This window comes from Pleurodeles waltl, chromosome 9, assembly GCF_031143425.1.
Source record: "Pleurodeles waltl isolate 20211129_DDA chromosome 9, aPleWal1.hap1.20221129, whole genome shotgun sequence".
Classification (NCBI taxonomy): domain Eukaryota; kingdom Metazoa; phylum Chordata; class Amphibia; order Caudata; family Salamandridae; genus Pleurodeles; species Pleurodeles waltl.
The window spans coordinates 550385032-550457120 of record NC_090448.1 but is presented as its reverse complement, the minus strand read 5'-3'; positions in this window follow the sequence as shown (position 1 = coordinate 550457120).

The window sequence follows — 72089 nt, the reverse complement described above, 5'->3', positions numbered from 1 at the left end:
CCCCCTGGACTCCCTGTCTATCTCTCATAGTGGTTCTGGCTAGGAACACACTAGAGTGTTAAGTATCCCAAAGTAAAAGTCCTCTCCACTACATCTCACCTATGCGCCAAATTACGACCCTGGCGGTCAGACTGACAGGGGACTGCTGCCAACGGACAAGGTTCCCGGCGGAGTGGCGACGGTCAGAGTGGTGGTCAATCATGGCGGAGCTGAGTTCAGTGCCGCCATGCTGATCACAAACCCAGTTTCCACCAGCCTTTTCGTGACGGGGACTCTGCCACTAAAAGCCTTGTGGGTGCTGGGGGCCACAGGGGTGGCCCCTGCACTGCCTATGACCATGTTGTGGGTAGTGCAGGGGCCTCCCTGCCCAGCACCCTCAGAATTCACACTATCTACTGCCGCAGACAGTGTGTATTCCGAGGGTGCTGGGGGGACCCTCTGTGCATCAGCATTGGCCTTGGCTCCATGAGGAGTTGAGGCCAATGCCCCCGCATGGTTTCCAAAGTGCTGATTGACTGAAATCTCCTATTCTGGAGGTTTCCACCGGTCAGCCCAGTGGAAACCTTGTAATCGGCCTGGGGGAGACAGCCAGTCTCCTCTCCACTGGTTGGCGGGCCGATGGTCGGCCCGCCAACCTTGTAATGAAGCCCTTAACTATTTAGGCAAATAGATTATGAAGAGAATCTTGATCCATAAAAGTATCTTTTGTAGAGTTGAAATCCAAACAATAATATTTAGCAAAGGTATCCAAGTAGAAGCTTTTTTTAAAATGTCAGGAAATGTGATATTTCTAATGAGAGCAGCTACCATTCCCTTGATAGAGTAGGCCTAGGTCTACCAGGTAATGGCCTATTAGTGTTTATACTGGAAGCAGAAATACATTAAACAATCCATAACCATATCCATATCTTTATAAGAAGTCAAACATGTGCAAATAGCACCATAGTTTAAAGAGGTGTCTGCTCTTGCAAATGTATTTTGTCCTACCACTATTATAATGTAAGGCCCTCCTAACGACAAGGTTGTGCAAAGTCCTTTCCACAGGTCAAGAAGGATATGAGAAAAAGGCAAGTGATGAAACAGACTGAATAATATGAAATTCAGAAACAACTTAAAAAGAAAAGAAATGTCAGTCCTTAATGATACCTAGTGACGATAAACAACTGTGTGCAGTTCATCTGTACAAAGAGCTTGAACCTCGCTCTCCATTTTAGATGATGTGATGGTAACAAATAAAGTATCATTGTTTACCTTGTGCATAAGCTCAAACAGACAAACATTCAATTTAAAAATAACCAAATTAAATTCCCAAGGAGGGTTCAGCCTCCTAACTGGTTGAAAAATAACCCTTTGTAAGATCTTCAAAAAAATCCCTCCAATAGTAAAGAAAGCTACCTGGATAGGAGATGTTCCAAAGGCAGTTATGGCAGCCAAATGCACTTTATTAGAGAAAAAAATAAAAACACACTTTGTCAAAAAAAAGAAGCTAAGGCAGTACTGTTTCTTTCTAGCATTTTCTCAAGCGCCTTTCTGGCTAATAAACTATAAGCAGAACCTCTTCCACTTGAAGCATATGAAGAACATATGGAAGGATGTTTTGCCGTTCACTCACCAGAGAGTTTTAAGTGTCCCTACTGCAAGATCTGAACAGCCAGGCAGATGATCTACTGATGGTGAAGAGGTTTACTGACTGACATCTGGGATGAAAGATTTTGCAGATATCCTGGACAGTAGATCAGAAGGATCAGTAGATGGAATGATTTTGTGTGACAGAATGGACATGTGAACAAGATCCGTATAACACTGTTGACAAGGCCAGTCTGGAGCAATGGGAATCATCTTTGCCACAGCTTAGTCGAAACTGGATGATCAGACACAGAATAAGAGTTAGTATAAAAAAAGAGAAATCCTCTCAATCAGGTAATCAATCTGGCATTCTCCACTGATCGAGGTTTTGAAACCTGAAGGCGTAAACAAAGAATTTGACCTTTTAATGTGTTGTAAATTGATTGAAAGACCCCCAATATGAGTATTTCATTGTTTAAGCCTCATTTGTGGTGGTTCAGTGAGGATGATTCACTTCTGTGTTCTGTATTCCTGGAAAGTCTACTGGTGTCAGGCAGATTTCCCTTGCCATATTCAATGTCTGTGCTTCCTCAAAGAGTAACCTGGACTTCATATCTCTCCCTTTGTTCAAACACTATGTGGTGGTCATGCTGTCTGTCTGCAACAGGAGAGAGCAGGTTTGATCACTGGAAGAAAACACATCTGATGAATACATTTAACTGTAGATTTATCTCCCTAGTAATTTTGTATCAGTGCTCCTGCATGCCAACAGGTCCAGACAGTTGGCATGCAGTTCCACACTGACTCCATATCGTGCTGGATAGAAGCAGAACTGCTTATAAGCACCCAGCACATTGATGTCAGTCCCTTTCTTTCCATGCCTTCAGTTGCTGAACTAGAGCTTTGCTACCACCTAGTCAGTCTTCCAACAGCTCCTAAAAATGACTTCTCAACATCACATTGTGCTTGTGAATGGTGTCACCTTGACAACAACAGGTTTCACATGCTACTACAACTTCAGGAAGCAGACCTTGGCCACGGACCCGCATGAGGTGTGCCTCTGGCACCAGTACTATGTCCATGACTCAAAGTCATGTGATAAATATGGCCTAATGCACCTGAAAGCGATTCAAGACTGGGAGGCAAACCTATATGTGCAAGAAAAAACAAGTTGTGGTTCTCATGCAGGTCTCACTCCTGGTCCAGGCCATAGGGCTGAATCCACAATTATCCAATTTCCTGTTCAACATCTTCAAGTAAATGGAAATCTAAACTCAAGCGTAAGAAAGTGAAGAGGGATTCAAACATTCTGACACTGATTACAAAGAAAAGATGCAAAGGTGTCAAGATTTAAGTCGCAATCCGTCAGTCATCAACCTCAAACTGATTGCTTAGCTGCTTCCAACACGCCTGAGTTTGTTTGTCATTGACCCCACAACAAATTGAGGCCTTTAAAGAGCCCATGCTGTAAATCTTCAGTGCACTTCCAGCTTCCTCTGTGACACCATCAGGCCCCATGAAACAGCAGGGTCCTACAATTGGCAGGTCAATTCCCGGTACTGTCTATCACCACAGGAGATCCATGCTCATCCCTAATGCCCCAACTTCACTACAGACTTCACTGACAATGGTTAATTATCTGATGCCAACAGCAATGCCAGGGTCTGAACCAATGTAAGCATGTGTGTGTTGATGTTGCAGTACAAAATTACAAAAGACTTGCCAGTTGTCATGCAGACTGGCTTCAAATCCAATGTCTCTACTGTGACACAACTATAAGCAGAGGCTCCATTTACTTTTCGGGTCTGTCTGACCCTGTGCTAGAGCATGGTGCACCTCAGGAAACTGATAAAGATGAGTAGGGGATGACGTGTCCCCACGCCTATGATAACTGATGATGCTTTATGCCTCATTTTCGAAATGCCAATGAGCTTGATACACCCCGAGAAACAGCTTGATTCGCCAAATAGGCTGCCACCTGATGAAAGTGCCTCATCTGCAGTGGTGGCTCGCAGAGGTGCAAGAATTACAGCTGCCTCCGCTGGCACTACTGCAACTTTTGACTTACATTTAGCAGCCTGGGTGAGCAATATCAGCGACCTTGCTTCCATTTAATAACACTCTCACAGGTACTTTGATGGCGGCCTGGTTGAAACCATGTTCTTGCCCACCTGCTAAGATACAGGTAGCAAGGCAGCATAGGATGGTGCCCAGTGACCTAGGGCCTCATTATGAGTTTGGCGGTCTTCAGACCGCCAAACTCACGGAGGCGGTCGGACCGCTGCACTCCTAGCGTCCAACCACCAGATTATGACCCTGGCAGTCAGACTGCCAGGATACCGCTGCCACCGCTGGGATCATGTATCCTGATGGGGTGGCGGCAGTCAATGTGTGGTCAGCCACAGAGGTGTCCATGGCAGCACCGCCATGCTGATCATGGCAGTTTCACTGCCATGGAAATGCTAGAGGAAAGTCAGTGCAGAGGCCCCCTACCAGCACCCTCAGAATCTGCAATATGGGAGTCAAGGCCAAATGTTGTAATATGACATTTCCGGCAAGTGAGCCCGGTAGAAACATCATAATACAACCGGGGGTGAGGCCGCCTGGTTGACGGACCGCCAAAGTTCTAATGGGGCCCTTAATTTCTGTCACTACGCATCCCCTACTTTGGCGAGTCTCATACAGGCTTCAAGCAGTAAAGTGAATTATAATTAACTTCTGATCAGTCCTCTGCATGGAGAATCCAAAAGAATTGATGCTTTTGCAAGCTTATGTTTTCTATTGCCAGCCTGGCACTGAGATCTGTAAATGCTGTCTGTCTGTTGGGCTGCTATACACACGTCCTTTGGGATATGGCCAGCAACATCTTGCCAGCGGTGCCAGAGAGATCAGAACCATGGTAATTGAATAGAAAAAAAGGAGAAGAAAATAAGTATAATGAAATACCAACACTATACTTACTTCTTCATTCTTTTCTCTTTTATTCAACTTTGTAGGTTGTACATGCTATCATACCTTTACTGCTCCACTAGACAAAGTCATTTTGAATGACATTAATTATTTTTTTCAAGGTTTGGTGTATTATTTTGTCTTAATAGCCTGATAGTATACTTTTGTCTATACCTATGCAAATAATGGTCATATTTGCTTTTAGATCTTCGCTAAATCTCAACATCAATTTAGATGAACATTACCTATACTTTAACTTTATGCCTATGTGTATGTCTATTCATTATTGTTTGTGAGTATCTGATATTATTTGCCGTTATTTAACTATATGCCTTTCAATTTTTTTTTGATCAACGTTTTGCTCATATTCTATACTTTTCCTACAGTGGGATATCTGATTTGCAATGCCTGAACTAACATTTACTCTTAAAACGTTGCTAGGTGGTGTTTTTTGATCATATTTTATTATTTTCTTGTATGAACTCTCCTTTCCTCTTATGTGCATTCTACACACAGATGTTTGCTGTCTACTCACTTTCTCATCCTCATTTCACATCTTTTAAAACATGCCTTAAAGAACGAGTTACTTACCTTCGGTAACGACTTTTCTGGTGGATACAGTAGCTACCTGTGGATTCCTCACCTAATGAATACTCCCATTGCGCCAGCACTCGACGGAAATCTTCTTCCTAGCGTCTGCACGTCGACGAGGACGTCACAGTTGCCCACGCGACGCCGTCTGACGTCATACAGGCAATAAGAGGTCCTCACCGACGTGCCGACGTCAGTACCAACATTTTTCACGTGCCTGAGAATAATAGGCCATTGAGATGAAAGAACAATAGTAATTATTAATGACATTTCAAACAAACACATCATTCTGAGAATTCAACCTACAATTTTTTTTTTTCCAACAAGTAAATAAATATATGAACTATACATATATATACATATATATATATATATATATATATATATATATACATAATATATACCAATCCTCAAAACCAAGAGGAGCACACTCAAGAATTACTTGGTTAGACCAAACAGGCAACGGGGAGGCGGGTGGGACCGTGAGGAATCCACAGGTAGCTACTGTATCCACCAGAAAAGTCGTTACCGAAGGTAAGTAACTCGTTCTTCTGATGGATACAACTACCTGTGGATTCCTCACCTAATGAATAGAGTCCCAAAGCAGTACTGCACTCGGTGGTGGGTGCCTGAATGGTCAAACCAAGAAATCCTGCAGCACTGACCGTGCATAATGGCCGTCCCTTCTGACCTCAGAGTCCAAGCAGTAATGCTTCGCAAAAGTGTGAAGGGATGACCAAGTTGCGGCCTTGCAGATGTCGACCACAGGAACACCCCTAGCCAAGGCCGAGGAGGCCGACTTAGCTCTGGTGGAATAAGCTCTTATACCATCAGGGGGATCCTTCTTTGCTAAAGAGTAACACATTTTAATGCAAAGAACAATCCACCTGGAGAGTGTTCTCTTGTGGACTGCCTTTCCTCTCCTCTTTCCCACGTATCCGATGAAAAGCTGATCCTCCAGCCTGAAATCCTTTGTCCTGTCTATATAAAAGCTTAACGCCCTCTTTGGGTCCAAGCGGTGTAGTCTCTCTTCTTCCTTTGACGGATGAGGCGGAGGATAAAACGTGGATAGAGTAATTGTCTGGGCCAAATGAAAGGGTGAAACAACCTTCGGAAGGAAAGCAGCCTTGGTCCTCAACACCACCTTATCCCCATAAAAAGATGTATAAGGGGGTTTTACCGATAGAGCCTGCAACTCACTCACTCTCCTTGCAGATGTAATAGCAACCAGGAAAACTGTTTTAAGAACTAACAATCTTATGGGGCAAGAATGCATAGGCTCAAAAGGGGACCCCATAAGGAAAGTTAGAACCAAGGACAAATCCCATTGAGGCATAACGAAAGGATTTGGAGGAAATTTATTCATAAGGCCCTTCAAGAATCTAAGTACTATTGGAGATTTAAATAAAGAAGGCTGGTCTGGAAAACAAAGAAAGGCTGACAAGGCAGACAAGTAACCCTTAACAGTAGCCACTGCACAACCCCTCTGTGCTAAAGACAAAGCAAAAGATAAAACATCCGACAAATGAGCACGTAAGTGTGAGAAAACAGGGCTGATTGCAGAGGCCCCATAACTTTTTGCCCCCATTTTCCTCTTTTTGCTGGTGTTTTCCTGACTTTGATGGTGCCCTGGGTACTGCTAACCAGTCCCAGGGCCTGTGCTCTGTGTAAAATGGATATGCAAATTAGGCTAATTATAATTGGCTAAGTTAACCTACCTATAAGTCCCTAGTATATGGTAGGGCATGTAGGTTTAGGGACCACAGCATAGGTGGTGCACACCTAGGTGCACTGCTGAGGTGCCCAGTGTCATTTTAAAAGCAAGCCTGCCTTGCTGGCTGCTTTTAAATTAAAGTTATATGCAAATTCGACTTTGGAATTAAAGGTACTTCCAAAGTCTTAAACTACCTTATTTTTACATATAAGTCACCCCTAAGGTGTGCCCTATGTGCCCCTAGGGCTGGGTGCCATGTAACTATAAGCAGGGACTTTATAAAAATAGATTTATAAGCCCTGGTGAGGTAAAAACAGCCAAATTCGTTTTTCCCTCATTGAAGTAAATGGCCTTCATAGGCTAGAATAGGCAGACTTTCTTTTAAATTTTAAAGTCTCCTTAAATGTTACATACCAAGAATTTGGTATCAAATTAATTGTTGTAATAAATCCCACAACTTCCAGTTGTTGGATTTAATATAACTTGTTCAGGTAAAAAGTTTAGACTTTACCTAAAAAGTTGCCAATTTCAGCTCTGCATTGTTTTTGCTGCTGTGCTCTGATTGGCCAGCCTGCAGCAGCTTCTGCCAGGCTGCCTTGATGAGGTGTGAAGTGGCCTGGCTTCACACAAAGGAATGTGCTTGGGGGAGAGAATCTCCCCTCAGCAGATGGTGAGGCAGGAAGGGGGAGGGCTGCCAAACTGGTCTTCAAAGGCAGAGAAGGACATTTGGAGCACCCAGCAACACCCCCACATCCTGCAACCCCAGACAATTAGGTGCCCCCTTGATTAGATTAGGAGAGGGCAGGAGAGGGGTGTGTTTATGATTTTTAGCCACACCAGTGGGTGGGCTCAGCCAGATGTAACCTCCAAAAATCAGATTCATCCATGTTGGATTTTTAGAGACTGTTGCCTTCTGGGATGGATTTTTGCCACACTTCCCAGGAAGTGGTAATCACAGGGGGACGACCCTGTCCCTGATTGGAGAACCAGGGCCCCCCTGCTTTTCACCCAGGAGCAAGGATAAAACTGGCAGACCTGAACCCACACCTCAGATCCCCTCCAGAATTCAACAAGAAAGGAACTAAAGAAGAAGAAGGACTGCCCTGCTGGACCCCTGGCCTGCACCTGGACCCTGCACTCAGAAGGACTGCACCAGCTGCACACTTGGGCTTCACCACAAGAAGGACTTTGCCTGGCTTCAACTGGTTCAAAGAGGGACTCCCTGTTTGCTACAGGTGAAAAATCGCTAAACCAGAGTCCCCTGCACCAACTCCTGAAGAAAGCGACCAGCTGACCACTGTCCAGTGGCTAAAAAGGAGTTTGCGCCAGGTGCATTCTGGGAGTTGAAGTCCGCACCCCCCAAGGACCATCACAGAACTTCTGGACCCTTGGGGTGAGCTGTGGACCCCAAAAGAACCTTAAAAGAACATCTGGGTGAAGCCCCAGAAGTTTGGAAAAGATTTGAGAATTTTTGGAAAAAAGCTCCAGAGAGGGACCGACCCGCCGCGGAAATTCTAGCCGGCTTGCCTCAACCGCGACCCGGCCTGACTTCGTGGTTCGTCCCGGTAAAGAAAAACATCCAAAAAAGAGACTAAGTCCGAAGGTAAAAAGTTGACCGGGACCTCCCAGCCATCGTATCCGAGAAGGGCTCCATGGACGTCGGATCAAGATCCAGGTTTACCCCGGTCGAAGGATTTTCATCTCGAAAAAACGACTAAGTCCGAAGGTAAAAGTCTCCACCGAGGAAACCCACATCGCGTATCCGGACAAGGGCTCCAAGAGGTCGTATTCAACTGGCAGGTTCGTCCCGGTGAAGAAAAACTTCAAAATAAAGACTAAGTTAGAAGGTAACTTTTTAACCGAGGCCTCCCGCGACCTGTACCCGAGCAGGGCTCCATCGCGGTCGGCCTGAAAGTTTGACTTTGCCCCGGTCGAGGTGCAACCAGATGACCCGATTGGCGCTTTTTGTTTCTAAGCGCTAGAAAAGTAATAATTCTTTAAAAATTCATATCTCCGGTTCCCCTGAACCGATTTTAATCGTTTTTGTGTCATTTTAAAGATAAAAATATAAACTATTTTTATAAATTGGTTTTGGATTTTTAAACTGTCTCCTGTGTTTTATTTAATTACTGTTTTGTGATATTTGAATGCTTTACACTTTGTCTCCTAAGTTAAGCCTTGACGCTCGTTGCCAAGCTACCAAGGGTTGAGCTGGGATTAATTTACTGAGACCTAACTGTACCTAGGTGGAGGTTAGTGGCTTGGTGCTAGGTGTAGGTACCTACCTGCCCTACCAATAACCCATTTTCCAATCTAATTGGATGCAGCGACGGGATCCTGTACTTGTGTTCAATATCACGTTACAGTTTTGGGTAAAACAAATTAAAAATCCTTTAAATTGTCCTAGTGCAAAAATTGTTTTTAATTTTTTATTTTTAATTTGGATTAATTTCAATTATTGATTTTTTGTAATTTTTCTAAATTCTTGTTTCCAATTTTTGCTAAAAGTTTTTGTTGACACGAAACTAGGGAACCATGGAGCTTGATCTGGCTAGCCTACCCACACTGACAGTAGTCCAGCTTAGGGGGTTGTGTATTGAAAGAGGGTTGCCTGCAACCACTGATCTCAGGAAGCAAATCCTGATCACATCCCTGACAGCATGGGCTGAGGCCCAAGAGGTAGAGTCAGAAGAAGCTCCAGAGGAGGGAGACAGAAGGGAGGATGCAAGCTCTAACCACTCAGGGGAGGGAAGGCATCTGAGCCCAAGTGAGGATGAGGAAGAACGGTCCTCAGTAAATACAGTCACTAGGGGCAGATCCAAAGCTAGTGGTAGGAAGGGGGTCCTTTCAGGAGGAGAGAACCCATCCATCAGAGAAAGAGAGCTGGAGGCCCAGCTAGCATACATAGCTTTGGAAGCAGAGAAGCTGGCCCTAGAAAAGAAAAAGTGGGCATACAAAGAGAAAAGAGATGGAAACAGCGATAAAGAAGCTGAGGTGTCCATGGGTGGGGGAGTTTGCCCCAGATTACCCAAGGGGGTAGTTCCTGCTTATGTAGAGGGGGATGACATAGATAAGTGGCTGGGGGCCTTTGAGAGGGCACTCCAAATGAGAAGGGTTAGGCCTCAATACTGGGGTTCCCTTTTGTGGGAGTTGGTCCCCAACTCAGGGAGGGATAGGCTTCTGACCTTAAGGGGGGAGGAGGCAGATTCATACCCTAGTATGAAGAGGTGCTTAGCCAAGAACTTTGGTCTGACCCCAGAGCAATATAGAATGAAGTTCAGGGACACCCAGAAGGTCAGTACCCAGTCTTGGGTTGACTTTGTGGACATTTCACTAAAGGCACTAGAGGGCTGGATTATTGGTAACAAAGTAGATACTTATGAGGGGTTATACAATCTGATCATGAGAGAGCACATCTTGACCAATTGTATCCAAGAAAGGTTACGCCAGCATCTAGTGGACTCTAAGCAGACCAACCCTAGAGAGCTAGGGGAGGCAGCTGATGAGTGGTTGAGAACCAGGGTGGTTGTCAAGTCCCAGGGGGGAGACTCCAAGAAGGGGGGGACAGGTCCCCAAAAACCTAAGGAGGGAGGTGGTAAGCCCACCACAGAGACTCCCTCTGTACCCCAGAACCCTAAGAAGGAGGAGAGTAAATCCCACTCTGACCAGCAGAGACAGTTAGACCCAGGGTTAAAAAAGCTCTTGGACAGAAGGGCTTGCTTTGACTGTCAGCAGACAGGTCACTTCAGAGGAGATGCAGCCTGTCCAAAGAAGGTTGTTAGCAATGGGCTGTCCAGTGTAGCCATAGAGGAGGATTCCTCAGATGATGAAGTCCTCCTAGCATTGTGCTGGGAGACAGGACCAGATGGTAAGCTGGTGATCCCCGAGGGTGGGAGTAGGCACTTCCACCACATTCAAGTGAATGGGATCCCTACCACTGGCCTGAGAGACACCTGTGCCAGTCACACTATAGTGAGTGACCGGTTAGTGACCCCAGACATGTATGTCCCAGGAAAGACAAAGAAAGTCAGGATAGCCACAGGGGAGGTCACCTCCAAACCTGTAGCCATAGTGCCCCTAGAGAGGGAGGGTATCCTTGACTGGACTAGGGTGGTAGTCAGTGCTGACCTTCCCCTAGATTGTATCCTGGGCAATGACCTCCCAGAGGTGAGTCTGGTCACAGATGGGGTGGTCGACCAAGGCGCCCCCCCAACCCAAAGTCCTGGGGAGTCAGTCCCTACAGTTAGGAGACAGGGGTCCCCAAGAAAAGGAAAGAAGAAAAGGAAGGGTAGGCCACTCTTAAAGAGAGTTCCAGGGAGCCAAGGGCCTTCTGCCCCAGTAAGGGGGGAGCCCAGAGTTGGCACTGGTGAGGCCTCACCTGACCCCAAGGAAGTCCTGAGTAGTCAGGCAGCTGTCCAGATGCAAGGTGTTGCCCCTGCACTGACAGAAGGGAGAGTGGAAGTAGGGTGTCTGCCACAGGAGGTGGTAGCCCCCCACTCTAGACAGCAAGAGGGGTGCCAGTACCCCAAAGATGCCCCTAAAGCAGCTCAGCCACCTGTCAGTGGAGAGCTTAGGGTGTGGTTCTGGGTACTGACAGCTGTCAGTAGCCTCTGCTGGGTGCTAGCCTTCCTGGCAGCAATGTACTTGGCCTGGGAGGCAGACCCCAGGGCCAATAGCAAAGTAGGCCCCCTGACCCTATTGGTCATGGTGGGGTTGCTCAAGTGTTGGGTAACCTCTTTGGGTAAGCTAGGTGTTGCCCTAGCAAAGTTTGGAGTAGGGGAGGTGGGCACCTCACTACCCAAGTTGGCAGAGAGAAAGGAGGAAGACCCCCCTAAAGGGAAGTTTCAGTTTGAGTTGGGTCCTTTTACTGTTGGGATGGCTTCACTACCCAGAGGGAGTGACCCTGACAGGAGGGTGTAAGGCAGAGTAGGCCCTGCAAAGGGACAGCCAGTTTTCTTCACTGTCTTCCTCGCCTAACAAGCCAGGAAGACTCTCCCAGGGTTGGGCTGAGTCTCCTGGGCGTGTGGGCTGGGGGGGGTTGTGTGAGAAAACAGGGCTGATTGCAGAGGCCCCATAACTTTTTGCCCCCATTTTCCTCTTTTTGCTGGTGTTTTCCTGACTTTGATGGTGCCCTGGGTACTGCTAACCAGTCCCAGGGCCTGTGCTCTGTGTAAAATGGATATGCAAATTAGGCTAATTATAATTGGCTAAGTTAACCTACCTATAAGTCCCTAGTATATGGTAGGGCATGTAGGTTTAGGGACCACAGCATAGGTGGTGCACACCTAGGTGCACTGCTGAGGTGCCCAGTGTCATTTTAAAAGCAAGCCTGCCTTGCTGGCTGCTTTTAAATTAAAGTTATATGCAAATTCGACTTTGGAATTAAAGGTACTTCCAAAGTCTTAAACTACCTTATTTTTACATATAAGTCACCCCTAAGGTGTGCCCTATGTGCCCCTAGGGCTGGGTGCCATGTAACTATAAGCAGGGACTTTATAAAAATAGATTTATAAGCCCTGGTGAGGTAAAAACAGCCAAATTCGTTTTTCCCTCATTGAAGTAAATGGCCTTCATAGGCTAGAATAGGCAGACTTTCTTTTAAATTTTAAAGTCTCCTTAAATGTTACATACCAAGAATTTGGTATCAAATTAATTGTTGTAATAAATCCCACAACTTCCAGTTGTTGGATTTAATATAACTTGTTCAGGTAAAAAGTTTAGACTTTACCTAAAAAGTTGCCAATTTCAGCTCTGCATTGTTTTTGCTGCTGTGCTCTGATTGGCCAGCCTGCAGCAGCTTCTGCCAGGCTGCCTTGATGAGGTGTGAAGTGGCCTGGCTTCACACAAAGGAATGTGCTTGGGGGAGAGAATCTCCCCTCAGCAGATGGTGAGGCAGGAAGGGGGAGGGCTGCCAAACTGGTCTTCAAAGGCAGAGAAGGACATTTGGAGCACCCAGCAACACCCCCACATCCTGCAACCCCAGACAATTAGGTGCCCCCTTGATTAGATTAGGAGAGGGCAGGAGAGGGGTGTGTTTATGATTTTTAGCCACACCAGTGGGTGGGCTCAGCCAGATGTAACCTCCAAAAATCAGATTCATCCATGTTGGATTTTTAGAGACTGTTGCCTTCTGGGATGGATTTTTGCCACACTTCCCAGGAAGTGGTAATCACAGGGGGACGACCCTGTCCCTGATTGGAGAACCAGGGCCCCCCTGCTTTTCACCCAGGAGCAAGGATAAAACTGGCAGACCTGAACCCACACCTCAGATCCCCTCCAGAATTCAACAAGAAAGGAACTAAAGAAGAAGAAGGACTGCCCTGCTGGACCCCTGGCCTGCACCTGGACCCTGCACTCAGAAGGACTGCACCAGCTGCACACTTGGGCTTCACCACAAGAAGGACTTTGCCTGGCTTCAACTGGTTCAAAGAGGGACTCCCTGTTTGCTACAGGTGAAAAATTGCTAAACCAGAGTCCCCTGCACCAACTCCTGAAGAAAGCGACCAGCTGACCACTGTCCAGTGGCCAAAAAGGAGTTTGCGCCAGGTGCATTCTGGGAGTTGAAGTCCGCACCCCCCAAGGACCATCACAGAACTTCTGGACCCTTGGGGTGAGCTGTGGACCCCAAAAGAACCTTAAAAGAACATCTGGGTGAAGCCCCAGAAGTTTGGAAAAGATTTGAGAATTTTTGGAAAAAAGCTCCAGAGAGGGACCGACCCGCCGCGGAAATTCTAGCCGGCTTGCCTCAACCGCGACCCGGCCTGACTTCGTGGTTCGTCCCGGTAAAGAAAAACATCCAAAAAAGAGACTAAGTCCGAAGGTAAAAAGTTGACCGGGACCTCCCAGCCATCGTATCCGAGAAGGGCTCCATGGACGTCGGATCAAGATCCAGGTTTACCCCGGTCGAAGGATTTTCATCTCGAAAAAACGACTAAGTCCGAAGGTAAAAGTCTCCACCGAGGAAACCCACATCGCGTATCCGGACAAGGGCTCCAAGAGGTCGGATTCAACTGGCAGGTTCGTCCCGGTGAAGAAAAACTTCAAAATAAAGACTAAGTTAGAAGGTAACTTTTTAACCGAGGCCTCCCGCGACCTGTACCCGAGCAGGGCTCCATCGCGGTCGGCCTGAAAGTTTGACTTTGCCCCGGTCGAGGTGCAACCAGATGACCCGATTGGCGCTTTTTGTTTCTAAGCGCTAGAAAAGTAATAATTCTTTAAAAATTCATATCTCCGGTTCCCCTGAACCGATTTTTATCGTTTTTGTGTCATTTTAAAGATAAAAATATAAACTATTTTTATAAATTGGTTTGGGATTTTTAAACTGTTTCCTGTGTTTTATTTAATTACTGTTTTGTGATATTTGAATGCTTTACACTTTGTCTCCTAAGTTAAGCCTTGACGCTCGTTGCCAAGCTACCAAGGGTTGAGCTGGGATTAATTTACTGAGACCTAACTGTACCTAGGTGGAGGTTAGTGGCTTGGTGCTAGGTGTAGGTACCTACCTGCCCTACCAATAACCCATTTTCCAATCTAATTGGAAGCAGCGACGGGATCCTGTACTTGTGTTCAATATCACGTTACAGTTTTGGGTAAAACAAATTAAAAATCCTTTAAATTGTCCTAGTGCAAAAATTGTTTTTAATTTTTTATTTTTTATTTGGATTAATTTCAATTATTGATTTTTTGTAATTTTTCTAAATTCTTGTTTCCAATTTTTGCAAAAAGTTTTTGTTGACACGAAACTAGGGAACCATGGAGCTTGATCTGGCTAGCCTACCCACACTGACAGTAGTCCAGCTTAGGGGGTTGTGTATTGAAAGAGGGTTGCCTGCAACCACTGATCTCAGGAAGCAAATCCTGATCACATCCCTGACAGCATGGGCTGAGGCCCAAGAGGTAGAGTCAGAAGAAGCTCCAGAGGAGGGAGACAGAAGGGAGGATGCAAGCTCTAACCACTCAGGGGAGGGAAGGCATCTGAGCCCAAGTGAGGATGAGGAAGAACGGTCCTCAGTAAATACAGTCACTAGGGGCAGATCCAAAGCTAGTGGTAGGAAGGGGGTCCTTTCAGGAGGAGAGAACCCATCCATCAGAGAAAGAGAGCTGGAGGCCCAGCTAGCATACATAGCTTTGGAAGCAGAGAAGCTGGCCCTAGAAAAGAAAAAGTGGGCATACAAAGAGAAAAGAGATGGAAGCAGCGATAAAGAAGCTGAGGTGTCCATGGGTGGGGGAGTTTGCCCCAGATTACCCAAGGGGGTAGTTCCTGCTTATGTAGAGGGGGATGACATAGATAAGTGGCTGGGGGCCTTTGAGAGGGCACTCCAAATGAGAAGGGTTAGGCCTCAATACTGGGGTTCCCTTTTGTGGGAGTTGGTCCCCAACTCAGGGAGGGATAGGCTTCTGACCTTAAGGGGGGAGGAGGCAGATTCATACCCTAGTATGAAGAGGTGTTTAGCCAAGAACTTTGGTCTGACCCCAGAGCAATATAGAATGAAGTTCAGGGACACCCAGAAGGTCAGTACCCAGTCTTGGGTTGACTTTGTGGACATTTCACTAAAGGCACTAGAGGGCTGGATTATTGGTAACAAAGTAGATACTTATGAGGGGTTATACAATCTGATCATGAGAGAGCACATCTTGACCAATTGTATCCAAGAAAGGTTACGCCAGCATCTAGTGGACTCTAAGCAGACCAACCCTAGAGAGCTAGGGGAGGCAGCTGATGAGTGGTTGAGAACCAGGGTGGTTGTCAAGTCCCTGGGGGGAGACTCCAAGAAGGGGGGGACAGGTCCCCAAAAACCTAAGGAGGGAGGTGGTAAGCCCACCACAGAGACTCCCTATGTACCCCAGAACCCTAAGAAGGAGGAGAGTAAATCCCACTCTGACCAGCAGAGACAGTTAGACCCAGGGTTAAAAAAGCTCTTGGACAGAAGGGCTTGCTTAGACTGTCAGCAGACAGGTCACTTCAGAGGAGATGCAGCCTGTCCAAAGAAGGTTGTTAGCAATGGGCTGTCCAGTGTAGCCATAGAGGAGGATTCCTCAGATGATGAAGTCCTCCTAGCATTGTGCTGGGAGACAGGACCAGATGGTAAGCTGGTGATCCCCAGGGTGGGAGTAGGCACTTCCACCACATTCAAGTGAATGGGATCCCTACCACTGGCCTGAGAGACACCTGTGCCAGTCACACTATAGTGAGTGACCGGTTAGTGACCCCAGACATGTATGTCCCAGGAAAGACAAAGAAAGTCAGGATAGCCACAGGGGAGGTCACCTCCAAACCTGTAGCCATAGTGCCCCTAGAGAGGGAGGGTATCCTTGACTGGACTAGGGTGGTAGTCAGTGCTGACCTTCCCCTAGATTGTATCCTGGGCAATGACCTCCCAGAGGTGAGTCTGGTCACAGATGGGGTGGTCGACCAAGGCGCCCCCCCAACCCAAAGTCCTGGGGAGTCAGTCCCTACAGTTAGGAGACAGGGGTCCCCAAGAAAAGGAAAGAAGAAAAGGAAGGGTAGGCCACTCTTAAAGAGAGTTCCAGGGAGCCAAGGGCCTTCTGCCCCAGTAAGGGGGGAGCCCAGAGTTGGCACTGGTGAGGCCTCACCTGACCCCAAGGAAGTCCTGAGTAGTCAGGCAGCTGTCCAGATGCAAGGTGTTGCCCCTGCACTGACAGAAGGGAGAGTGGAAGTAGGGTGTCTGCCACAGGAGGTGGTAGCCCCCCACTCTAGACAGCAAGAGGGGTGCCAGGACCCCAAAGATGCCCCAAAAGCAGCTCAGCCACCTGTCAGTGGAGAGCTTAGGGTGTGGTTCTGGGTACTGACAGCTGTCAGTAGCCTCTGCTGGGTGCTAGCCTTCCTGGCAGCAATGTACTTGGCCTGGGAGGCAGACCCCAGGGCCAATAGCAAAGTAGGCCCCCTGACCCTATTGGTCATGGTGGGGTTTCTCAAGTGTTGGGTAACCTCTTTGGGTAAGCTAGGTGTTGCCCTAGCAAAGTTTGGAGTAGGGGAGGTGGGCACCTCACTACCCAAGTTGGCAGAGAGAAAGGAGGAAGACCCCCCTAAAGGGAAGTTTCAGTTTGAGTTGGGTCCTTTTACTGTTGGGATGGCTTCACTACCCAGAGGGAGTGACCCTGACAGGAGGGTGTAAGGCAGAGTAGGCCCTGCAAAGGGACAGACAGTTTTCTTCACTGTCTTCCTCGCCTAACAAGCCAGGAAGACTCTCCCAGGGTTGGGCTGAGTCTCCTGGGCGTGTGGGCTGGGGGGGGTTGTGTGAGAAAACAGGGCTGATTGCAGAGGCCCCATAACTTTTTGCCCCCATTTTCCTCTTTTTGCTGGTGTTTTCCTGACTTTGATGGTGCCCTGGGTACTGCTAACCAGTCCCAGGGCCTGTGCTCTGTGTAAAATGGATATGCAAATTAGGCTAATTATAATTGGCTAAGTTAACCTACCTATAAGTCCCTAGTATATGGTAGGGCATGTAGGTTTAGGGACCACAGCATAGGTGGTGCACACCTAGGTGCACTGCTGAGGTGCCCAGTGTCATTTTAAAAGCAAGCCTGCCTTGCTGGCTGCTTTTAAATTAAAGTTATATGCAAATTCGACTTTGGAATTAAAGGTACTTCCAAAGTCTTAAACTACCTTATTTTTACATATAAGTCACCCCTAAGGTGTGCCCTATGTGCCCCTAGGGCTGGGTGCCATGTAACTATAAGCAGGGACTTTATAAAAATAGATTTATAAGCCCTGGTGAGGTAAAAACAGCCAAATTCGTTTTTCCCTCATTGAAGTAAATGGCCTTCATAGGCTAGAATAGGCAGACTTTCTTTTAAATTTTAAAGTCTCCTTAAATGTTACATACCAAGAATTTGGTATCAAATTAATTGTTGTAATAAATCCCACAACTTCCAGTTGTTGGATTTAATATAACTTGTTCAGGTAAAAAGTTTAGACTTTACCTAAAAAGTTGCCAATTTCAGCTCTGCATTGTTTTTGCTGCTGTGCTCTGATTGGCCCGCCTGCAGCAGCTTCTGCCAGGCTGCCTTGATGAGGTGTGAAGTGGCCTGGCTTCACACAAAGGAATGTGCTTGGGGGAGAGAATCTCCCCTCAGCAGATGGTGAGGCAGGAAGGGGGAGGGCTGCCAAACTGGTCTTCAAAGGCAGAGAAGGACATTTGGAGCACCCAGCAACACCCCCACATCCTGCAACCCCAGACAATTAGGTGCCCCCTTGATTAGATTAGGAGAGGGCAGGAGAGGGGTGTGTTTATGATTTTAAGCCACACCAGTGGGTGGGCTCAGCCAGATGTAACCTCCAAAAATCAGATTCATCCATGTTGGATTTTTAGAGACTGTTGCCTTCTGGGATGGATTTTTGCCACACTTCCCAGGAAGTGGTCATCACAGGGGGACGACCCTGTCCCTGATTGGAGAACCAGGGCCCCCCTGCTTTTCACCCAGGAGCAAGGATAAAACTGGCAGACCTGCACCCACACCTCAGATCCCCTCCAGAATTCAACAAGAAAGGAACTAAAGAAGAAGAAGGACTGCCCTGCTGGACCCCTGGCCTGCACCTGGACCCTGCACTCAGAAGGACTGCACCAGCTGCACACTTGGGCTTCACCACAAGAAGGACTTTGCCTGGCTTCAACTGGTTCAAGGAGGGATTCCCTGTTTGCTACAGGTGAAAAATTGCTAAACCAGAGTCCCCTGCACCAACTCCTGAAGAAAGCGACCAGCTGACCACTGTCCAGTGGCCAAAAAGAAGTTTGCGCCAGGTGCATTCTGGGAGTTGAAGTCCGCACCCCTCAAGGACCATCACAGAACTTCTGGACCCTTGGGGTGAGCTGTGGACCCCAAAAGAACCTTAAAAGAACATCTGGGTGAAGCCCCAGAAGTTTGGAAAAGATTTGAGAATTTTTGGAAAAAAGCTCCAGAGAGGGACCGACCCGCCGCGGAAATTCTAGCCGGCTTGCCTCAACCGCGACCCGGCCTGACTTCGTGGTTCGTCCCGGTAAAGAAAAACATCCAAAAAAGAGACTAAGTCCGAAGGTAAAAAGTTGACCGGGACCTCCCAGCCATCGTATCCGAGAAGGGCTCCATGGACGTCGGATCAAGATCCAGGTTTACCCCGGTCGAAGGATTTTCATCTCGAAAAAACGACTAAGTCCGAAGGTAAAAGTCTCCACCGAGGAAACCCACATCGCGTATCCGGACAAGGGCTCCAGGAGGTCGGATTCAACTGGCAGGTTCGTCCCGGTGAAGAAAAACTTCAAAATAAAGACTAAGTCAGAAGGTAACTTTTTAACCGAGGCCTCCCGCGACCTGTAGCCGAGCAGGGCTCCATCGCGGTCGGCCTGAAAGTTTGACTTTGCCCCGGTCGAGGTGCAACCAGATGACCCGATTGGCGCTTTTTGTTTCTAAGCGCTAGAAAAGTAATAATTCTTTAAAAATTCATATCTCCGGTTCCCCTGAACCGATTTTAATCGTTTTTGTGTCATTTTAAAGATAAAAATATAAACTATTTTTATAAATTGGTTTTGGATTTTTAAACTGTTTCCTGTGTTTTATTTAATTACTGTTTTGTGATATTTGAATGCTTTACACTTTGTCTCCTAAGTTAAGCCTTGACGCTCGTTGCCAAGCTACCAAGGGTTGAGCTGGGATTAATTTACTGAGACCTAACTGTACCTAGGTGGAGGTTAGTGGCTTGTTGCTAGGTGTAGGTACCTACCTGCCCTACCAATAACCCATTTTCCAACAGTAAGGGATCAACCTGCCTCTCTCCACACCATACCACAATTTAGACCACCTATTAGTGTAGATAGATTTAGTGGAGTGTCGCCTGGCCGATAAGATAACATCCACTACCTCAGGCGGGAGAGAAAAGGAACTCAGGTTGCCCCGTTCAATCTCCAGGCATGAAGGTGCAGGCTCTGGAGGTTGGGGTGTAAAACCTGCCCCTGCGACTGCGAGAGGAGGTCTGCCCTGAGAGGGAGACGGAGCGGAGGGCACAGTGAGAGTTGGAGAAGGTCGGAATACCACACCCTCCTTGGCCAATCCGGAGCAATTAAGATTACTTGGGCCCGGTCTTGGCGTATTTTCCTCAATACTCGAGGAATCAAGGGTATGGGGGGAAACGCGTAAAGCAACTGGTCGCTCCAGGTCATCTGAAACGCGTCCCCCAACGCTCCTTGTACCGGATACTGGAGGCTGCAGAATAACGGGCAGTGCAAGTTCTCCCGGGTGGCAAACAGATCTATCCGAGGAAAACCCACATCTGGAAGATTAGAAGGACTTGATCTGGATGGAGACGCCACTCGTGGTCGGCCGAGAAATGGCGACTGAGACTGTCCGCACGTACGTTCAAGACTCCGGCCAGATGATTTGCTACCAAGCAAATCTGATGGTCCTTTGCCCAGGACCATAGCCGAAGAGCTTCCCTGCAGAGAAGGTACGACCCTACCCCTCCCTGTTTGTTTATATACCACATCGCGGTAGTATTGTCCGTCAGGACCTGAACCGACTGACCGCGAAGGGATGGGAGGAAGGCCTTGAGAGCCAGACGTACAGCCCGTAACTTCAACAGATTGATATGAAACATCTGTTCCACTGGAGACCAAAGCCCTTTGATCTCCAGGTCCCCCAGATGAGCTCCCTACCCTAGAGTGGAAGCATCCGTTATTACCGTGGTCACTGGTGGAGGTTGCGTGAACGGTCTTCCTCGGGAAAGATTGTCGCCCGCAATCCACCACTTCAAATCCGTGGCAGCATCTCTGGAGATCTTTACAGAACCTTTGAGATCCCCTTTGTGTTGAGACCACTGCCTCCGGAGACACCACTAAAGAGCCCTCATGTGCCAGCGAGCATGCGTGACCAACAGTATGCAGGAGGCAAACAGACCGAGCAGACGTAGGACCTTGAGGACTGGAATGACCGCTCCACTTTGAAACATTGGAACCAATGCCTGAATGTCTTGAATCCGCTGAGGCGGAGGAAAGGCTCGATTCAATGTTGTATCCAGTACTGCCCCTATGAACAGGAGGCGCTGAGAGGGCTCTAGGTGAGATTTGGGCACGTTCACCGAAAAGCCCAGGTCGAACAACAACTGGGTTGTCGACTGCAGATGATGCAACACGAGCTCCGGGGACTTGGCTTTGATCAACCAGTCGTGCAGGTAAGGGAATACTGCTATCCCCTTCCTTCTGAGCTCTGCCGCAACCACCAACATCACCTTCGTGAAGACTCGAGGTGCTGAAGTAAGACCAAACGGGAGGACCGCAAACTGATAGTGCTGCGACCCCACCACAAACCGGAGATACTTCCTGTGCGAGTATCGGGATATGAAAGTAAGCATCCTGCTAGTCGACAGACACCATCCAATCTCCATTGTTCAACACCAAAAGCACCTGAGCTAGGGTCAGCATCTTGAACTTTTCCTGTTTGAGGAACCAATTCAAGATCCTCAGGTCCAGGATTGGTCTCAACCGACCATCCTTCTTGGGAATCAGGAAGTACCTCGAGTAACAACCTTGACCCCTTTCCTGCTCTGGAACCAACTCCACCACGCCCTTTGAAAGGAGGACTTGAACCTCCTGTTCTAACAACAGGAGGTGTTCTTCTGAACAATAAGATGGGCGGGGCGGGATGGGGGGGCGGAAACTCCCGAAAGGGAAGGGTGTAGCCTTTTTTCACAATGCTGGTAATCCAGGAGTCTGATGTGATGACCTCCCACTTGTGGAGAAAATACAGTAACCTCCCCCCTACAGGAGAGGAGTGAGTGGGAATTGGTGGAAGCCTAAGGCTGCTTCCCATGCTGCACCCCTCCAGAGGATGAGGAAGAGGCAGAGTGCTGCTGAGTGGCTCCCCTGGTACGGACCCTAACCCTCCCTCTGAAGGATCTATAGGAGAGAGCAGAGGTGGGTTGATGGAATTTTCCTCGAAAGGAGGAGGAGGAGGAACCACGACCAAATCCTCAAAACCTCCTAAAAAATCTGGAGGAAGTAGAAGAAGTGGCTTGCAAGCCCAGCGACTTGGCAGTGGCTCTACTGTCCTTGAACCTTTCTAAGGCCGAATCCGCCTTGGCGCCAAAAAGCTTGTCACCATCAAAAGGAAGGTCTAATAGGGTCGATTGCACATCAGAGGAAAATCCAGAGCTACCTCGTAGCCACAGCAGTGCCCATTGCTCTAGCAACCGAGTCAGATGTATCCAACCCAGATTGAATAACCTGGGTTGCAGCTGCCTGAGCATCAGAGACCAGGCTCAATAATTCCTGAGGAACCTCTGTGTGCGTTGATTTAATCTCGTCCATCAGGGCGTAAATGTATCTCCCTAAGATGCATGTAGCATTGGTGGACTTCAACGGCATGCTACATGACGAGAAAACTTTCTTGGATGACATGTCCATCTTCTTAGAGTCTTTATCCGAGGGTACAGTTGGAATGGACCCAGGAGCAGATCGAGCTGAGCATGAAGCCTGGACCACCAGGCTTTCAGGTGTTGGATGCCTGGAAAGAAAGCCTGGGTCAGCCGGTGCAACCCGATACCTCCGAGCCACAGATCTATTGACGGCCGAAGAAGACACCGGCTTCTTCCAGACTTCCATAATGGGATCCAGTAGTGCTTCATTGAAAGGCAAAAGCGGCTCTGCAGATGTAGAGGCAGGGTGCAACACTTCCGTCAAGATGTTCTGCTTGGCCTCAGTCACTGGCAAAGGGAGATCCAGAAAGTCAGCCGCCTTTCTAATGACAGCATGAAAAGAGGCTGCCTCCTCTGTGTACTCCCCAGGTGATGACAAGTCCCATTCAGGGGAGGTATCTAGACCACTAGCAGTGTCAAGCCCATGGAGACCCTCACGAGAGTCATCAATCTCCCCTTCCTCCAAAGTTTGTCTCCGGTATTCCTGTTCTTCAAGGAGGCTAAGAGTCTCCTCGAATGCAGCCTCTCCTCTATCCTCGGCGTCGACATGGCGTCAGCGGACATCGAAGATTGACGCCGATCCTCGGATCCGTCAGATGCTGGGTCTAAAGGCACCATGGTTTTCTTCGGCGCCGAACATGGAGCCGGACGGAGAGAAGACTGTCCCGGAGTCGGAGGAGGTCTAGTCGGCGTCCCTGGCTGAGACGTCGAAGCCGCAGGAGCCGAAGCCATAGGAGCCGAAGCCACAGGAGCCGGAGCCACCTGAGTCGATACCGGCGCCGAGCCCACGTTTCCCAGGGGAAGAAAGGGCATAAAGGGTGCGGGTCGGAGTGGGCCGGAGCACCCATGTTGAAGGACAAAGGGCCTGAAGTACCAGCCGGTCCACCACCTGGAGCCATCTGTTGGAAGATGGAAAACATCGCATACAGAAATGCGGTACTATCAGCTCCAGGGGCCGGGAAAGCCGGGTACTGAGGTGCCTGGTTAGAAGGCGACATCGACGCCAGTCTCGACGTCTGCATAGACGGAGAAAACACCTGAGGCTGCGGAACCTCAAACACTGAAGGAGGATGAACCGATGACATGGGTGAAGTCGGTGAAGCCGAAGAAGGTAACGGCATCGTCGGCTGGGGAGAGACAGTGGGGCTGACTTCCCAAGTCTTCCGACGTCGCGTTGATGGTGACCTCGATCGAGACCTCTCCCTGCTCGACCGGCGCCGAGATTCTGGACGACGCTGGGAGTCCCGATGACGCCGATGAGACTTCGGTGACGACGATTTTCTGTGACATCTCTTCTCCTTCTTTTTCGATTTCGCAAGAAAAAGTTTGGCCTCACGTTCTTTCAGGGCCTTAGGATTCATATGTTGACAAGAATCGCACTTATCAACATCATGGTCGGAACTAAGACACCACAAGCAGTCAGAATGTGGGTCAGTTACCGACATTTTGCCACCACACTCACGGCAGGGCTTGAATCCTGACTTTCTTTGCGACATTGTAATGTCTCAAAGTAAAAATAGCCAAAAACACACTGTAACTGTCGATACAGCAACAGTAGCTCCCTCAAAGATAACCGTTTCGAATGGCACGGAAAAAAGGGAACTGATGTCGGCACGTCGGCGAGGACCTCTTATTCCCTGTATGACGTCAGACGGCGTCGCGTGGGCAATTGTGACGTCCTCGTTGACGTGCAGAATCTAGGAAGAAGATTTCCGTCAAATGCTGGCGCAATGGGAGTATTCATTAGGTGAGGAATCCACAGGTAGTTGTATCCATCAGAAAGTTAGAATGCCACGGTACCACCATCTCTGCTGGGATCGATGATCCTGACGGATTGACGGTGGCAGAGGTTGGAATCAGCCAGGGTGGCATTGCATGCAGCGCTGCCCTGCTGATTACGACCTGGTTCTCCGTCAGCCTTTTTATGGCGGTATCACCACCATGAAAAGGCTGGCGGAGAACAGGTGCAGGGGGCCACAGAGGGGCCACTGCACTGCCCATGCACTTGGTATGGGCAGTGCAGATGTCCCTCTGCCAGGCACCCTCACAATGCTTACTGTCTGCTGTGCAAACACTGAGCATTGCAAGGGTCCCAGTGTCCCCTGCGGTGGCAGCATTGCCATCTCGATTACGAGCCAGCGACAATGCTGCTGCCACTTCCCCGCCGGGCTGAGGTTTATGCCCTTCAGCTCAGCGGGAAAGTCTTAATGTGTCCAGTGGTGAGGTAGCCAGCATGAAGGCAACCTCCCTGTCGGAAGTTCGGCAGACGGGTCATCCCGTCCACCAAATTCCTAATCAGCCCCAAGTCTAATGAGTACTTGATTATGGGGAGTTTTTACACACAATCTAGGGTTGGGCCAACAACTCCTTCTCAGTAGTCCAAGTGTTTACAATAATGAGTGTATATTTATTCCACAGGTATAATCCTATTGGTAACGTAAGTAACAAGACAACTTGAAGCCAAGCAAAATATTGACAGCAATCATATACATAAGTGATTACTCAAATGAAAGTCTTTGGTTTGAGTGTTATTCAAAAGAAAGAAAACATTTATTCTCCATAATATAGTGCATTAGAGATGCCTTCTGTAGCTGTCCGAGGGTATCACATATGAATTACTTACTAGTATAAGCATTTAAACTCTTGTTACATCATTGTGATATATCTTTCCACAGACTTATATATGATTGATCAACACGTGTTATGCCCATTTGATGGCATGTCACCCTAGGGCTCTCCCAAATCTTTTGGAGTCTTAAAAGAATGGAGAGATGCACCTAAATTTGTATCACGCAATGGTGGGAAGCAAAATTAGTAATGCAATCCATGCATCCATGCTCCTGAGATTTACTTCTGTTTTCTTGATAAATATTGCTGTGTTATAAATGTCTGGAATAGAACAAAAAAAGAGGTGAAATGGCGGTGGAATCCATCTCCTATATGTGATTTGAGGTGACAGAAATTTCCCCCATCAGGAAGGTCATCAAATGTTTGTTGGAAAACCCTACACTTCACAGAGCAGATGGTTAAAAAATAATGCTCTTTTTAGATCATGTCTCTGTGGTTGAGTCTTTGTTTGATGTCGACGTCTGAAACATGCACCATTTTATAAGCAAATTAGTTACGCAGTTCCTTAATTGTTTTTAGGAAAAAACTGCTACAGCTAAAAAAAGAAAATTCATCTTGACCTGACATAAAATATAATTTCCCAACTGAGAAAAGAGGTAGTAAATAAATAATACTGCAACAGCAAAAAGAAACTGTTTAACCCCTTGGGTGCCGTAGATGTAACGGTTACATCCTCAGCTGCACCGCTCGGGTGCCGAGGACATAACCGTTATGTCCTGGTATGGGCCCTCGGGGGAAGCGCTAGCGCTCCCCCGAGGGCCTGGCACTCCCATGGGTAGGGATGGAAGGGAAATAGCTTCCCCTTCCACCCCGCCCCCTCTGCCTCCCCCCAGGGACATCTGATGACATCAGCATGCGATCGTGCGCTGACCTTATCAAAGGCCGCACCCACAACGCTGGAAGCTGAGCTTCCAGCGTGGATCGGTGGATCGGAAGAGAGATGAAAAAGCATTTCTGTTCCGATCACGGGCTGGGGGCGGGAGAGGCATCAAAGGAAAGGAAAGGCCTTCCTTTCCTTTGATGTGTCTCTGAGCATTTCTGCAGATCGGCCTATTGTTATTAGGCCGATCTGCCCCCAGGGGGCAGAAACCTCTAAACGCCAGCGACCAATTTGTTTTTTGTTTACTTTTTTTTTACAGATGGGGAGCGACCCCTTAGGCAACGGTCGCTCCCCTTGGGGGGGGGGCAAATTGTTTATAGGCCATTTTTATTAGGCCAATCTGCCCCCCAAGTGGGGCAGAAACCACTAGACACCAGGGATTTTTTTTAGTTCAATTTCACGAAGAGGGAGCAACCCCTTAGGTAAGAGTCGCTCCCCCGGGGGGGCTAATTTATCTTAGGCCATTTCAATCGGCCTACTTTAATTAGGCTGATCTGCCCCCAAGGCAACGGTCGCTCCCCTGGGGGAAGGGAGGGGTAAATTGTCTTTAGGCCATTTTTATTAGGCCAATCTGCCCCCAAGGGGGGCAGAAACCTCTAGGCACCAGGGATTTTATTTTACATTCTTTTACAGATGGGGAGCGACCCCTTAGGCAAGGGTCACTCCCCTGGGGGCAATTTTATACTAGGCCATTTCTGCTCTCCTTGGGGGCAGAAACCACTAGGCACCTGGGATTGTTTTATTTTTTTATTTTTTACAGATGGGGAGTGACCTCTTAGGTAAGAGTTGCCCCCCTGGGGGCCAAATTTATTCTAGGCCATATCAGCCTATTTCTATTAGGCCCATCTGCCCCCAGGGAGGGCAGAAACCACGTAAGCACCAGGGATTGGTGTCTGTATGTGTTTTTTTGTGGGGGCAGCCCATTGGGCAAGGGTCGCTCCCCATGCAGGCACATTACTGTTGGCCATTTCTGCCCCCCTTGGGGGCAGATTGGCCTTATTTTTGTAAGGCCCATCTTCCCCCAAGGGGGGCAGAAAGCCCACCAGAGACGAGGAAAGATTTTCTTTCAGCAAAAGAGGGTGGGGTTATGGCCATATGTAAGGAAATGCCTCCTTGGCATGGTTACCCCCTGACGTTTTGCCTTTGCTGATGCCAAGTTATGATTTGAAAGTGTGCTGAGGCCTGCTAACCAGGCCCCAGTACCAGTGTTCTTTCCCTAAACTGTACCTTTGTCTCCACAATTGGCACAACCCTGGCACCCAGGTAAGTCCCTTGTAACTGGTACCCCTGGTACCAAGGGTCCTGATGCCAGGGAAGGTTTCTAAGGGCAGCAGCATGTCTTATGCCACCATAGGGACCCCTCACTCAGCACAGACACACCAGCTTGTGCGTGCTGGTGGGGAGAAAATGACCAAGTCGACATGGCATTCCCCTCAGGGTGCCATGCCAACCTCACACTGCCTATGGCATAGGTAAGTCACCCCTCTAGCAGGCCTTACAGCCCTAAGGCAGGGTGCTGCACTATACCACAGGTGAGGGCATAGGTGCATGAGCACTATGCCCCTACAGTGTCTAAGCAACACCTTAGACATTGTAAGTGCAGGGTATCCATAAGAGTATATGGTCTGGGAGTCTGTCAAACACAAACTCCACAGCACCATAATGGCTACACTGAAAACTGTGAAGTTTGGTATCAAACTTCTCAGTACAATAAATGCACACTGATGCCAGTGTGCACTTTATTGTAAAAATACACCCAGGGGGCATCTTAGAGATGCCACCTGAAAACATACCCGATTTCCAGTGTGGGCTGACTAGTTTTGCCAGCCTGCCACACACCAGACATGTTGCTGGCCACATGGGGAGAGTGCCTTTGTCACTCTGTGGCCAGGAACAAAGCCTGTACTGAGTGGAGGTGCTTCTCACCTCCCCCTGCAGAACTGTAACACCTGGCGGTGATCCTCAAAGGCTCACCCCCTTTGTTACAGCGCCACAGGGAATCCCAGCTAGTGGAGATGCCTGCCCCTCCGGCCACTTCCCCCACTTTTGGCGGCAAGGCTGGAGGAGATAATGAGAAAAACAAGGAGGAGTCACTCCCCAGTCAGGACAGCCCATAAGGTGTCCTGAGCTGAGGTGACTCTGACTTTTAGAAATCCTCCATCTCGCAGATGGAGGATTTCCCCAATAGGATTAGGGATGTGCCCCCCTCCACAGAGGGAGGAGGCACAAAGAGGGTATAGCCACCCTCAGGGCTAGTAGCCATTGGCTACTATCCTCCCAGACCTAAACACCCCCCTAAATTGAGTATTTAGGGGCTCCAGAACTGAGGAAGATAGATTCCTGCAACCTGAAGATGAAGAAGGACTGCTGACCTGAAGCCCTGCAGAGAAGCCGGAGACACCAACTGCTTTGGCCCCAGCCCGACCAGCCTGTCTCCCCACCTGAAGAAAAACTGCAACAGCGACGCGGTCCCCAGGGTCCAGCGGCCTCTGAGGCCTCAGAGGACTACCCTGCATCTAAAAGGACCAAGAAGCTCCCGAGGACAGTGGCCCTGTTCAACAAAACTGCAACTTTGTAACAAAGAAGCAACTTTTAAAGACCACACGTTTCCAGCCGGAAGCGGGAGACTTTCCACTCTGCACCCGACGACCCCGGCTCAACCTGCGGAAAACTAACTCTACAGGGAGGACTCCCCGGCAACTGCGAGCCCGTGAGTAGCCAGAGTTGACCCCCCTGAGCCCCCACATCGACGCCTGCAGAGGGAATCCAGAGGCTCACCCTGACCGCGACTGCCTGCTTCAAGGAACCCAACGCCTGGAAAAGACACTGCACCTGCAGCCCCCAGGACCTGAAGGAACCGAACTCCAGTGCAGGAGCGACCTCCAGGCGACACTCTTCCTAGCCCAGAAGTTGGCTACCCCGAGGAGCCCCCCTGTGCCTGCCTGCCTGCATTGCTGAAGAGACCCCCGGGTCTCCCCATTGAAACCTATTGAAAACCCGTCTGTTTGCAGTCTGCACCCGGCCGCCCCTGTGCCACTGAGGGTGTACTTTCTGTGCATGCTTGTGTCCCCCCCGGTGCCCTACAAAACCCCCCTGGTCTGCCCTCCGAAGTTGCGGGTACTTACCTGCTGGCAGACTGGAACCGGGGCACCCCTGTTTCCATTGAAGCCTATGGCCCTCATTCTGACCCTGGCGGTCTTTGACCGCCAGGGCGGAGGACCGCGGGAGCACCGCCGACAAGCCGGCGGTGCTCCAATGGGGATTCCGACCGCGGCGGTAAAGCCGCGGTCGGACCGGCACCACTGGCGGGGTCCCGCCAGTGTACCGCGGCCCCATTGAATCCTCCGCGGCGGCGCGGCTTGCTGCACCGCCGCGGGGATTCTGACCCCCCCTACCGCCATCCAGATCCCGGCGGTCGGACCGCCGAGATCCGGATGGCGGTAGGGGGGGTCGCGGGGCCCCTGGGGGCCCCTGCAGTGCCCATGCCACTGGCATGGGCATTGCAGGGGCCCCCGTAAGAGGGCCCCTACATGTATTTCACTGTCTGCTGCGCAGACAGTGAAATACGCGACGGGTGCAACTGCACCCGTCGCACAGCTTCCACTCCGCCGGCTCGATTCCGAGCCGGCTTCATCGTGGAAGCCTCTTTCCCGCTGGGCTGGCTGGCGGTCTGAAGGAGACCGCCCGCCAGCCCAGCGGGAAAGTCAGAATTACCGCCGCGGTCTTTCGACCGCGGAACGGTAACCTGACGGCGGGACTTTGGCGGGCGGCCTCCGCCGCCCGCCAAGGTCAGAATGAGGGCCTATGTGTTTTGGGCACCACTTTGACCTCTGCACCTGACCGGCCCTGAGCTGCTGGTGTGGTAACTTTGGGTTGCCTTGAACCCCCTTCGGTGGGCTACCTTAGACCCAACTTTGAACCATGTAAGTGTTTTACTTACCTGTGAACTTAACCAATACTTACCTCCCCCAGGAACTGTTGATTTTGGCACTGTGTCCATGTTTAAAATAGCTTATTGCCATTTTTGCCAAAACTGTACATGCTATTGTGATAATTCAAAGTTCCTAAGATACCTGAGTAAAATACCTTTCATTTAAAGTATTGTTTGTAAATCTTGAAACTGTGGTTCTTAAAATAAACTAATAAAATATATTTTTCTATATAAAAACCTATTGGCCTGGAATTGTCTTTGAGTGTGTGTTCCTCATTTATTGCCTGTGTGTGTACAACAAATGCTTAACACTACCCTCTGATAAGCCTACTGCTGGACCACACTATCACAAAATAGATCATTAGAATTATCTCTTTTTGCCACTATCTTACCTCTAAGGGGAACGCTTGGAATCTGTGCACACTATTTCTTACTTTGAAATAGTATATACAGAGCCAACTTCCTACACCATACCTCCACCCCAAATAAATGGGGACAAAGTTGTTCTGCCCACTGGTGGGCAGATGGGGCAATTACCGCCCGATCCACTCCCCAGGGAGGTAAAAGCCTCCTAGATGCCAGGGAGTTTAAAAAAAATAAAAAATAGTGTGGTGGTGGCTACCAACCAGTTTGGGCATGGTTATGCCCCCACCTCAACTAACGGGGGTAACAGTTTTTCTGCTCTCCCACTGCACACTAAAACATCTTATCCCACAGCAAGCAAGAGATTATTTGAATATTTTGGGTTTTGGTTTTACATTTGGGCCATGAGAGCTGGTCTGACTCTCAAAATCGTCCCACTTGGAATGGTGAGGGCTGCACTTTTTAGACTTTGGGATGCTGACATATAGAAAAATCGACAAGACCTAGACAAATCTGAAAACTAAACACCTGGGTGAGTCCAGGGGTGTGTGCTTCTCATGCATTGCGCACCATTTTCTTACCCACAATGCCCTGCAAATCTCCAACTTTGCCTGAAATCACACATATTTCACACATTTTTGTGATGGAACCTTACGGAATCTGCAGGAATCCACAAAATTCCTACCACTCAGCATTGTCGCATATGATAAAAATTCTGTCCCACTTGTCAGCCTAAAAACATTTTTTTGCCAAACTGCCCTTTTGAACCCAATTTGGTTCCCCCTCATTTTCGACATGTTTTTGGCTCTTTCCTGTCATAGACACTTGGCCCACCTACACAAGTGAGGTATTATTTTTACCGGGAGACCGAGAGGAACGTTGGGTGATAGGACATTTGTGCTGGTGCGGTGAGTCCACACTGAAATGTGGGAAAATTTGATTTTTTAGCTAAATTTGAAGTTTGCTGAGGATTCTGGGTAAGAAAACACTAGGGGGTCCACGCAAGTCACACCTCCCTGGACTCCCTCGGGTGTCATTTTTCAGAAATGTTTGGTAGGTTTACCTAGATGGGTGTTGAGCCCAGGAGCAAAAACGCAGGTGCCCCCACCCGCAAAAACAGGTAGTTTTGTGTTTGATCATTTTGATGTGTCCACATAGTGTTTTGGAGCATTTCCTTTAGCGGGCACTAGGCTTACCCACACAAGTGAGTTATCATTTTTATCGGGAGACCTGGGGAAATGCTAGGTAGACAGAAGTTTGTGACTCCCCTCAAATTCCAGAACTCTGCAGCACCAAAATGTGAGGAAAAAGTGTTTTTTTTGCCAAATTTTTAGGTTTGCTAAGGATTCTGGGCAACAGAACATGGTGCGAGCCCCACAAGTCACCCCATCCTGAATTTCCCTAGGTGTCTAGTTTTAAAAAATAGGTAGGTTTGCTGAGTTTCCCTAGTTACCAACTGAGCTAGTGGCCAAAATCCACAGCTAGGCACTTTGCAAAAAACAGGTCAGATTTCTTAGGGAAAATGTGATGTGTCCATGTTGAGTTTTGGGGCATTTCCTGTCGCGGGCACTAGGCCTACCCACACACGTGAGGTACCATTTTTATCAGGAGACTTGGGGGAATGCTGGGTGGAAGAAAATTTATGGCCCCTCTCAGATTCCAGAACTTTCTGTCACCGAAATGTGAGGGAAAAGTGTTTTTTTTGACAAATGTTTAGGTTTGCAAAGGATTCTGGGCAACAGAACCTGGTGAGAGCCCACAAGTCACCCCATCCTGAATTTCCCTAAGTGTCTAGTTTTGAAAAATGCACAGGTTTGGTAGGTTTCCCTAGGTGCCGGAGCTAGAGGCCAAAATCTACAGCTAGGCACTTTCCAAAAAACACATCAGATTTTAATGTAAAAATGTGATGTGTCCATGTTGCATTTCCTGACGCGGGCATTAGGCCTACCGATACAAGTGAGGTACAATTGTTATCGTGAGACTTGGGGAACACAGAATAGCAGAACAAGTGTTATTGCCCCTTGTCTTTCTCTACATTTTTTCCTTCCAAATGTAAGACAGTGTGTAAAAAAGACGTCTATTTGAGAAATGTCCTGAAATTCACATGGTAGTGTGGTGACCCCGGAAGTCAGAGATGTGCAAAAAACCACTGCTTCTCAACACCTTATCTTGTGCCCATTTTGGAAATACAAAGGTTTCCTTGATACCTATTCTTCACAGTCTTTAGATTTCACCAAATGAATTGCTGTATACCCGGTATACAAAGAAACCCATTGCAAGATGCAGCTCCTTTATTGGCTCTGGGTACCTAGGGGTCTGAATGAACCTACAAGCCCTATGTACCCCTGCAACCAGAAAAGTCCAGCTGATGTAACAGTATATTGTTTTTGAAAATCAAACATTGCAGGAAAATGTTACAGAGTAAAACGTGGAGAAGAACGAGTTACTTACCTTCGGTAACGCCTTTTCTGGTGGATACACTAGCTACCTGTGGATTCCTCACTCATTGAATTAATTTTCCCCCTGCGCCAGCTTCCGATGGAAATTTTCTTCCTAGCTTCTGCACGTCGACGAGGACGTCACAATTGCCCACGTGACGCCGTCTGACGTCATATAGGCAATAAGAGGTCTTCGCCGACGTGTCGACGTCAGTACCAACATTTTTTACGTGCCTCTGAGACGAACAGGCAAATACCAGCGAAATATATATATATACAATTGAAACAAATACTTATACAACAATATTTAATTAATTAACTCAAATAGATAAAACATCAGCTCAAAAATATATATACATATAGACTATGCATAGCATCTTCACAAATTCTCTTTTTTTTTTTTTTTTACATATGAAAATAATAAAATACCAACAGGAGCTCACCCAAGGATAACTTGGTAAGACCAGACAGGCAACGGGGAGGCGGGTGGGACCGTGAGGAATCCACAGGTAGCTAGTGTATCCACCAGAAAAGGCGTTACCGAAGGTAAGTAACTCGTTCTTCTGATGGATACAACTACCTGTGGATTCCTCACTCATTGAATAGAGTCCCAAAGCAGTACCACACTCGGTGGAGGGTGCCTGAATGGTCAAACCAAGAAATCCTGCAGCAGTGACTGTGCAAAATGGCCATCCCTCCTAACCTCCGAACCTAAGCAATAATGTTTTGCAAAAGTGTGGAGGGATGACCAAGTTGCGGCCTTGCAGATGTCAACCACAGGAACACCCCTAGCCTAAGCCGAAGAGGCCGACTTAGCTCTGGTGGAATGAGCTCTTATTCCATCAGGGGGTTCTTTCTTTGCCAGAGAATAACACAGCTTAATGCAAAGAATGGACCCACCTGGAGAGTGTTCTCTGGTGGACTCCCCTTCCTCTCCTCTTTCCCACGTACCCGATGAAGAGTTGATTCTCCAATCTAAACTCCTTCGTTTTGTCCACGAAGAAGCTCAGCACTCTTCTCGGGTCCAAACGATGGAGTCTTTCTTCCTCTTTCAAAGGATGAGGTGGAGGATATAAAGAGGAGAGAGTAATAGTCTGACCCATATGCAAGGGTGAAACAACCTTCGGCAAGAAAGCAGCCTTGGTCCCCAACACCACCTTATCCACATAGAAGGATGTATACGGGGGCTTAACAGAAAGAGCCTGCAGCTCACTCACTCTTCTAGCAGAAGTAATCGCAACAAGGAAAACAGTCTTTAACACCAATAACCTTATGGGGCAAGAATGCATCGGCTCAAACGGTGAGCCCATAAGAAACGTTAAGACTAGGTTCAAATCCCACTGAGGCATAATGAAAGGAGTGGGAGGAAATCTATTAATGAGGCCTTTTAAAAACCTCAATACTAAAGGAGATTTAAATAAAGAAGGCTGGTCTGGAAGACACAGAAAGGCTGACAGAGCCGACAAATAGCCCTTAACTGTAGCAACTGCACAACCCCTCTGTGCCAGGGACAACGCAAAAGACAAGATATCTGATAAGTGGGCACGTAAGGGAGTGTCGCCTGGCTGATAAAATAACATCCACTACCTCGGGTGGGAGAGAAAAGGAACTCAGGTTGCCCCGTTCAATCTCCAGGCATGAAGGTGCAGGCTCTGGAGGTGGGGGTGTAAAACCTGCCCCTGCGACTGCAAGAGGAGGTCCGCCCTGTGAGGGAGACGGAGCGGGGGGCACAGAGAGAGCTGGAGAAGATCCGAATACCATACCCTCCTTGGCCAATCCGGAGCTATTAAGATGACTTGAGCCCGGTCTTGGTGAATTTTCCTCAGAACCCGAGGAATCAAAGGTATGGGGGAAACGCGTAAAGCAACTGGTTGCACCAGGATATCTGAAACCCATTCCCCCAACGCTCCTTGCACCGGATACTGGAGGCTGCAGAACAACGGGCAGTGCGTATTCTCCCGAGTGGCAAAAAGATGTACCCGCGGGATTCCCCACATCTGGAAGATTTGCTGGACTAGATCTGGATGAAGACGCCACTCGTGATCGGTCGAGAAGTGCCGACTGAGACCGTCCGCACGCACGTTCAAGACTCCGGCCAGATGGTTCGCTACCAAGCAAATCCGATGGTCCCTTGCCCAGGACCATAGCCGCAGAGCTTCTCTGCAGAGAAGGTACGACCCTACTCCTCCCTGCTTGTTTATATACCACATTGCGGTAGTGTTGTCCGTCAGGACCTTAACCGACTGACCGCGAAGGGAAGGGAGGAAGGCCTTGAGAGCCAGACCTATTGCCCGCAATTCCAACGGATTTATGTGAAACATCTGTTCTACTGGAGACCAATGACCTTTGACTTCCAGTTCCCCCAGATGAGCTCCCCACCCTAGAGTGGAAGCATCCGTTTTCACTGTGGTCACTGGGGGAGGCAGCGAGAGCGGCCTTCCTTGGGAAAGATTGCCGTCCGCAACCCACCATCTTAGATCCACTGTAGCGTCTCTGGAGATCTTTACCGATCCCTCGAGATCTCCTTTGTGTTGAGACCACTCCTTTCGGAGGCACCATGAAGAGCCCTCATGTGCCAGCGAGCATGCGTGACCAACAGAATGCAAGAAGCGAACAGACCGAGCAGACGAAGGACCTTGAGGACTGGAATGACCGCTCCACTTTGAAACATTGGAACCAACGCCTGAATGTCCTGAATTCGCTGAGGCGGAGGAAAGGCACGATTCAATGTTATGTCCAGTACTGCCCCTATGAACAGGAGGCGCTGAGAGGGCTCCAGGTGAGATTTGGGCACGTTCACCGAAAAACCCAGATCGAACAACAACTGGGTTGTCGACTGCAGGTGACGCAGCACAAGCTCCGTCTAGGGAAGGAAATACCGCTATCCCTTCCCTTCTGAGCTCTGCTGCAACCACCACCATCACCTTCGTGAAGGATCGAGGTGCTGAAGTAAGACCAAATGGAAGGACCGTAAACTGATAATGTTGCGATCCCACCACGAACCGGAGATACTTCCTGTGCGACTTGAGTATCGGGATATGAAAGTAAGCATCCTGCAAGTCGACAGACACCATCCACTCTCCTTCGTTCAATGCAAAAAGCACCTGAGCTAGGGTCAGCATCTTGAACTTTTCCTGTCTGAGGTACCAATTCAAAATCCTCAGGTCCAGGATTGGTCTCAACCGACCATCCTTCTTGGGGATCAGGAAGTATCTTGAGTAACAACCCTGACCCCTTTCCTGCTCTGGAACCAAATCCACTGCACCCTTTGAATGGAGGACTAGAACCTCCTGTTCTAGTAACAGGAGGTGCACTTCTGAACAGTAGGATGGGCGGGATGGGGGGTGGAAACTCCTGAAAGGGAAGGTCATAGCCTTTCCCCACAATACTGGTGACCCAGGAGTACAATGTTATTGCCTCCCACATGTGGAGAAAGTTCATTAACCTCCCCCCTACAGGAGTGGTATGTAAAGGAATTGGTGGATGACTAAGGCTGCTTCCCATGCTGCACCCCTCCAGAAGAAGAGGAAGAGGCAGAGTGCTGCTGGGCGGCTCCTCTGGTTCGGACCCTATCCCTCCCCCTGTATGACCTATAGGGGAGGGCAGTGGCGGCCTGCTGCTGAAATCTGCCCTGAAAGGAGGATGAGCCACGACCAAACCCCCTAAATCTTCTGAACAGTCTAGAAGAAGCAGAAGAGGAGGCTTGCAAGCCTAATGATTTCGCTGTGGCCCTACTCTCCTTAAATCTTTCAAGGGCAGAGTCCGCCTTGGATCCAAAAAGTTTATCCCCATCAAAGGGAAGATCCAGCAGGGCTGACTGGACATCAGATGAAAATCCAGAAGAACGAAGCCAGGCCTGTCTCCTTGTAGCAACAGCAGTGCCCATAGCTCTGGCCACAGAATCAGTCGTGTCCAGCCCCGACTGGATTACTTGGGTTGCCGCAGTCTGAGCATCCGAAACCAGGCTCAACACCTCTTGAGACACCTCCGAATGGGATAACTTTATCTCTTCCATAAGGGCGTAGATGTACCTGCCGAAAATGCATGTGGCATTAGTAGACTTGAGAGCCATACTGCAAGATGAAAACGCTTTCTTGGAAGACTGGTCCATCTTTTTTGAGTCACAGTCAGAAGGCACCCCCGGAAAAGAGCCTGGGGCATTGCGAGATGAACATGAAGCATGCACAACCAGGCTCTCTGGAGTCGGGTGCCTAGACAAAAAGCCTGGATCCGCAGGAGCCACACGATATCTGCGTGCCACTGATCTATTAACGGCCGAAGATGACACCGGCTTTTTACATATCTCTAAAATTGGGTCCAACAGAGCCTCATTAAATGGCAGAAGTGGCTCTTCAACTGTCGAAGCAGGATGTAACACCTCCGTCAATATATTGGGTTTAGATTCAGACACCGGCAAGGGAAGGTCCAAAAAGTCAGCTGCTTTTGTTATTACAGAGTGGAAAGAAGCAGCCTCCTCTGTATATTCTCCAGGAGATGTTAAGTCCCACTCTGGAGAGGTGTCTAAACCACTTGCCGTATCCAAACCCTGGAGATCTCCTAGAGGTTCTTCAATCTCCCCTTCCTCCAGGGCCTGCTTTCGATACTCTTGCTCCTCATGGAGGCGAAGAGCAAGCCTCCTTGAATGAAGTCTGGCTTCAATCCTCCGTGTCGACAGGGCGTCAGCCTATGTCGATGCCTGACGCCGATCCTCCGATCCATCTGACGCCGGATCTATCGGCGCCGTGGACTTCTTCGGCGCCGACCGAGGCAAAGGATGAACAGGAGAAGAACTCTCCGGCGCCGGAACAGCAGATCTACTCGGCGTCGCAGGCTGTGAAGTCGACGCCAAAGGTACCGGCTCCGAACCAGCACCTCCCAAAGGAAGGAAGGGCATGAAAGGTGCCGGACATAAAGGAGCCAGAGCACCCATATTAAAGGCCAATGGCCCCGAAGGACCAGCCGGTCCACCACCTGCCGCCATTTGTTGGAAAATGGCAAACATCGCATTTAAAAATGCAGAACTGTCAGCACCTGGAGCCGGGAAAGCCGGATACTGCGGAGCCTGAGCTCGAGGTGACAACGGCGCCGGCCCCGGCGTCTGAGAAGCCGGTGAGAACTCCTGACGTTGAGGAACCTCAAAAACAGATGGTGGAGTCATAGGCGAAGTCGGCAAAGCCGGTGAAGTCGGTGATCCAGAAGGCGTCTGCGGCTGAGGAGTGATGGTGGGACTAACCTCTCATGTCTTTCAGCGTCGAACCGAAGGCGACCTCGAGCATGACCGCTCCCTACACGACCGGCGCCGAGATTCACGACGGCGCCGGGAGTCACGGTGACGCTGGTGGGACTTAGGTGATGATGATTTGCGCCAATGCTGCTTCTCCTTCTTTTTGGATTTCGCCAAAAAGAGTTTCGCCTCACGCTCCTTCAACGCCTTTGGGTTCATACGTTGACAGGAGTCGCATTTCTCCACGTCGTGGTCGGAGCTGAGACACCACAAACAGTCTACGTGTGGGTCTGTCACCGACATCTTGCCTCCGCACTCCCTGCAGGGCTTAAATCCCGACTTTTGCTGAGACATCTTTTCTTTTCGAAGAAAGAAACAGTAACTGTAACTACGCAGAGTAGAAACAGTAGCTCCCTCGAAGAATAACCGTTGTTTGAAGGCACGGAAAAAAGGGAACTGACGTCGGCACGTCCGCGAGGACCTCTTATTGCCTATATGACGTCAGACGGCGTCGCGTGCGCAATTGTGACGTCCTCGTCGACATGCAGAAGCTAGGAAGAAAATTTCCGTCGGAAGCTGGCGCAGGGGGGAAATTAATTGAATGAGTGAGGAATCCACAGGTAGTTGTATCCATCAGAAAAATTGCTGTTTTTTTACCTCAATTTCAATATGTTTTTATTTTAGCTGTTATTTTCTGTAGGAAAACCCTGCAGGATCTACACATATGCTTTTTAGAACTGTTAAGCAGTCCGAGATCCAGCATTGTTTTCAGACCCATTTCTGTCACTAACTGGAAGAAGGCTAAAAGCACAAAAACTGTAAAAATGGGGTATGTCGAAGTAAAATGCCAATTTTTTTTGAAAAATGTGGTTTTCTGATTCAAGTCTGCCTGTTCCTGAAAGCTGGGAAGATGGTAATTTTAGCTCGAAAACCCTTTGTTGATGCCATTTTCAAGGAAAAAACTACAAGCATTCTTCTGCAGCACTTTTTCCCTTTTTTTTTTAAACAACATTTTTGCTGTATTTTGGCTAATTTCTTGGTGACCTCCAGGGGAACGCACAAACCCTGGGTACCTCTAGAATCCCTAGGATATTGGAAAAAAAGGACGCAAATTTGGCGTGGGTATCTTATGTGGACAAAACATTATGAGGGCCTAAGCGCGAACTGCCCCAAATAGCCAAAAAAAGGCTTGACACCTGAGGGGGAAAAGGCTTGACAGGAAAGGGGTTAAAAGTGATGCCATCTTGAAATGGTGTTTCACTACTAACGTACGTTTAGGAGAGGTAATTTATTGGATGTTTGCAGTGGAATTCACCTGTCGAAATCAGTGAGAATCTGAAAGCACACTACTCATATTTGGTATATTTATTAATCAAAGTAAAGTCCTCTTCCTGCCCACAAACTGAAAAAGTCTTTATGTATAAGAGGAACTCATGTTTAGTATCTTCTATGAGGATATTTATTTGTAAAACATGATATTGCTTTGCAAGTGCAGTCTATACAGTGAAATTGGTAACACACTCTTGTCTTAATACCCTCAGACTGTTATCATCTAGTCCTGTATTTTCATGTGTATGTTCATATTTGTGAATCATTTATGTACAGAAAAAAATCTCATAATGTTCTGTGCTCACCTTGTATAATACTAGTGCTCTCCTATCTCGGTGGGTTGAGAAACATTTTTGTACAGTAAGAGAACAGTACATTTCGGTTTGAGTTGTCAATAAGTATAGGTACAGTGAGTGGTGCACAGCTTATTACAATAAGCTGGGATGAAACGGGATGTGTGGTGAATAAACAATAACAGGTGTACTGATAAATCTGGATATATGGTGTCAATACGTTAAAGTTGGTATATTGCGACAATATGTTAAAGTAACACATGATGCATTAGTGTCTCACAGTAAACGGTTCTGCATTCTTGTTAAAGCCCAGCTTACCATGTCAAATTACAGGAAACGTTCCCTCTATCGTTTATGAAGGGTCAATTCTTGTTTCCCAACTCATGGGTATTACTTTTGTCTTTCTATCCCGTGGAACGTGAATGTGCATTGGTATTGATCGGGTTCCTCATAATGTTCAACCAGGTCAGGGTTTTGTCTGTTTTCTGGATGTTTCTGTAGTGTTCTTGACTCCTCTGTTTGAGTGGTCCGATGTCGTTCCCTATATAAGTTTTGTTGCAAGGGCATGCGATCACGTATATAACAAAGGTACAGTACATCAAGTCAATAATGTAATGTGGGGACGCATTTATAGTGGATTTTAATTTTCTATGTTTCCGACATTTACAGATAGAGCCGTTTCTGCATGTGTAGAAACATTTTGGTTTGTCCAAAAATGTGCCTCCTTTTCTTCTGTCCTCCGTGAAAAATGATCAAAATATTTTTTTTCCTCAAATTGGGTGCTTTCTTGAAGCTCATCAATTAGTATGGTAGTACACCACTTTATGTTTGTGGGATATTACTTTTTAGAGGCCAATGTTTGCAAAAGGCTTTTCTAATAAGGCGATGTTCATTAGATACGTTTGTGATACCCTGATCAGTCATTTGGTATTTATTGTTTTATGCAAGTCTTTCAGAGATTCACCTCTATATATTTGTTCAATTTCTTGTTTGATTTGGGTCAAGGTGGTTGGGTTATTACTTCTTTTACTTAATCTACTGATAATTTCATTGAATTATAGCAAATGATCTCCCTTTGTGCTGCATTTTCTTCTTGCTCTTTGGAACTCCTCTGGGGATGTTAGAGATAGTGGTTTTGCGATGAGAGATGGTAGCATGTAATATTGAACTAGATGCTGTAGTTTTCCCATGTATTTTTCTGTGTAGTTTTTTTGTCTTCTGCATATGTCGACAAATCTAGGTATTTGGGCCCATATTTATACTTTTTGACGCAAAACTGCGCTAACGCAGTTTTGCGTCAAAAAATTAGCGCCGGCTAACGCCATTCTGAAGCGCCATGTGGGCGCCGTATTTATTGAATGACGTTAGCCGGCGTTAGCCGCCGGTGCCGTCTGGTGTGCGTTAAAAAAAACGACGTACACCAGGCAGCGCCGGCGTAGGGGGATATGGGGCTTGGGCGTCAAGAAATGGGGCAAGTCAGGTTGAGGCAATTTTTTCGCCTCAACCCGATTTGCGCCATTTTTTTTCACTCCCAACCCCCATAGAAATGACTCCTGTCTTAGCAAAGACAGGAGTCATGCCCCCTTGCCCAATGGCCATGCCCAGGGGACTTCTGTCCCCTGGGCATGGTCATTGGGCATAGTGGCATGTAGGGGGGCACAAGTCAGGCCCCCCTATGCCACAAAAAAAAATTAAAAAATGAACTTACCTGAACTTACCTTAATGTCCCTGGGATGGGTCCCTCCAGCCTTGGGTGTCCTCCTGGGGTGGGCAAGGGTGACAGGGGGTGTCCCTGGGGGCATGGGAGGGCACCTCTGGGCTCCTTCAGAGCCCACAGGTCCCTTAACGCCGCCTTTTGCAGGCGCTAAAAAACTGCGCAAAAGCGGCCGTACGTCATTTTTTTGACCAGCCCACTCCCGGGCGTGAATTTTGCCCGGGAGTATAAATCCGACGCACATGCCTCGGAGTCGATTTTTTAGACGGGAACGCCTACCTTGCATATAATTAACGCAAAGTAGGTGTCCACGCTAAAAAATGACGCTAACTCCATGGACTTTGGCGCTAGACGCGTCTAATGCCAAAGTATAAATATGGAGTTAGTTTTGCGTCGAAATTGCGTCAAAAAAACCGAGGCAATTCCGGCGCAAACGGAGTATAAATATGCCCCTTGATTTCCTATTTGGAGATAGAGGACGTCACTGTTATTCCCCACTTCTTGTCAGTTACTTGATAGTGTCTGTCAATAAAGAGTGTGAACCTTGCTATATCAGAACGTCATTGATATAAAGTTCCCAAAAAATGATATTGTTATTAAAGTTTTCGAATCTCTCATTCCACAGTGAGCACTTTTCAACTTCTGGCATCACAATGCAGGCATATAGTGGTGCAAATCTTGCTCCCATCGCAGACCCTTGCTGTTCTTGTTAAATATGAAAAACTGTTTGTAAGACCTATTTCCAGCATTTTAATAATCATTGCTCTAGCAGATGCGCTGAACTAGTAGCCAATACATTTTTTAATCGTTACTAGCCTATCTTTGTGTTTTATAGAAGTATAAAGACCCACGTTATCAATAACTGCCAGAATGTAGTTGGATTGCCAGTAAATGCTGTCTAGTTTCTTCAGGACGTCCTTGGTGTCCTAAAGATAGAAGGGCTAGTTCTTCATAAATGGTTGCAATTCACCATCAGTAGATTCTCCTAGTCGGGAACAGATCGAGTCAATCCCTGCCAGGGCGGGCCTTACTTTGGGAGTGAAACATAGTTTGTGTACTTTCTGAAGTATGCACATGGTTGCCTTCACCAGATGCTTGATTTATAGACACTGTTTTTCCTCGAGAGATGGATCTTTATTAAACCATTATTTCAAGTGTTCTGATAGCCTTTTTATCTAAGTAATGTGCGGTTGCTTGATAGTTCTTTTTATACCAGGAGGTACATTCCAGTTTTGATTGGCTCCCTTCAGATAGTCTTCACAGTGTAGAATAAATATGTTGCCTCATTTGTCTGCTTCTTCGATTATTTTTTTCTGGATTTTTGACATAGTTCATATCATCGTGACTGTACTCCGAATGTTGAAGGTTTGTCCTTTTTGGTACTTGGCAGTCTTGTTCTGGTATCTTGTGTATCTAAATTTCCCAATCAGTGTCTGCAATCTTCCTCGTAAAAGTTTTTTTTTTAATAAAAAACGTTATTAATTTTTATAACACCATAGCAAGTTAAAAGCATATCCAGCATTTCACCACAGCCATTATAAGTTAAGTGCATCTAAGGAGTATTGCTGCCATGTAGAGCCAGCAGGACTGCCAGACAAGTGGTGCCATATTAGCAGTCAAGTCATCAAACCTAGAGCTGAGTCTCCAACTATTTGTCCTGTTTCTTGTGGTATACAGCAGGGCAGCCCTTGGCTTCGTAGTGTCTTCTCTTGTTGGGCGCACCCATCTACTCCTCAATGCCACTGAGTTATTGTGGGAGGTTCAAAGGATTTCCAGTGAGATGCTATGTTGCTACCATGGTGGCCGTGCCCATCAGAGCCGAGCCTGCTCGTGTGCGACCGGCACCTCAAACATTTCCATTATTAACAATAACTGACAGAGGTCTATCTCCCAACCCAGTACTGCTGAGAGTTCAAACACCATGGCTTCCCAGAATTGTTGTATGACTGGGTAGGCCCAGACCATGTGATAGAATTCAGCAGTACTCTGGGAGCAGCAGAAGCACTTGGAGTGTGTAAGGAGACCCACCTTGTACAGACAGTCTGGAGTGTGATATGCACAATGGAGGTAGTATGTTTGTATAAGTATGAGTCTAGAGGATATTGTAATGATTCTAGGATCCATCGTGTCTCTCCCGTTCTCGTCTTTCAAAGGCCTAACTACTCTTCCCATCGCACTTGGAGGGGTCCTATGCATCAGGGGCACTAACGATGAGTGTACTAAATATTTGAGAGATGCCACTCCTTCAAAGAGCATCCATCATGAGCTTGGCTTCAAGGGTGCTGAATTCCAGGAGGGACGTTCTCTGTGTGATGCGGGTAATGCATGGTGCAATTGTAGGTAGTTATGGAATTGGGTTGTGGACAATGTATATGTGATTTGGAGCTCTGAAAAAGAGTACATCTGTGCAACGGACCATACATCTCCCAGCAGATTAATACCATTTGTGTCCCATCGACTGAAACCCTCCAGCGTCGACACCTCTCCCAGCCACCTGCAATGCCTCAGCAGAGTCTGTTGGGTGAGTGTGGCAGCCCTTCCCGTGTGGGTCAACGCCGGTCGACATCCAAGATTTACCATTCAAGTCACTTCTTCTGGAAGTGTAGTAGGGCTGTTTCACCAACTAGCATCGTCAGCAGTCTGTGAAAGCCCATAGAGGTAAGTTCAACCCTGTAAGGTGGGTCAGACCATCCTCCAGTGAGACAGTAATTTATTATTAATAACTGCAATGCCAGAGTACAAATATGATGCCAAGGCCACCACTGTAGGGCACGCTGACGCTTGGTTTAGGCCAGTCTTGGTCTCGAATTGTGTGATAAAGTCCATTTCCTGAAACTAGTGATGGGGTAACGTCTGTGGGCGGTTTCGGAAAAAGTGGAGGAATCTTGGTAGGACCATCATTTTATACAAGGCTATTCTGCCCATTACATTTAGTGTGAGAGACTGCTATTTATTAAAATCCGCTTTGCCTCTCCGGACCAAAGAAGCTTAGTTGGCATGTCGGGATATTGTTTTGACATGGCACGAAGTTTCATGATGGAGACAGAGGTATCAAAATTGATTTGGTAGGAATGATATTTAGGCCAGACACTTCAGCAAAAAAGCTGGAGGAGCTGAAGACAGCTGGGGCGGCTAGTGTCACGATTTAAGAGATATAGGAGGGCATTATCTGCATATAGCGCTATGTGGTCTTCATGGCCCATGTCCCATGCCCATCCATTAGCATGTGGGCCACGTCTTATAAGCTGAGCTAAAGGCTCAATCACCAGGGCGAAAAGGAGAGCGGACAGGGGGCACCTCTGTCTGGTCCCTCGACATATGAGGAATACTTCTGACACCACCCCACTAATTTGTAATTGGTCAGTGGGATTAGAGTAGAGTAACTTAATGAGTCTTTGAAAACGAGGCCCAATCCAAGCTTTCCTCAGGCTCTGGGCAAGGTAGTCCCAGTCCATCGTGTTAAAGGCGTCTCAAAGTCGATGAAGAATTGGGTCAGCTGAGATAACAGTAGGTGGTGACGAGCGAGAGCCACATGTAGATGGCTCTGGCAGTGTCTCGTGCTCTGCGCCGGAATAAAGCTACATTGATACACGGGTATGAGGGTACAGAGGATGGGTTTGAGACGCGAGGTCAGGATAGTCGCCAGGATTATAACCTCCCCATTGATGAGGGAGATTGGGCGATACTCTGCACAAGAGACAGAGGGAGGGTGGGTATTTGGTATAACCACAATAGTGGTTTGGTCAATCTCCTTCAGGAAGAAACCAACCTTCACCATCTCCTCATAAAGATTTAACAAGTTCAGAGCAAGGACTTCCCTGTACTTAATGTAAAACTCTGTGGGGTAGCCATCTGGGCAAGGCATCTTTCCAGGTGACATCGCTGAGATAGCCGCTCTGATCTCCTCAATCATGATTGGTTGGTTCAAGTCCTGCCTTTCAGTGAGAGAGAGTTTGGGAAGATGCACCTCCTCCAGCAGGGGAGAGGCTTCCTCACCCGAGATACGTGGGACTGCAGCATATGGTTGAGTGTAGTAGGTAGTGAATGTCTGGGATACAGCACAAGAGTTATGATGTACAGTATCATGATGGTCCATAATCTCCAGTATGACTCTGTTCGTCACAGGACAGAGGCCAGCCAGTACAGCAATTTGCAGTTTTTTTCACCCCAACCATATATTCGGGCAGAAGTTGCCCGCCAAAGCTGTTTCGCTGCTTCAAGAGATTCAAGGTGAATCTCCTCACGAAGTAGTGCTAATTTTCACTTTACGTCTTCCTGGGGGTCCGAGGGAATCTATGCCTCCATTCAGAAGGCCTTGGCCTCCATTCGAGTGATGTGATGGTGTTTGGCTTTCTTTTTGTCGGATTAGACTTTTAGCATGGCCCCTTATGGTGGCCTTGCAGGATGCCTAGAAGGTACTCATGGAACTTACCAACCCTTCATTAGATTGAAATTATGCTTTTATTTTTTCCCCCACTGTGTGAGTGAAGATATCATCCTAGAGGTACCACGCATTAAGTTTCCACATGGGATGCGGATCGTATTTGCTGCTCCCATCTGAAAGAGTACAGGGGTGTGATCGGAAATTCCATGCGCAAGGATTTGTATGTGAGAGATGGACAAGCAGTCCATGGTAGGCTTGATTATTGTGTCAATGTTGGCATGCGTGTGGTGTGCAGCTGAGGTATGTATTGTCTTTGCCTAGGGTTCCACAGTCTCCATTCATCACAAAGGCCCAATGAGTTTACCCAGTTGGAAAGATGATGGGCACCGCTGCGACGGTGCTCTAACAGAGCGCTGGTGGAATTATCAAAAGTTTAAGTACCACATTAAAGTCTCCTCCAATGTATGCAGATCCATTAGGTGACTTAGCTAGTATCAGTGTGAGGACGTCTAGAAAGGAGTCTAAAGCTGTGGGGTAGTTGTCCCTACAGCATCCCAGTTAGGGCAACGTACCTATCCTGGGGATCCAGCCAGGTCTGGGCAACCACCAAAGGGAACCCACACCATAGAAGAATTCCCACTCTTCAGGAGCCTCTGGCGTAGCCTATATGATAAACTCTGTCCAATCCCTGGTGAGCCAGGGGACAGGAAATGCCCACCCATCAAATGTGTTTCTTGCAGCATTAGATTCAATGGTAAGAAACAGTGGGTATATCGTAACACCATGGAGTGTTTTAAATGATCTAGGAGGCCATTCACATTCCATGTCATAATGTGGAGAGATGCCATACTAGTACAGGGTATGAATGGAGAGACCGGAGACATGGTTTCACAAGGACAGATGGAGGTACCTGATGTGAGTCTGCACACCTCAGAGCGATAGTGTATCTGTAGGTCATTAGATACAGCTGCACCACTGTCGCCCTAAAACTGGTAACAAAACTTAGAACCAATGTATCTTCAGGTGTGGAGTGGTGGACCCCTCCATAACCCAGGATCGATAGCTTCTGTATGAGTGTAACCTGGCCTGTTGCATTTGGGTTCCGTTGCCCAGTGTATGCTTCTCAGTGTGACGAACCCAGCAACAGGCCAGCTCGGAATAGTCAGTTGTTGAGGGATGGAAGGTGTTTCCTGCTGAGTGATCTCCTTCGGGATCAAGGTGACAGCCAGCCCTCCAGCATGCTCCAATCGAAGCAACATCCCAGTTGATGGAGGTAGCAGAGGGTGAGAGTACACGAAGGCCCTCTTTTTATGGTGATTCACCTCAGAGCTCATAGTTGCAAGTTTCCAAGACAGAAGAGGGAATGGGAGTGGTGTAGTCTGTGAAGTTGTTTTTCTTCAGTGAGCCATTCCCAAACTGCTTCTCGTGTCTCAAAGAAGTGTGTGTTGATTTCATGAAATCACTTTGAGCTGAGCCGGAAACATGAGCATGTAAGACAGATTAAGGTCTCTAAGCTTCTGCTTGACCACTTCATATGATCATCGTCTTGTTTGTACTTCCTTGGTGTAGTCTGAAAATACAAGAATTTTATCGTTTTGGCAGCAGATTTTGGAGCGTGCTTGAGATTCCCTTAGGATACTCTCTCTGTCCTTAAAATTGAGGAATCAGGCAATCATGGGTTAGTGCAGTGCTTCGGTAGAGGTTTATGTTTGAGCACCCTGTGAGCACATTCCACCACAAATCAGGGGACAAGTTTGTCAACCAGCATCCATGATTTGATCCATCATTCCAGAAACTCAGCCAGCTGTGTAGACTCAGCTCCGTTGGGAGAAATGTGGTTTCAGATTTTTTACCTTTCCCATGTTCGCAGCAGGTATTTACTTTCGAGTTGTGCCTAGGCCCAGCCCGCTTGCCATAAACATGCAGCAGCATGAGCAGTCAGGCACTGAGGGAGAACAGCATATGCCACACAAGGTAGTCAAGGCACAAGAGGGGCGCCGACATACTGAAGGTAGTGTGAGCTGCAGGCCACCTCCACACGATCAGCTGGGACTTTGACAAGGCCTCTCTCAAGGCTCCATCGTAGCAGTCTTATTCCCTTGAGTGTAAGTCAAAAGTGTCTCACTCCTGTCTCAGAGAGTGGAGTATTTGCCCCAAGCTCAACAACTTGAACCTCCATGTGTGTAAGCAAGTAACTGTATTCTATTTGCTGTCTTAAGAGGTGGATGTTCTCCACGCCACACAGCACCACTTCATGAAATACATCTACCCTGAGCGCTGGGAGTTTGCAAGCTGGTGGGATGTCTTGGAAACTGACCTCTTACAAGCATACCTGTCGGACGTTCTTTTGTTTGTTTTATTTTAAGCCCAGCAAAGTGCTGCCCTAGGCACTGTAAAAGGTTATTTGTTAGTCCTTATTGGCCTTTTGGCCTGTCTACATTTCCAGAACCAACCATCCTTGTTTAAATCACTTGTTGTGATGAGGTTTATTAAACGTTTGGCCGTCCCAAACCATTTGTGATGCTTCTGTGGGACCTTAACTTGGTCTTGACATTCCTTGTACTTTCGTTTGAGCATATGCACAAATGCTTGCTGCATCTCCTGACTCTGAAAACTGTCTTTCTCACTGCAATTATGTCAGCTCCTCATGTGATTGAACTGCAGGCACTTTCTGGTCATCTGCCCTACACTACTTCCTTTCCAGTCAAACTGGTGCTGAGGTCTTGGGAGGTCCTTTTACCAGAATGTTGTGACTCCATTCCAAGCAAGGCAATCAATCACTCTGTCAGAATTCTTAGCTCTCCCTCACCCGTTGAAAGAGGAAGAGAGGCTCCATTGGTTGGACTCCAAAAGGGTTTAAGTGTTTATAGTCATCTTACCAAGGACTACTAAGTGAAAGATCATGTTTTTGTGGGGTTTTCTGGAGAAAATAAAATGGATGCTGTGCAGAAGAGATCCCTGTTGAAATGGATAGTCCTCTGCATCAAGATCTGCTACACACTGGCCAAGAAGCAGCACCAGAAGATCAGATACCCAATTCCACCAGAGCCAAGGCAGCTATCACTGCACTGGTACAAGAGGTACCTGTTCTTGATATTTGTCGGGCTGCAACACATTTGCCTTGACAGCCAAGTCTGGTTGGAATGGCACTTCACCCACTTGGTTCTACAAGTCTTTCTGATCTGAGACCCCTTCACAGACCCTCCAGCTTGAGGAGGTACTGTTTTGGTACCTACTCTAAGATGAGGAATAAGTAGTTAAAAGTATCCATCAGCAGAACAAGTTACTTACCTTCGGTAGTGCTCTTTTTGATGGACACTGGCTATCTTAGATACCTTACTGTTTTGTTCTGTATAGAGGTCTCTTTTAACATATAAAAAGGAACCAAGTTACTGATCAGTACACTGTTACCAACAATTGCTCAAGCTCTACGTCTGAAGGCACAGAAAGGGAAGAGACAAGAAACTGATGCAAATGTGTAGGGTGTGGCGCTCCTATGCAGCTCTGCTCTGTCACTTCCAGGGTGATATTGAGACAAAGCAGATCAGCTCGACACCACCTGATGGTGTGCGGGAAGCAATGGAAGAAAATTCTCTGGAACAAGGTTGCCACTGGGAGATATTCCAAGGCGTGGGATCTGCTGTAAGATAAGTCTATCCACCTGAAAGAGCACTATCAAACCTAAGCAAGTTGTTCTTCAACGCTGTGAGAACTGCTCTCAACTCCAACATATTGAAATGATAACTCTTCTGAACTGTGAACCATCCAATCTGAATCCTGGGACCGTCCATGTATACACCATAGCCTTCCAGTGATGTATCTGTCAATACTGTTTGGGAAGGTAGCATAGACCAGTATGTGACTACTAGTTTTTTTTCTGCACCACCACTGAGGAGATTTCAGATTCCTCAATTATATGTGCACCTTGTTTTCCAATTCACCTGACTTCTGGTAACACTAGTCCTTCAGACAGTCCTGCTGAAGTCTCATTTCTAACATTGCAACCCATATTAGAGAAATGCACAAAGAGATAGATCCCATAAGAGAAGAAGCTTGATGAACTGTAGAAGAATCCAGGCACAGTTCCAGGCATTTTTGAAATATAGAAGAAAAAAATGCAATCTAACTTTTTCCATGTCTAGAACTACACACCTGAGTATGGAATATTGTGTGTTAGAATCAGAATGGATTTCTTAACACTTACATGAAGATCCAACTTGAAAGGAAGATCTACTGTCAGCTGAAGGTCTTGAAGCTGATGACCCAATTATCCAAAAAGTGTAAATAAACACTTCCTTGATGCAGATGTAAATTCTAAGTGTTAGAAATGGGGTCTTTGGTTAGCAGTCAGATTACCCCCTGTCCCAGCAAGGACCCTCACTCTAGTCAGAGTAAAGGAGAATAACCCTCAGTTAACCCCCGCTCACCCACTTGGTAGCTTGGCATGAGCAGGCAGGCTTAACTTCAGAAGCAATGTGTAAAGTAAGTGTACCAACACAGACAGTAACTCAGTGAAAACACGACAAAATGACACAACACAGGTTTAGTTATGAATTTTCAAAGAATTTAGGCCAGATGTAGCAAAGCTTTAGCGAGTCGCAAACGGCGAAAATCGCCGTTTGCGAGTCGCTAAAGCCACTTTGCTATGTAGAAATGCATTTTGCGAGTCGGAACTGACTCGCAAAATGCATTTCCGAGTCGCAAATAGGAAGGGGTGTTCCCTTCCTATTTGCGAGTGTCAATGGTATGCATTTTCATTTGCGACCGCGATTGCGGTCGCAAATGAAAGCGCAGTTACCATCCACTTGAAGTGGATGGTAACCCAGGCGCAAACGGGAAGGGGTCCCCATGGGACCCCTTCCCCTTTGTGTCTGGCACAAAAAAATATTTTTCAGGGCAGGCAGTGGTCCAATGGACCACTACCTGCCCTGAAAAATACCGAAACCAAAGGTTTCGTTTTTTTTTCAAAGTGCAGCTCGTTTTCCTTTAAGGAAAACGGGTTGCACTTTGAAAAAAAAAAACTGCTTTATTTAAAAGCAGTCACGGACATGGTGGTCTGCTGTTCCCAGCAGGCCACCATCCCCGTGAGTGCCCTGAATCGCTATGGGGTCGCAAATTGCAACCCACCTCATTAATATTAATGAGGTGGGTCTTTGCGACCCCATAGCGACTCGCAGAAGGTGTCTGAGACACCTTTCTCCATTTCCTTTTGCGAGGTGCAAATTGCGAGTCACTGGGACTCGCAATTTGCACCTCGCAAAAGGAAACCTACCTACATCTGGCCCTAAGAGTCTTAGGGGCCATATGTAGCAAACGTTTTGCGACTCGCAAACGGCAAAATTTGCCGTTTGCGAGTCGCAAAACGCGTATCCCAATGCAGAAATGCATTTTGCGAGTCGTTACCGACTCGCAAAATGCATTTCAGACTCGTAAATAGGAAGGGGTGTTCCCTTCCTATTTGCGAGTCGCATTGGGATGCAATACAATTTGCGACCGCATATGCAGTCGCAAATGTCATCGCAGTTACCATCCACTTCAAGTGGATGGTAACCCAATCGCAAATTGGAAGGGGTCCCCATGGGACCCCTTCCAGTTTGTGATTGCACCCCAAAATATTTTTTCAGGGCAGGGAGTGGTCCAAGGGACCACTCCCTGCCCTGAAAAATCCGAAACTAAAGGTTTCGTTTTTTTTTGTAGTGCAGCTCGTTTTCCCTTAGGGAAAACGGGCTACGCTTCAAAAAAAAAAAACCTGCTTTATTGACAAGCAGGTCGCTAACATGGAGGCCTGCTGACGTCAGCAGGCCTCCATGTTAGCGAGTGCCCATACTCGCAATGGGGCCGCAATTTGCGACCCACCTCATGAATATTCATGAGGTGGGTCATTGCGACCCCATTGCGAGTTGCAGTCGGTGTCTGAGACACCGTACTGCATAGCAATTTGCGACTTGCAAATTGCGAGTCGCAGGGACTCGCAATTTGCAAGTCACAAATTGCTTTTTTGGTACATCTGGCCCTTAATCCTTAGAAAACAGTGAGAATGCTGGGATTTCACAAAAGTACCCAGGTAGCGTCAAAACAGAGCTCACAGGCGAATGTGCGTCAAAAAAAGATAGTGATGCATCGTTTTCCCACTCGCAAGCAAGACGTGTCGTTCCACCTCCGGACGGTCGGTGTGCGTAGTTTTTTTCTCTCCCGCAAGAGAGCAATGCGTCGATCCGGACAGGCACTTTGTGTCCGGGCAGGCTTTGGGTTATTTTTCCGCACCCACCAATGCTGCGTTGAAAATCAGGTTGCACGGTATCACAGAACCGCACTGCGTGGGGTTTGCGTTGTTATCAGCCTCCGTTAGCGGGTGTTGCGCATTGTTTCTCTAGCCGCATTGCATCGATCTCCCAGCTGCGATGCAGGTGGAGCGTTAATTTCAGCCGCGAAGCCGGCGGCGCGCCGTTTATCAGCCGCGTTACGGAAGGTGCATTGAAAATTTCCCCGCACGCAGTCTGTGCGTGGATTTTCAGTCTTTGTCTGCCAGCTTCACCTTTCAAGGGCCCAGGAACTGGATAGGGCACCACTTGGCAGGGCAGGAGTCTCAGTAGAGAGTCCAGGTGCTACAAGGGGAAGTCTTTGATGGCCCTGACACTTCAACAACAGAAGGCAAGCTCAGTTCAAGCCCTTGGAGATTCTTCACAAACAGGAATGCACAAGTCCAGTTTTGTCCCCTTTCACAGGCAGAAGCAGCAACTGCAGGATAGCTCCACAAAGCACAGTCACATGCAGGGCAGCACTTTGCCTCAGCTCTTTAGCTCTTCTCCTTGGCAGAGGTTCCTCTTGATTCCAGAAGTGATCCAATTTTCAGGGGTTTTGGATGCTCTTCTTAAACCCTTTTCTGCCTTTGAAGTAGGCCCACTTCAAAGGAAAGTCTCTCTTATTTGTGAGATCCTGCCTTGCCCAGGCCAGGCCCCAGACACACACCAGGGGGTTGGAGACGCCATTTTGTGAGGGCAGGCACAGCCCTTTCAGGTGTAAGTGACCCCTCCTCCCCTCCCTCCTAGCACAGATAGCTCATCAGGATATGCAGGCTACACCCCAGCTCCCTTTGTGTCACTGTCTAGAGAGAGGAGCAAACAGCCCAACTGTCAAACTAACCCATACAGGGAATCTACAAACAGGCAGTCACAGAAAGGTTTAAATAAAAAAATGCCAACTTCCTAAAAGTGGCATTTTCAAACACACAATCTCAAAACCAACCTCACTATAAGATGTATTTTTAAATTTTGAGTTCAGAGACCCCAACTCCATAAGTCTATCTACTCCCAAAGGGAATCTGCGCTTTAATAATATTTAAAGGAAGCCCCCATGTTAACCTATGAGAGGGATAGGTCTTGCAACAGTGAAATCCGAATTTGCAGTATTACCCTGTTAGGTCATATAACTACCTTAAACATACACTGCACCCTGCCCATGGGGCTATCTAGGGCCTACCTTTGGGGTACCTTACATGTAAGAAAAGGGAAGGTTTAGGCCTGCCAAGTGGGGACACTTCCTATGTCGAATTGGCAGTTTAATACTGCACACACAGACACTTCAGTGGCAGGTCTAAGACATGTTGACAAGTCTACTAATGTGGGAGGCACAACCAGTGCTGCAGGCCCACTAGTAGCATTTGATTTACAGGCTCTGGGCACACCTAGTGCACCTCTAGTGCACTGTACTAGGGACTTACCAGTAAATCAAATATGCCAATCATGGGAAGCCAATTACACATACATATTACATAGGAGCACTTGCACTTTAGCACTGGATAGCAGTGGTAAAGTGCCTAGAGTAACAAAAACAGCAAAAACAGAGTCCAGCACAACAACCTGGGAAACAGAGGCAAAATGTTATGGGAGACCACGCCAAGGGTGCCAAGTCTAACACTGAGTATTCTCTGGGTGCTGATTTTAGTCCAATCTTGAACCTTAAAAATGTCAGTGCCTTGTGCGGAGGGGTACAAGAAAATATGTGTTGTGCATATCCAATCATCAAATCATAGTGCACTCCTGTACAAGATCATGAAAAGTCAGCAATTCAAACTTTCCCCTTTCCACTCACTTGTTTGCCTTCTTTATATCTGAAATATGGCAAAACTCTTGTTTAGGATCCTTCCTCTCAATTAGGAAAGAGCAGTATTATACTACTATTTTCCATTGATGATTTGGCACTGACTCTTTTGCATCTTTCTCTGGCAGCGTACGAGTCCCTTGAGCCAGCTGGCCCAACACAGCAGGATTCAAACAACTTGGCTGAATTTAGGGAGGACATCTTAATTCTGGACCCATTCTACATAATATCCAACAGTCATTAATCTATTAAAATGTACTCCCATGCACAGAGGTGGTTGGCAGTACCCCATCCCAAGAGGGTGCTTGTCGGTGAAGGAAGGATGATAGGGCGTTGTATTGCAGGAGCCCCCCTGTGGTAGAAAAAGGCTGGTGGCAATTAACTCTCTCTGCAAGACCTTTATTGGAGAAAAGACTGCTGTTGCTGCTGTTTTTGCTACTGGAATTGTGTCTAAGAAAATGTTATGTGCAAGTGTATTTATCTCTACTAAAAGTCTTCACCAGCACACCTTGGAATTCCATTCTCTTTTGCAGATCCACAGATTTCAAGGTGCCTACCTTTCACCTTATATTTGGATTTTCTCATCTGTATTGAAAACAAATAAGAGACAAACCAATGAATTCTCAAGTGTTTGCTGCACGTGAGACTATATCGGCAGTGCTACACCAAACAAGCTGGTGGAAGTAATCAGGCTTTCTTTAAAAAGTTATAGAAAATATTTCCTTCTATCTCTTGGAAAGAACTGCAGGAATTAGTTTAATGATTTCAGAAGGGCTGTATCATAGAAACTGAGAAGGGCAGAAGACTGGCATTTCTTTAGTATGCCGGCTGATGTCTCACACATCTTTCAACCCAAAAGCATCCCATTTTCTGCTCATTTTCTCTGTGTGATTAAAACTTGAGCCTGCTGATTTAAACATTTTTTTCGCTACAGCCGCCACCAAGGGAGCTGCAGGAGTAATCTCTCTCAGACAATTTGGATTAGAATATGAAGTTTGAATCTCATCTCCAAAAACGCTTTAACTGCATATGTTGAAAATGATCAGCACAGGTGTCTATCATAGTCTCCAGGAGTGCAGGAACCAAAGATACAATAGAACATACTTGAGGTTTCAAACATCTCGTCTTGAAAATGAGAGACATGTCAACCACAGGAGTAGTGTTCCGTAGACTGAATTTTCACACTGCTTTATCTGACAGCTCATAAAAAGCCACAGCAACATCAACAGGAGACATCCTAAAAGAGACTGACTCTGGAGAAGTAGGAGATAAATCACACCATTCAGCAGATGAACTGGTGTCTAAAGCTCTTCCTCTCCTAGACTGGGAGACTTGATGATATATGCAATAACAGTTGTGTTCAGAAACATCTTCTGTGACTCTCAAGCAAGAATCACCAGAAAAGTATTTATCTTTGGACTCATGACAACGCTCACTGGGGGAACTCACACTTTCTTAGCCAGGCCTCTCAACACGCTCCTCAATCTGAGATGAGACTTACACAATTAATAAGAGCTGAGCAGGCTGTGCTAGTTGAGAAGAGCTTGGTGTTGAAGGGGACAGAAGCTAAGCAGTATCGTCTGAAGACAACACAATGATCTTCAAGTCCTCAGGATCTACAGGAGACTAAGAAGGTGACCAAATCCTTCTCTAAGATGTGTGAGAATGCGACCAGCTTTCACCAAAGAGGATGCTAATCTGAGAGAAAGGAAGCACTCCAACCTCCTAATGCTCCTCAATGTTGCATGGTGACAAGCTGTTGTCCCACAATACTCTGAACTGCTGAATTCTGAAACACAGACATAGACTGATGTTGAATATTTTGAAGTTGAAGGTCGTTCTGAAGACCACCTTTTTTTCAACTGGTAATAGAAGGGCTCGTGCCTAGCAGCTGTGCCCCGTGAAGTTTCAGAATTGGTGTGATGGAAATAAGATGGAAAGCATATCCCCTTTGAGACAGACGTCAAACCTGCAGATGATGACCTCTGTTCCTCAGCCTGAAAAATTACATGTTCGACTAATGTCATAGTCTTTGATGAAGTGGTTGTCAGGAAGACAAATCACACAGGCATTGGCACCCTCATCCCCATACATTTTGCCCCACAATCTAGGTGTCAGTCAAGAAGAGCAGGCATGGTGACTTATGACAACAAAGAGAAGAACACCTTCAAGGTGCTTCAAGTCAAAGAAAAAGAGAAAAAAACAGTTTTCTTCCCCACAAATATTTGAAAGACAACTTCCTGAAATGTGTACTGAAAGCAAAACTACCTTAAAATTTAGGGGCATATTTATACTTGTTTTGCCCCGAATTTGCGTCATTTTTTTTAATGCAAATTCAGTGCAGAACTAACTCCATATTTATACTTTGGCGCTAGACCCATCTAGCACCATATGTATGGAGTTAAAGTTAATTTTTTGGACGTTGAAACCTACCTTGCTTTAATGAGATGCAAGGTAGGCGTTCCTGTGCAAAAAATGACTCTATGGCCTTAGCGCCATATTTATCCCCCTGTGCTAAAATCAGGCACGGGGGAGGGGTCAAATAATGGTGCAAAGCTTGCTTTACACCATTATTTAATGCCTGGGTCAGGGCAGGCGTTAGAGGACCTGTGGGCCTATTTCCATGGCGGAACGCCATGGAATAAGCCCACAGTGCCCGCCCCAGGGACACCCACACTAGAGGGATAGCAGAGGATGGGGGACCCCATCCCAGGTAAGTATAGGTAAGTATAGCTAATTATATATATATTATTTTAAAGTGCCATTGGGGGCCCTGAAATGGGCCCCCTACATGGCACTGGTGCAATGGCCATGCCCAGGGGACCCTGGTCCCATGTGCTGGCCAATGGGGTGCTGGGCATAATCCTGTCTTTTCTAAGACGGGAGTCATGTGGTATGGATGATTTTGCGTCAGAAAATGACTCTAGGCTGGTTAGAGTAATTTTGTTTTTACTCTAACCTGCCTAACATCATTTTTTGGTGCATAGCCCCTTCTCCCATACCGCCAGCCCCATCCGGCTACCGTAATTATCTTTTGCGCTAGCCTATCATCTGCACTGGCTTGCACCATTCCATAAATATGGAGCCCGGCTGGTGCTCAGAAACAGTGCAAGCCGGTGCTAAACGTTTTGGTGCAAAACTGTGTTAGTGCAGTTTTGCACCAAAAAATATCAATATGCCCCTTAGTGTTAATAGCGAACAATAGCTCACTTTTAAGCAGAACAGTATTTAAGATTGTTCTCACATAGCAGAACAAAAATAAACATGCTGGATATAACTGGATAGTGCAGTATGCCAAGGTATTTAAGGGTGCAGGGTCAGTTCCTATAGGTTTGTTGTGTTTCTACATTTTATATCACTTCCTGCTATGATTTTTATTTTGGTATACTGGGAACCTACATACTAATGGAGGTATCAAAATCCAGGCTCAGAACAGGGGGAAACACTGCTAAAAACCTAAATTTGAAACTCAGGCAAAAAAACACAGCGAAATACTAAGACATTAGGCCCACATTTAGTTGTTTCATATCACAATGTTTGGTAAAACAAAAAAGAAAATAAATTACATTTTAAGGTTACAGAACTCTCTGGTTCAAAGAGCTCAACCTGTAGACACAAGGATGAAAGGTCTGTTAGTCTCTTACAGAACTGAAAGTATAGGCCTCAGAGTGAAAACACTGTCAAAAGGGGGTTGTGTGTAGAAGATTGAAGTTATCTTTTCCAAGTTATAGAACCAGGCTGGAAAGACGTCCAAGATGACCTCACCATTTTCAGTGATTTCTACGGATTCGTCTTATTTTTTTGCAAACGTTTCTACCACCTTCATGTCTTTGGTAAATGAAAAAGTGCCAAAAGGTCTGTCATGCCACCATAGCATTGCAGCCTGGCATCACTGTTGTGTTTTTCCCAAGTGGGTACTGCCCCTATGGGAGAGCCACTGCGCCTTCCAACAGTGACATATGTTTTGTGGAGACACAACACTTTAATAGCTGTGTAACTTTAAACACATTCTTGACCTCTACATGAGGATGTATTAGGTGGAGGGATGGCACGGCCGAAAACATTTTGATGGCGTATTGTTGTCATCCAGGATTAAGAGAGGCCATCTTCGTAAACTGTCATACATCTGTGGCAAACCTTGAAATGTTTAACTTGTGAGGAGTGTTTTATGTCGCCTCCGACTAACTACCTGGTACATATGTATAAAACTAGTTAAAGATAATGCTAACCATATAAGGGTGGGGCTTTTTGACACACTGACAGCAGGAGCCATATGTCGCCAAAGGAAATTCCACTGTGCAAAGTATCAGATTTTGCAAATGCAAAACCTAAAAATGCAATTTTCTTACGTGTGCTATTCGCTCATCTGGGAAATTATTTTTGTACATGATACCTGGAACACATGTATGTTAGACAATATTTGTCCAAAGTTTTTTGATACTATACTGTGCTGGGCTCACAGCCATTAATTGTGAGAGACAGGGTACACACTACAAGCCCTTAATGAGTCAAAACGAGAAGTGGTACCAAAGGAGAACACCCCTCTTTGTGGCCTGTAAGTAAATGTGTCAATGTGCTTGCAAACAGGCTGCCAGGGGACTTGGCAAACATTCATAAAGGGGAAGAGGGCTAGTCAGACGCCTTTCACTGTGAGATAGACAACTGCCCGTACCTGGGAAGACATCACTATTCCTAAGCACTGCTGATCTCATTTCATAATGTGTGACTTTTTGACAACGTTGCATCTACTCCTCAAACGGACCATGATTGTAATAAGGCTGTAATGCTACCACACCTCAAAAGTGAAATACAGAAATGTAGGTCAGCTCTCTTTTGTAGGCTCACGTCTGAATTCACAGGAGTTCGCAAGGAGCAATAGAATCAATCACTCCGGACGGTGGCTCAATACATCAGTAATCCACACACTACCTCCTCATGGTGCCTGACTACATCTGGAATACACACAGTACCTAAGTGACAGTGTTTTGGCGTATGTCTAAAAAATTATTTCTTTTAGAACAGATAATTCTGTGGAGCCTTTTGCAAAACTGTGGTATTTGGGATTGACAAAATTCTAAGGGTATGCGATTACCGAAAAATGGGCAAGAAAATGGGGGGTAATAAGCCTCTAAAGCCCTTAATTTCACATCTTCATACAAGTGTATTACAAAGAACTCTATGTAGTTTTAGTTCTAGACTTTGGAGGTCACATATTTTGAAGTGATACTGAAATTACTTAGTCAAACACATCGGTGCTAAATGTCTATGGCACCAAAAAGACATCCAATTTTATACTGAATTTTCTCTCTCTTCCTCAGATCAAACATGCCACATTCTGCACACTGGCACATTTTAATATCTGAATGTCAAGCTGAAAGTGGATGGCTGCTCCCACCACCACAACCTGAGAAGTTGGATAACAAAGAGGGGATATGTCTTAGTTTCTTAATTTATGGAAGTATTTACCAAATGTGTTGCTAATATGACCATTTCATCAGAGGTCCATGTTGAAGTAGACACCTAGAATGTTATTTACATTATATGACAGTGCAATGTGCTGCTCAGTCAGGACATGGAGATGTCTGGAAGGGTGCTGTGGTCCACACTGCAAATGTCATCATAATTTCCAGCATCATTGACAGATGGATGCCCACTCATCCACCTGGTGAACAGGACAATATTTTTAGGGGCAGATCAAGATTCATTTACAATTGCGTAGTCCCTGTCTATTGTGGATTAGAGAGCCAAAGTGGTAGAATGAAATGCAATCTATAGAAATCATCAGTGGCTGAAATACATTATAGCATTTGATATTTCAGTTTTCAGTCTTCTCTATGTGAGAGGGTACACCCAAACATCCTGTAGCTTGCAGTGCGACAGGACTCAAGCATTACCTCACTGATGAGGCCAAAGAAGGACAAAGTATGTCTGGGGGACTTATATATCAATATAGAGGGAGCCTGGTCTTGCAGTTTGGTACAGGCTGTCCCTTTGGGGGCTATGCCAAAACAGATTTGCACATTGTTGGACCCTATTTGAAGTGGAAGAGCAAGCTAAAAATGATGGACCATAATCCAAGCCAGAGCAACTACAAGTGGTTGATATTAATTCAAACATTTAATCCATCACTTTTTTCCCTTCTCACTGTTGGTAATGTAGCCTGGCGGAAAGCACTACTGATATACTTTAGTCTCACTTCCAGTTAGGCAAGTACTTTGATGTGTTTAACCCCACTAACCAAACGGATACTAGAGATTAGCCAAGGTAGGATACTAGAGATTAGTGGAGGTAAACCTTTTTCCTGCTATGTCTAGCGAACTTGAAAATTTTGCATTGGGAAAAAGTGTTCCAACTGCAGCAGCCCTGCATAATGGTGTTTTCTATCACAGGATGTCCCATCCATGAAAAGTGTAGCACCCTGTGACTGGCAACAGCAGTGGACATGACGGTTTGGTGATTGGAAAGGTGACAGGCCAGGGTTTGGGCTTTGCCTGCGATGCTCAAGCTATGGGGCCATGTGTGGTATGTGGGGGTGAGGAATGGCTCTTGCAGGCTTCAGCTTGCGAGTATTGTGGCCAGGGACAAAAGAAGAGACTGGAGATGGGCTTGGGACTTTCTGTGGTTTGAGCTCTAAAAGGAAACTACCCACTGTCATCAAACCTGCAAGAATGGTCTCCCACTGACGCAAAGGGCCTATGATGCATTCCTTGTTTTTTTTGTGAAACATCATGAGCTTTGGGCTTTGTAAAGCTAATGAAAGTTCAGGTCAAAGGCCTTTGCAACTTACAAACCCACAAAGGAAACCTATGTGTAAAGAAAGAGGGCAGGGCGTTGGTGCAGAGAACTAGCTGATCTCAGTGTAGGATTCAAAACCAAAGACCACTCTAAGAGGAGTGTGTAGAGGAGACATAGCTAGGAGCTGAACCTACCCACTACTCACATTTGTGACTTACCACTTATCAACATTTTCTGGAAGCCTCCTCTCAGTCTGGTTAAAGCTGCGGCACCTGTTCGGGCAGGAGCTGTCCACCCGGAAGGGTGGCCAAAGCCCAGAGGGCCGAATCTTTTCTGAAGTCCCTTTCGCCTCCTGGTCTGCCTCAGCTTGGGATGTGGAAGTAGTGGAAGTCGTGGAAGGAGCTTTGCCTTGAATTCCCTCAGCTTTTGTCTCTTGTGAAGCTTGAATAAGCTCTCCTTCTTTCTTCTCCTTTCTTTTCTTTTGCTGTTTGTTATCAGTTTGGGAAGGCACCTTAGCATTTTCCTGAGGCAGAAGGTGAGCAGAATTTGCAGTACGCTTGTGCTGGCTCTGAGATCGGAAGGGGGGCTTGGAAGTGGCCCTTGCTGTGCTCTGACCTTTCACTTTCATCTTGGTTTGGGATGCAGCACTGGTGAGGTCATCCTGAACATTGGAATGGTCAGGAATTTGCACTACTGAATCCACTAGTGGAAGTTTAGGCCCAGTGTTTAAGACTTCAGCTGGAATAGGAACTCCAGGCAATTCTTTGCCAGGAAAAGAAGATGGAAGAATTCTCTTTGCTGGAGAGCTAGACTCCTTTTTTCCAGGTGAAGTTTGAGGATGTTCCTGGACCTGCATTATATTTTGTGGTATGTTATCTTTAATGGTTACATTCATTTTTAAATCGACTGGATGGGGGATAGTGAGGGTTCTCTGCTTGGAAGGTGCTCCATAGCAGGGAGTTACAGCAAGAGAAAGGGTCTGGGGATCCCTGTCTGCAGAAGTTGTATTTGGTAGTATCTTAGCATGTCCTTGATTTGGCAACAAAAGTGATTGCTTTGTTTTCAAATCTTGCTCAGTGAGCCCTGGTGTTTGAAGAGTTTGTTGTAGTAATCTTTGTAGATCATGCAGACCTTCCTTATCCTGTGCTGGTAGATTTTCTTGAGATTTGCTTGTAGGCTGGCCAGCCTGGGATTCACTTACAACACTCACATTCTGATAAGGTGATATGGCCTCACTGTGCACCAACGCTTCAGGCATGTTTTTCTTCTCTTCAGCTTTTGTGATGCTACTGAACTGGAAATGGTTATTAAGCAAGTTCTGGCTACCCGACCAATCAAATGTGGGCTTTGCACCAGTGAAGTTAAAGGAAGCCTGCTGAATTGAGGTTTCTGCTGCCTGGATGATTTTGGGTGTCTTGTTGTTTTGGTGGTCTTGCCTTTCGGGTTGTGAGATAGGAATGAGAGGAGCCTGTGACTCTGAAGTCTTTGCAGTTGGGCTCAGGACACAACCCTCACTTGTCCTTGGGAGCCTTGATTGCTGTACCTGCTGATTTGACTGGGATAATGTAACCGCTTCTTGCAGCATCTTGCCTTGTCTTGCTTGTTTTAGAGTATTTACATCGTGCAGCAGAAGCTTCGCTTTCTGCTTTTGTGATTTTACTGGTTTTACCTGTGCTGGAAGGCTTGGCCCCTGTGCCTGCTGTGGTTCCTGTACCTGTGGTTCTACTTTTGGATGTGATGGGGAATCTGCCTCCTGCAGCAGTTGCTGATGCTGATGCTGCTGCTGTGTTGGCTGCTTTAAGGTAGTTGCTTCCTGTGGTAGATGTTGTGCCATCTGGTGCACTTGTGGCTGCATCTCAGTATTCACCTGCTGTAGGGGCTGTGTATTTTGCTGTGGTTTATCCTCTGTTCGGGCTCTTTTCTTGGGCAGCTGATCCTGCTGCTGAGAAGCCTGCTTTGAAGAAGGTTCCTTCTGCAGATGTTGTGCCTTCTGCAGCACTTGTGCTTGGTTTTGAGTACTGACATCATGCAGTAGAGGATGTGCCTTTTGCTGCTGTTTCACCTGTGTTAGGGTCCGTGTCTCAGGCCGTTGCCCCTTGACCTCCTGCTGTTTTGCCTGAGTTTTAATAGAAATTTCATTCATCTGGTGTTGTGCTTCTTGCACATGTTGTTTTCCTTGTGCTGTACAACCCACCTGGTGCTGTTGGCGCTGGGTCTGCTGCATTTCTTCCGGTGATAGAGGGCTTATCTCATGGAGTAAGGGCTGTATCTTTTGCTGCATTTTTAATTGTGTTAAAGTACTTGTCTCATGCATAAGGGGCTGAACGTGTTGCTGTGCTCTCTGTTTTACAACATTTTCGTCTGGAGGCTGCTGTTGTGCCTTTTGCTGCATGTTTACCTGTGACTGGGGCATCACTGGGTGCAATGGATTCTGAGTCTTCTGCTGTGGTTTTGATTGCATTACGGAACTTGCCCTATGTATCTGTCGCTGGTCCTGGTGGAGTTTTGCTGGTGTCAAAGTACCTCCCTCATTGAAAAGGTGTTGCATCTGCTGCTGCGGTCCATGCTTTGCCATATTTACATCCTGCGATGAATGAAGGGCTTTTGGTTGCATTTTTGCCTGAGATTGGACATTAACCTCACGTAGCCCAGGGTGTGCCTTCTGCTGAGATTTTGCTTGCATTGAGTTTCTCGTTTCAGGAAGATGTCGCTGAACCTGCTGTGGTTTTGTCTGTGGTGGAGTGCTCGACTCGCTGACCTGGAGCTGGGCTTGTTTGGTCTGTGCAGCCGAAGTAGTTTCATGCAGCACGTTCTGAGCCGGATACTGTTTAGTCTCCCTTAACGTACTGGCCTCGTGCAGCAAATGCTGAGACTTCTGTTGGGGCTTTCTCTGCCTTGGGGTACTTGTCTCATGCTTTGCAGGCTGGCTCTGATGCAACTGCTGCTTCGGATATTTGGAAGGGCTATTCTCAATGTCTTTGTCTTGATTCAGCTTGTTCTTCAGTTGCTCGTAAAGAATTTCCTTCATCTGTGTAACACATGAGTGATCCTTGCATGGGGACGAAAGTGCCATGCCGGTAGCTGGGATATTATCATCCAATTTCGCAGGAGCGGATATTTTGTTCCCTGAGGTGGTGTTGAGGGCTGTAGGTTGCTCTGCAATCATCTGAGCAGACTTTTGCTGAGATTTTTGCTTCAAGGCATCCGCATAAGATACCCCAGAAGAACACTGAATGTTTCCCCTTTGCTGAGCAGCCTCAGTACTGGAAAGACCTTGAGTGGGCATGTCTTCTGTGTTTTGCTGAATGCTCACGTCCTGCTGAAGAAAAGGCTTTCTCCCTTCTACCATGGGGCTGGTAGTGGCTAACACAGAGGCATAGTTTTTTAAGCTTTCATTTGTCTCATGCTGTGCTAGGTGCTTCGGAGTCTGCATACACTGCAGTTCAGTGACTGTTGGTGATTGACAGCTATCACCTGACAACTTTGAATCCCCTCCCTCTAGTGCTCCATCTCCATGCCCACCAGCAGGTTCCATGCAATTCTTCCCCTGGTTGTAGTTTACTTCCTCACTGCCATGACCTTCTCGTAACAGACTAGTTTTGGCTTGAGCCCCTATATACGATAGGTCCTCGGCATCCTTCGGAACAAAGGATTTGGGAAATGGGGTTGCTGGTCTTGGGTAAGATAAGCTGGCACCTTGCACCCTGAACAGTGCATCTGTCGCCAAACCATGGGTCTGTTTTTTAGTCAAAAGAAGTGGTTCTTGGGATTTTTTTTTTTTCAGTGACCCTTTCTGCTTGTCTCCCTGAATCTCCTTGCCCATTGTGTGACTTTCATGATTGTGAAAATGCTGATTCTTGCCTACTGGGTGGTGTATCTGTTCATTGGAAACTGAATTACATTGCCCATTTTGTCTGCCGTCCACGTGGGTGATCAGACTTTGACTGTAAGTTACGTGGTTGTGTGGCTTCTCAAAGCCGGCCATATGGTTTTGTGTGATTTCACTGTGGGCTGTGTGGCCAGGCACCCTCTGACTGTTAGTTACATAGCTTTGTAGGTTTTCAATGTGTGCAGGATGGCTGTTCCAGCTTTGACTCTGTACCGCTTGGATGTTCACACTCTGAGTGTGCACAGTGTGGATTTGAACATTTTCACTGCTGGCTACTTGGCTACGTACATTCTGAGAATAAGCTGCTTGGCTGTGAATGCTGTGATCGTGAGAAGCTTCACTGTACACATTCTGACTGCTGCATGTTGCCAGGCTGTGCAGTTTTTGGCTGTTTGCTCCTTGGCCGTTTATGCTATGACCTTGGCCTGACTGTTTTTGGACATTTTGGTAGTTTGTCTTTGATCCTGGTGTCGACCTTTGTAAAGGTGTGTCATTTTTTATTATATTAGAAGCTTGTGCTACTCTGGGTAATCTGACCCCCAATGGATCTTGTGGCTTTGACAATGGACTTGCCTCGCACTTTGGTGTCAAGTTCAACTGCCCTCTCTGGTTTTCATTAGGCACAGCCTTTTTAGTTTTCAAGTTATCTTGGGTGGAAACTTTAAGGCTAGTCTTCAGAAGAATGTGGTTTGTGTTCTGCTTGTTTGATTCAGTACTGGTGGTTGGGGGATCCACAGATTCACCCTCGGAAAGTGGATTTCCCAGATATTCTTGGGCAGTCATGTTGGCCTGTGCATTAGGTGGTGTTGTTTTTAATCCTGTCTCCCTGGGAGAATTTGCTGTTCCTTGAATACTAGTGGCAGTAGTCATGACACTGGACACTTTCCCTATGCTGGAACTCCACCTCTTGGTAACCTTCCAGGACATATTCTTGCTGAACTTGCCTCCCATGTCTGTAGCTTCTTCCTTATTTTGTCCCAGGCTCGGTTCTCTGTTTAGATGCCCAACTTCTTTGGACACACACGTCTCTGCGTTATCACAAGTTCTGCTTTCAGCTTCATATTTGATTTTGTTGATAGTATTTGGGCTGTTTGTTTTCTCTATATGTTGCACATCACTCTTCCCTTCACTCTGGGTGGAAGAGGCCGTTTGTGGTGTTTCAGACTGTACATTCCCCATTCTTGCTGCTCATCTTCTCGGGAAATTGTCCTTGAGAGAAAAATTAGCAAGTTAGCCAAGCAGACATGTCACTACAGCAACGCCTTTCATGGGGCCAATCAAGTCATCTTTGCAAAACAGTTATCTATAGCGTGTGACTCTGCTTAGAACATACATCTGCACGTCTGCCCAGAACACTGCTGTAACTACCTACCCATTTGTTATTCCCGAAAAATAATTTTCCATCTGTTCTCAAATACACATTTTCAAAGTATCTAGCAGCAAGATGCGCAAGATCAGAAATTCAGCTATTGACATAACAGGGCCCTAAAGGTTTTCTTAGAGCCTACCCCTTGAGCGGCCAAATATTCAGCGTTGCTGTATACCAATGCTGCCTAGTCTACATTCAGTCCATCTCATGCCTTTCTTCTACCACCATACATTCCTGTCTCTTTATCTTACTCTAGCAGGCTTTTCTGCTTTGACTCAGTCGTATTAATTAACCTTTCTCTACCGCCTTCCTTCTCAAATTTCTGTCACTTAGGGCCAGATGTAGCAAAAATCCAATTTGCGAGTTGCAAATTGCGAGTCCTTCCGACTCGCAATTTGTAACTCGCAAATTGGTATGCAGAACGGTGTCTCAGACACCGTCTGCGAGTCGGTATGGGGTCGCAAAGACCCACCTCATTAATATTAATGAGGTGAGTCGCAAATTGCGGCCCCATAGCGAGTATGGGCACTCGCAAACATGGAGGCCTGCTGTAGTCAGCAGACCTCCATGTTCGTGACTGCTTTTAAATAAAGCAGTTTTTTTTTTTTTAAGTGTAGCCCGTTTGCCTTAAAGGAAAACGAGCTGCACTTAAAAAAAAATCCGAAACCTTTAGTTTCGGTATTTTTTCAGGGCAGGTAGTGGTCCCTTGGATATAACATATAATGTTTGTATAATGGATTATAAACATCTCTCATATTTCATGTTGCATAAGACTTAGGGGTGATTTATATGTTTGTGGTTTTTATAATCCGTCACAACAGAGTATACATACCACCAGCATGATGGTTCACCCACCCGATTCAAATTAAGGAGGACCTTCAGTTTGGGCACAGTGGAGACTACAGTCTCTGCAGTTCTTCTCCTATGGCCCTAGGGAGTAAAGGATGTCAGACAAACAGCTACATGTCCACCTGCCCAAATTGGATTGGCGGACAAGTAGTCATTTTTTTACTGATTCTTACCTGCACATAAAACCTGGTGGTAAGGAACAGTAAAAACATTATTATGCTTCCCCCACCGTTGGAGAAGACTCCCACGGCAAGGGGAGCATTATATTTCTTCTCCACAGAAAGAAAATCCTGTTTCAAGATTTTCCTTTGGTAAAGAAAAATTATTGCTATGTGCTACAGGGCTGCATCCTGCTGACACAGCCCTGTAGCAAAGAGTAAAATGCACTGAAAGGAACCGATGTGACGGCGGTTCCTGCCAATGCTTTTATAAATGACCACCTACTTGGCAGGCATTTATAAATTAGGTGGGAGGTCCCTCTGTCATGGGAACGGAGTAGTTTACTTCATCCTCATAGCAGAACCTCCCTATATATAAATCACCCTACTGAGGGCCGCCAGCCTTTTAGAGTACTTCCTGTCCGATTTATATAAAGAGCGGGAGAACTGCCATCCGTCATGTAGAAGGGAGATTCAGCATCCTAATAGGAGTACCACTTATGCAGCAAATAATCCTCTGCCATCAGATATCACTGCCAGTGTTAAGGCCAGATTCTCTCTGCTAATTATAGATCTCTGTCAGCGGTCTGGGTTTCCAATGAAGTACTGTTTGAGAAAATATGTTGCTGAACGTTTTTTTCAGGGTACAGCATTGCATCTGAAAGACGGATGTTCAAATCATGCACCTGAAGAACGAGTTACTTACCTTCGGTAACGACTTTTCTGGTGGATACATTAGCTACCTGTGGATTCCTCACCTAATGAATACTCCCATTGCGCCAGCACTCGACGGAAATCTTCTTCCTAGCTTCTGCACGTCGACGAGGACGTCACAGTTGCCCACGCGATGCCGTCTGACGTCATACAGGCAATAAGAGGTCCTCGCCGACGTGCCAACGTCAGTACCAACATTTTTTACGTGCCTCAGAATAATAGGCCATTGAGATGAAAGAACAATAGTAATATTTTATGACATTTCAAACAAACACATCATTCTGAGAATTCAACCTACCATTTTTTTTTTTCCAACTAGTAAATAAATATAATCCACAGGTAGCTAATGTATCCACCAGAAAAGTCGTTACCGAAGGTAAGTAACTCGTTCTTCTGATGGATACAACTACCTGTGGATTCCTCACCTAATGAATAGAGTCCCAAAGCAGTACCGCACTCGGTGGTGGGTGCCTGAATGGTCAAACCAAGAAATCCTACAGCACTGACCGTGCTAAATGGCCGTCCCTTCTGGCCTCAGAGTCCAAGCAGTAATGCTTCGCAAAAGTGTGAAGGGACGACCAAGTTGCGGCCTTGCAGATGCCGACCACAGGAACACCCCTAGCCAAGGCCAAGGAGGCAGACTTAGCTCTGGTGGAATGAGCTCTTATACCATCAGGGGGATCCTTCTTTGCTAAAGAGTAACACATTTTAATGCAAAGAACAACCCACCTGGAGAGTGTTCTCTTGTGGACTGCCTTTCCTCTCCTCTTTCCCACGTATCCGATGAAAAGCTGATCCTCCAGCCTGAAATCCTTTGTCCTGTCTATATAAAAGCTTAACGCCCTCTTTGGGTCCAAGCGGTGTAGTCTCTCTTCTTCCTTTGAAGGATGAGGCGGAGGATAAAACGTGGATAGAGTAATTGTCTGGGCCAAATGAAAGGGTGAAACAACCTTCGGAAGGAAAGCAGCATTGGTCCTCAACACCACCTTATCCCCATAAAAAGATGTATAAGGGGGTTTTACCGATAGAGCCTGCAACTCACTCACTCTCCTTGCAGATGTAATAGCAACCAGGAAAACTGTTTTAAGAACTAACAATCTTATGGGGCAAGAATGCATAGGCTCAAAAGGGGACCCCATAAGGAAAGTTAGAACCAAGGACAAATCCCATTGAGGCATAACGAAAGGATTTGGAGGAAATGTATTCATAAGGCCCTTCAAGAATCTAAGTACTATTGGAGATTTAAATAACGAAGGCTGGTCTGGAAGACAAATAAAGGCTGACAAGGCAGACAAGTAACCCTTAACAGTAGCCACTGCACAACCCCTCTGTGCTAAAGACAAAGCAAAAGATAAAACATCCGACAAATGAGAACGTAAGGGATCAATTTGCCTCTCTCCACACCATACCACAAATTTAGACCACCTATTAGCGTAGATAGATTTAGTGGAGTGTCGCCTGGCCGATAAGATAACATCCACTACCTCAGGCGGGAGAGAAAAGGAACTCAGGTTGCCCCGTTCAATCTCCAGGCATGAAGGTGCAGGCTCTGGAGGTTGGGGTGTAAAACCTGCCCCAGCGACTGCGAGAGGAGGTCTGCCCTGAGAGGGAGACGGAGCGGAGGGCACAGTGAGAGTTGGAGAAGGTCGGATTACCACACCCTCCTTGGCCAATCCAGAGCAATTAAGATTACTTGGGCCCGGTCTTGGCGTATTTTCCTCAATACTCGAGGAATCAAGGGTATGGGGGGAAACGCGTAAAGCAACTGGTCGCACCAGGTCCTCTGAAACACGTCCCCCAAAGCTCCTTGTACCGGATACTGGAGGCTGCAGAATAACGGGCAGTGCGAGTTCTCCCGGGTGGCAAACAGATCTATCCGAGGAAACCCCCACATCTGGAAGATTAGAAGGACTTGATCTGGATGGAGACGCCACTCGTGGTCGGCCAAGAAATGGCAACTGAGACTGTCCGCACGTACGTTCAAGACTCCGGCCAGATGATTTGCTACCAAGCAAATCTGATGGTCCTTTGCCCAGGACCATAGCCGAAGAGCTTCCCTGCAGAGAAGGTACGACCCTACCCCCCCTGTTTGTTTATATACCACATCGCGGTAGTATTGTCCGTCAGGACCTGAACCGACTGACCGCAAAGGGATGGGAGGAAGGCCTTGAGAGCCAGACATACAGCCTGTAACTCCAACAGATTGATATGAAACATCTGTTCCACTGGAGACCAAAGCCCTTTGATCTCCAGGTCCCCCAGATGAGCTCCCCACCCTAGAGTGGAAGCATCCGTTATTACCGTGGTCACTGGTGGAGGCTGCGTGAACGGCCTTCCCCGGGAAAGATTGTCACCCGCAATCCACCACTTCAAATCCGTAGCAGCATCTCTGGAGACATTTACAGAACCTTCGAGATCCCCTTTGTGTTGAGACCACTGCCTTCGGAGGCACCAATGAAGAGCCCTCATGAGCCAGTGAGCATGTGTGACCAACAGTATGCAAGAAGCAAACAGACCGAGCAGACGCAGGACCTTGAGGACTGGAATGACCGCTCCACTTTGAAACATTGGAACCAACGCCTGAATGTCTTGAATCCGCTGAGGCGGAGGAAAGGCTTGATTCAATGTTGTATCCAGTACTGCCCCTATGAACAGGAGGCGCTGAGAGGGCTCTAGGTGAGATTTGGGCACGTTCACCGAAAAGCCCAGGTCAAACAACAACTGGGTTGTCGACTGCAGATGATGCAACACAGGCTCTGGGGACTTGGCTTTGATCAACCAGTCGTCCAGGTAAGGGAATACTGCTATCCCCTTCCTTCTGAGCTCTGCCGCAACCACCGACATCACCTTCGTGAAGACTCGAGGTGCTGAAGTAAGACCAAACGGGAGGACCGCAAACTGATAGTGCTGCGACCCCACCACAAACCGGAGATACTTCCTGTGCGACTTGAGTATCGGGATATGAAAGTAAGCATCCTGCAAGTCGACAGACACCATCCAATCTTCATTGTTCAACGCCAAAAGCACCTGAGCTAGGGTCAGCATCTTGAACTTTTCCTGTTTGAGGAACCAATTCAAGATCCTCAGGTCCAAGATTGGTCTCAACTGACCATCCTTCTTGGGAATCAGGAAGTACCTCGAGTAACAACCTTGGCCCCTTTCCTGCTCTGGAACCAACTCCACCGCACCCTTTGAAAGGAGGACTTGAACCTCCTGTTCTAACAACAGGAGGTGTTCTTCTGAACAATAAGATGGGTGGGGCGGGATGGGGGGCGGAAACTCCCGAAAGGGAAGGGTGTAGCCTTTTCTCACAATGCTGGTAATCCAGGAGTCTGATGTGATGACCTCCCACTTGTGGAGAAAATACAGTAACCTTCCCCCTACAGGAGAGGAGTGAGTGGGAATTGGTGGAAGCCTAAGGCTGCTTCCCCTGCTGCACCCCTCCAGAGGAAGAGGAAGAGGCAGAGTGCTGCTGAGAGGCTCCCCTGGTACGGACCCTACCCCTCCCTCTAAAAGACCTATAGGAGAGAGCAGAGGTAGGCTGCTGGAATTTTCCTCGAAAGGAGGAGGATGAGGAGCCATGACCAAATCCTCGAAACCTCCTAAAAAATCTGGAGGAGGCAGAAGAAGTGGCTTGCAAACCCAGCGACTTGGCCGTGGCCCTGCTCTCCTTGAACCTCTCTAAGGCCGAATCCGCCTTGGCACCAAAGAGCTTGTCCCCATCAAAAGGAAGGTCCAGCAGGGTCGACTGTACATCCGAGGAAAATCCTGAGTTACGAAGCCAAGCCTGCCTCCTCGTAACTACAGCAGTGCCCATTGTTCTAGCCACAGAGTCAGTTGTATCCAACCCAGATTGGATAACCTGAGTTGCAGCTGCTTGAGCGTCTGATACCAGATTCAATAGCCCCTGAGGGACCTCCGTATGCGTAGATGTAATTTCGTCCATCAGAGCATAAATGTACCTCCCTAAAATACATGTAGCATTGGTGGACTTTAATGCCATGCTACATGACGAGAACACCTTTTTGGATGCCATGTCCATCTTCTTGGAGTCTCTATCCGAGGGCACAGATGGAAAAGAACCAGGAGCATACCTTGCCGAGCAGGAAGCCTGGACCACCAAGCTTTCAGGTGTTGGATGTCTGGTAAGAAAACCAGGGTCAGCCGGTGCAGCCCGATATCTCCTAGCCACAGACCTATTGACAGCCGAAGAAGACACCGGCTTCTTCCAGACCTCCAAAACAGGTTCCAGCAGCACCTCATTGAACGGCAAAAGTGGTTCTGCTGATGTAGAGGCCGGGTGCAACACCTCTGTCAACAAATTCTGCTTTGCTTCAGTCACCGGCAAAGGAAGATCCAAGAAGTTAGCTTCCTTCCTGATAACAGCATGAAAAGTGGCCGCCTCTTCTATATACTCCCCAGGAGATGACAAGTCCCACTCAGGGGAAGTATCTAGGCCACTAGCAGTGTCCAGCCCATGGAGACCCTCATGAGAGTCCTCAATCTCTCCTTCCTCCAGGTTCTGCTGGTACTCCTGTTCTTCCAGGAGGCGGAGAGCAAGCCTCCTCGAGTGCAGCCTCTCCTCAATCCTCGGCGTCGACATGGCGTCAGCAGATGTCGAAGAACGACGCCGATCTCCGGATCCGTCCGACGCCGGGTCTGCAGGAGCCACAGGTACCTTCGGCGCCGAACCAGGAGTCGGATGGAGAGAAGACTGCTTCGGAGTCGTAGGAGGTCTAGACGGCGTCACTGGCTGAAACACCGAAGCCGCCGGAGCCGAAACTGTCGGAGCCGAAGTCTCAGGAGCCACCAGAGCCCATACCGGCGCCGAGCCAACGTTCCCCAGGGGGAGAAAGGGCATAAAGGGT